The sequence below is a fragment of the Polypterus senegalus genome, chromosome 4 (assembly GCF_016835505.1).
Source record: "Polypterus senegalus isolate Bchr_013 chromosome 4, ASM1683550v1, whole genome shotgun sequence".
Classification (NCBI taxonomy): Eukaryota; Metazoa; Chordata; class Cladistia; order Polypteriformes; family Polypteridae; genus Polypterus; species Polypterus senegalus.
Genome location: NC_053157.1, coordinates 101,999,124 through 102,071,212, shown reverse-complemented (window position 1 = coordinate 102,071,212; position 72,089 = coordinate 101,999,124). Strand labels below are relative to the sequence as shown.

The 72,089-nt window shown below is 39.1% G+C and overlaps 3 protein-coding genes across 11 annotated transcripts in view; 2 read left to right on the top strand and 1 right to left on the bottom strand.

Moving 5' to 3' along the window:
* Nucleotides 1-1,733, top strand: part of smarcad1a (SWI/SNF-related, matrix-associated actin-dependent regulator of chromatin, subfamily a, containing DEAD/H box 1 a) — a 285,741-nt gene extending 284,008 nt beyond the window's left edge. For both annotated transcript variants that reach the window (XM_039751123.1, XM_039751121.1), the window contains exon 23: nt 1,551-1,733. In XM_039751123.1, coding sequence (XP_039607057.1) covers nt 1,551-1,612 — 62 coding nt within the window. In that variant the 3' untranslated portion in view covers nt 1,613-1,733. The remainder of the gene's footprint in view (nt 1-1,550) is intronic.
* A 19,827-nt stretch (nt 1,734-21,560) lies between these two features.
* Nucleotides 21,561-58,527, bottom strand: LOC120527556 (hematopoietic prostaglandin D synthase-like). 4 transcript variants are annotated; one of them, XM_039751118.1, is made up of 7 exons: nt 58,373-58,527; nt 49,913-49,958; nt 48,634-48,772; nt 46,171-46,263; nt 41,147-41,256; nt 34,033-34,131; nt 21,561-21,805 (listed from the first exon to the last, which is right to left on the bottom strand). In XM_039751118.1, the coding sequence occupies exons 2-7, from the start codon at nt 49,952-49,954 to the stop codon at nt 21,641-21,643; spliced, it is 648 nt and encodes a 215-aa protein (XP_039607052.1). In that variant the 5' UTR covers nt 49,955-49,958; nt 58,373-58,527; the 3' UTR covers nt 21,561-21,640. The 4 variants fall into 4 exon arrangements, with proteins under 4 accessions (XP_039607052.1, XP_039607051.1, XP_039607054.1 ...); XM_039751117.1 differs by lacking the exon at nt 21,561-21,805 and having other exon boundaries at nt 33,372-34,131; XM_039751120.1 differs by lacking the exon at nt 21,561-21,805 and having other exon boundaries at nt 33,372-34,131; nt 48,691-48,772.
* On the top strand, nt 29,865-45,247 carry LOC120527555. 5 transcript variants are annotated; one of them, XR_005633364.1, is made up of 5 exons: nt 29,865-30,815; nt 36,438-38,341; nt 38,446-38,608; nt 40,647-41,266; nt 43,510-45,247. XR_005633364.1 is itself a non-coding variant. In XM_039751116.1 (2 exons), the coding sequence occupies exon 1, from the start codon at nt 36,571-36,573 to the stop codon at nt 37,330-37,332; it is 762 nt and encodes a 253-aa protein (XP_039607050.1). In that variant the 5' UTR covers nt 36,272-36,570; the 3' UTR covers nt 37,333-38,341; nt 38,446-39,314. The 5 variants fall into 5 exon arrangements, 1 of the variants encoding a protein (XP_039607050.1); XR_005633363.1 differs by lacking the exon at nt 29,865-30,815 and adding an exon at nt 35,410-36,261; XR_005633362.1 differs by lacking the exon at nt 29,865-30,815 and having other exon boundaries at nt 36,272-38,341.
* Nucleotides 58,528-72,089: the final 13,562 nt, after the last annotated feature.

Sequence of the window (72,089 nt, the reverse complement as noted above, 5' to 3'; positions counted from 1 at the left end):
TTGAGATGACTGACTAATATCCTAATTTTTAATCCTATCCATCCTTGTCACACCCAGTGCAAATCTTAGCATCTTTAACTCTGCCACCTCCAGCTCTATCTCCTGCTTTCTGGTCACTGCCACCATCTCCAACCCATATAACATAGCTGGTCTCACTACCGTCCTGTAGACCTTCCGTTTCACTCTTGCTGATACCCGTCTGTCACAAATTACTCCCGACACTCTTCTCCACCCATTCCACCCTACCTGCACTCTCTTTTTCACCTCTCTTCCACAATCCCCATTACTCTGTACTGTTGATCCCAAGTATTTAAACTCATTCACCTTCGCTAACTCTACTCCCTGCATCCTCACCATTACATTACCAACCTCTCATTTACACACATGTATTCTGTCTTGTTCCTACTGACCTTTATACCTCTCCTCTCTAGAGCATATCTCCACCTCTCCAGGGTCTCCTCAACCTGCTCCCTATTATCGCTACAGATCACAGTGTCATCAGCAAACATCATAGTCCATGGGGACTCCTGTCTAATCATGTCTGTCAACCTGTCCCTCACCATTGCAAATAAGAAAGGGCTCAGAAGCCGATCCCTGATATAATCCCACCTCCAACTTCAAAGCATACTGCTACTGCAACTAAATACCTCCTCCCTTTCTAAACTAGCAGGAGTGAAGTTTTTTACTTTTATTCATGCATTATATAGATCAACATTCTCTAACTTTGAAATTCCTGATGCGACTAAAACAGGAGCAAATTAAAATAAGTGTGACAAATACAATCTTGAATAGATACCAGCAATTTTTTTTTCTCTAAACCTGCATATTCTCTGAATGAAACCTGTGGACTAACAGACAGTATGTTTCTCTATTTGTGCCGTTTCTGTGCTTCACTGATGCCTCTCTTGAATCAGTGGGATGTTGCTGTGTAAGAGCCAACTCCTTTCTCATGTCCAGGCCTTGTGCCCTTTGACCAATCCTGACTAAACACAACGTATGCCCGTCTACCAACTCACTATTTTAGTCGTCACCCTTGGACTAGGTCATAGGTATTGTTTGACTAGTGAGAGTTTTTTTTTTTCTTCTTCTAAATACATGCTTTACCACTACAAAAGATACATGTCTTAATATTATGTTATATAAAAAGTACAAAAGCAAATCACACCAAACAATTGTTTAAAAGTCACTCTGCAACTATAAAGCCCCAGTATATGTGATTAACTTTGGATGTGCGCGTGCACTTGTGTGTGTGTGTGTGTGTGTGTGTGTGTGTGTGTGTGTGTGTGTGTGTGTGTGTGTGTGTGTGTGTGTGTGTGTGTGTGTGTGTGTGTGTGTGTGTGTGTCCTGCGATCTACTGGCATTCTGCCTAGGACATTGTTATAAGTATAGGCACTTGTCTCTGAATTAGATTGAGTAGGATTGAGAATGTATGTGTGTAATGAAAATATTGCTTTCTTACTGTCTTATAACAGTATTTTCTAGCTAAAATAACATTTTAGATGATTTCTAATGCAGTTAATATCACCATTGTGTCTTGTTGGTTTTTACAGGTGAGGAAGGATCAATTCCTGAAGATATGGCTACTTTACTAAAAGCAAGCCTGGGCCTTTAAATGTGTTTGTTTTTTATAGTGTGCACTCAATCAGCTATACTTGAATCTCTGGAATTTTGTACAGTATGACTGTTAAACATTTTTCTTTAATTATAGTTGTAGATTGTGTCAGTTGTGCCCTCTAATATGTTGTTGTGATTAACTTTGTTTATTGGTTTACAAAAATTTGCTATGTACTTCAATTTAGATGTTAGTTTCTTTTTTAGTAATGCTAGTTGAATATGCATTGGAATAAAGTGTCTTGTGCAGCAAGGATCTGATAGAGGGTATGTGTTTACTTCTGAATTATCTATTCACTTGCAGTGTTATATTTTAGTATTTCCATATTTACATTTTTTATAAATTCAATGTTAACTGCATGTTTTCCAGGTTTCCTAAATCAAACAGCTACTTAGTTGGCAAGGTGGGATCCAGTATGAGTCAAACACGTAACAAAAAAAAAAAAAACAATCCAATCCATAACACTGCAAGTGAAGTGTTTTTTTTTTAAGTTTATTGAAAATTCAAAAAAAGAACAGATCAGAAAACTCCAGGAAAAATTACTACACACAGAATAAAGAGTAGAAAGAAGAAAAAAGTATTTCTTCTCTGTTTCATTACATTCTTAACTTTCTCATGTTAGACTTCAGTAACATCCTATACTTAGTTATGTTACTTTCCTTTGTGAATCTACATAAGCTTCAGTGCGGTTTAGAACTGTTTGCCCTCCATTCCTTGTCAACTGCAAGGCAGCACATAGACTGAACTATTCCTCTAAATCGAATGACAAGAAAATAGAGAATTTTATTTTCTAGTTAGCCTGTAGGGGTTATAGTAGAACCTTCCATTGTCCGCATAGTAAAATATAGACAAATGCTTTAACCATTTATACACAAGGTGTCCTGCTCGTGGGGCACAGCCATATTTCAAAATTTTTTTGTGCACATTGCAGTAAACCCACAAGTCAATCAAAAGCAATAATTGTATACAGTGGAACCTCGGTTTGCAAGCATAATTCGTTCCGGAAATGTGCTCACAATCCAAAGCACTCGTATATCAAAGCAAATTTCCCCATAAGAAATAATGGAAACTCAGATGATTCGTTCCACAACCCAAAACTATTCATATAAAAATGATTTGATTTGATTACATCTTGCCTGAAGAAGGGGCCTGAGTTGCCTCGAAAGCTTGCATATTATAATCTTTTTAGTTAGCCAATAAAAGGTGTCATTTTGCTTGGCTTTTCTCAACATATAAAAATGATTAATACAAAATATAAAGTAAAATACATAATACAAATTAACTTGCACTTTACCTTTAAAAAGAATCATGGCTGGTGTGAGTTTCTAAACTCATGTGGGATTCCACCCAACGGGACGACACGCGGAAGAGTGTCCCAAAGCAATCGCAGTCTCCCAGCGCTGTAGCAGTTCGCCGTATAAGTGCATCCAAAAAGATCGCAGACATGCTATAAGCACCTGTTGTCAATGGGTCATACAAGGGACATTATAAAGATCCCACTACATTAAATAACAGCGCTGTTGCTGTTTCAAGCTGAATAAAGCTGGTGTTAAAGTACTGAGACTCAGCTTCGTGTTTTGGGGAGCAAGATGGGGACTCACACTTCACAGCGCACACACACACACAGTCTCAATGCTGTAGTAAACAGTATACGCTCGTACGGATGTTGACTATATGAGTGAGGCACTCAGACTCAGACGGAGAATAGCAGACGATTGCCAGAGAGAGAGACGGGTGAGCAAGCGAGCGAGATAATGAGAGAGAGAGACACGCGCTGGGCGAGCGAGATGAGGAGAGAGAGAGAGAGAGACGCGCTGGGCGAGCGAAGAGAAAGCAGCTGGCTGGCGAGCTAAGGAGAGAGTGGCAGCTGGGCGAGAGAGCTAAGGAGAGAGAGTGACGCGCTGGGCTGAGCGAGCTAAGGAGAGAGAGAGAGAGATCGCTGGCTGGCGCTGGCGAGATAAGGAGAGAGAGAGAGACGCGCTGGGCAAGTGAGATAAGGAGAGAGAGAGAGAAGAACCATCAGCTCAGTTGTGATTACATGACGCTCAGCAGACAAAGTGTATCAATACTGCTCGTATTGCAAGACATCGCTCGTTTATCAAGTCAAAATTTATTAAAAATTTTTGCTTGTCTTGCAAAACACTCGTAAACCAAGTTACTCGTAAACCGAGGTTCCACTGTAATTACATATTCTAGGGTGTCTTCTTTCAAATAAGCCATATTTTTGTATGTTGTCAGCTCTCTTATATTATTAAAATATATGATTTGTCCACATATATGCAGAGGCCAGCAGTGCATCACAACTGAGTGAATCTGCATGTATCAAAGATCTCGCCTACATCAAGCAACATGTAGTAAAATGCTCATTAGCATTTTATGGCTGAATTTCAGCCCATTCTAATGATGTATTGCTGTCTATGATTGGGTACCGTAGATCCCGGAATATAAGCCGACTCGGTATATTAGCCGACCCCCTTCTCTACCTACTAAATTACATATATTTGTCGATGACGGGTATTTAGGCCGACCCCCTTCTCCAAGCAAAATTTTCTAAATTTCCTTAAAAGTGTCTCTTCAGGTATAGTTATCATGTTTATCGGCGAGAATTTGAGACTGCCGGCATTTTTGATGGAAACCAGGAAGTGATTGCGGAGACGTTTGGTAAAATGAAACCTTTGTGTTGAAACTATATACGCAAATACAGTACATCGGCGATTGGATTTCCGGAGACTCGTTATAAATTTGATTAACTTAAATACGCAATACAGTGGACCCTTGACTTAAGAACTTAATTTGTTCACAAAGGCTAACTCATAATGCGTTCTGAACCTCCCACTTACTTAACCTTTTCATAATAAAAAAGGGTTGAATAATGTGCATAATTTACCAAAACACCAATAATTTTTCTAATGTACTAACCAAAAAGTTATTAAAAAGTGCCTAGTCTACCAGAAGTAGGCTAGATTAAGCTAGGAGCATGGCGGTGCGCATGGTCGCAGCGGCTCAGGGCTCTCCTTTTCAGTGCACTTTTTTGTTGTTTTGTACTTTTTTTTGCTTGTTTGTGCATGATCGGTTCGGCGAACATCCGCTACACCCGTCAGAACCTTATAGACATTGGTGTCCAGAGCCAGACATCTGTTTCGAGTGTTTTTCATCACACGCACAACATCCCAGACAACATAGCGAGACCAGCAGGCTCTCCGTGGATTGTTGTCGGGTCTACACTGTGTGCACAATTATTAGGCAAGTTGTATTTTTGAGGATTAATTTTAATATGGAACAAACACAGTGCTATCAGTCAATCCAAAATGTTAATAAACCTGAAACCTGAATGTTTCACAACGGAAATGTGAGTGTGAACATCATCAGGGGAATACATATGTGCGCACAATTATTAGGCAACTATTAGTGTGCAGATTTATTATGCAACTAAAGGAAAAATGAAAATTTTCCCATCTCACTTGTTTATTTTCATCTGTTATAGTGAGAATAATAAACAAACACCTCAAAATTTACAAATAAACATCTCTGACATTGACCCTTCTTTCCAATAACAGTCATAAGCCTTTCCATTCATGGAGTCAGTCAGTTTCTTGATCTGTTGACGATCAGCTTTTTGTGGAGCAGTGACTACAGCCTCCCAGACACTCTTCAGAGAGGTGTATTGTTTTTCTCCCCTGTAAATCTAGCGTTTAAGAAGTGCCCACAAGTTCTCGATAGGGTTTAGGTCAGATGAGGAAGGGGGGCCATGTCATTATTCCTTCATCTTTAAGGCCTTTACTGGCTGGCCACGCAGTGAGAACTTCGATGCAAGTGATGGAGCATTGGCCTGCATAAAAATCATGGTCTTTTTCCTGTATCACTGTTTGAAGAAAGTGTCTTCGAAAAACTGGCAGTAGGTTTGGGAGTTGATTTTGAGTTCATCTTCAATGCAAAAAGGTCCAACTAGCTCATCTTTAAAAATACCAGCTCATACCAGTACCCCACCTCCACGTTGGAGTGGAGCTCTGTGCCCATTACTGATCCACAGGTCCATCCATCTGGTCCATCAAGAGTCACTCTCATCTCATCGGTCCATAAAACCTTTGAAAAAAATCTGTCTTCAGATATTTCTTGGCCCAGTTTTGACGTTTCAACTTATGTTTCTTGTTCAGTGGTGGTTGGGTTTCAGCCCTCCTTACCTTGGCCATGTCTTTGAGCACTGAACACCTTGTACTTCTGGGCACTCCAGGTAGGTTGCAGCTCTGGAATATGAAAGTACTGGAGGATAATGGGTTCCTGGTAGCTTCATGTTTGATTCTTCTCAAATCTTTGGCAGCTAATTTGCGTCTTTTGTTCTCAACACGTTTCTTGCGACCCTGTTGACTATTTGCAACAAAATGTTTGATGGTTCTGTGATCACACACCAATATCTTAGCAATTCCAAAAGTGCTGCATCCCTCTGAAAGACTTTTTACAATTTTGACTTTTCAGAGTCAGTTAAATCTCTTTTTTGGCCCATTTTGCCTGAGGAAAACTAGCTGCCTAATAATTCTGCACACCTTGATATAGGGTGTTGATCTCCTTAGGCCACACCCTCCCTCATTACACAAGTACACATCATCTGACGTGCTTAAATCCAATAAGCATTCAAGTTAATACAGCTTGGAGTTGGAATATACGCATTAAAAATGATGATATGGTCAAAATACTCACTTGCCTAATAATTGTGCACACAGTGTAGGAGACGACGCAGATGGAGGAGGGAAAAAAAGCAGAAGCGGAGCCGCAGATCCGGCGTTCTGCTAAGGATAAAAAAAACAACCATACAAGCCCTATACAGAACTTTTTTTTTTTTTTTTTTTTGCAACTTCTTTGCATCTTTTCGCACCATTTGTTTATTTGTTTATTTACTTGTTGTGTTCTACACATATGTCTGCACTGAAGGAGCTGCTTTTAATCTCATTGTACATGTGTATAGTAACAATAAAAGGCGTTCTATTCTATTCTAGAAACAACAATTTCATACTGTACTCACCATTTAATTTGACATCTTTGGGCTGCAGGAAGGGAGGAGGAGGAGAATGAAATGAAAGGTGGTTATTGTTTAGAAGGAGCCTCCTTATGCAAATCTTTTCTTTGTAAAATTGTCGAGATGGTGGATTTCGACATGCTATACATAGTAGCGAGATCGGTCACACGAACAGCACTTTCATATTTACACACAATTTCCATCTTCGTTTCGATTGTGATCGCTTTCTTACCTTCTCTTCCTTCCTTAGCAATTATGTGTCTTGCTTGCATGGTCTTAGTGAATTATATATATAGGTAAATCACTGCAATGACCGAAATTACATCCACAAACACATGTATCTGGGCTCCGACTGACGCTTACTAACTCTCTCGGTTGTTTGTTTACAATCGCACAAGCGGATACACGTGACCGCATTCGGGTCGTAACGCAAGATGTTGGTCGTAAATCAAAACAAAAATTTTTATTTTAAACTTCCCGATAATTTGCTATATTTTTTATTAATGAAATCAACAACTAAAACACTTTTTTGAATAAATTCTTTATTTCATTTTAAAGTACCGTCATGCAAAGTTAATTCTTCATATGAAAGATGGCGCAGTGGTTTCATCATTAATTACTTCCGTATTCATCTGCAAAACCGGCATTGCGCTGGAAATCTTGAATCTGAAACGATACTCGTTGTATAAGCTGACCCCCCAAACTCTAAGCCAAAAATCTAGGACGAAATTCTCAGCTTATATTCCGGAATCTGCAGTATTCATATTCCATGTCTTAATTATGCATAAAAAACTTGAAATTAATAGGGTTAAATTCTGTTCACGGTTTTTGATTTATAGTATAATTTTTAGTATAACTCTGAAGGGTCATTGCATACAGTTTCACAGTTCAAGCATCATAGGTTCAATTACCATACCCAGATGTTTCTTACCTCAAAATTAAGATCTGTTGTGCTATTCTTGTGCATCTTGGAGTTTCATTTGAGTTTCCACCCTTGAGTCGAATGTTACTCTTTCATACTGCTCATATTGCTGTATCCTGAACACATCAGAGAAAAATAGTAAGTTAAAGATTTATCAGAAGAAATTACGTTGTTGTCCCTTTTAGATTATGATATAAATGAAACTGTTTTTGAAAACATCGAAAAACTGGTGCAAAGGACTAGGCTACACGCCAGTTCAAGTAAAGAAGTTACCTGCCATGGACACCAATCCTTTGTCATTCCAGCTGAATCAATAGAACACTTTCTTTTATGTGGTTTAAAAATATGACAGATTGCAGACACTTGGACACAAAAAGCCCAAAGTAGCACCAACTCATATTTTGAACTGAACATTTGACTGTTGTTTTACAAGTCTAGATGCACCCAGGTCACATTTGTAGCTAATTTTACAAACAACTTTACAGCTGTGATCAGTGGCAAACACGATGCTTTTAATTCACCTATGTAAACAATAGGCATGCCTTTTCATGTTTGTAGGCAATGCACTAAATATCAGTTAAAAGATCAAATATTAAATTGGAGCAAAACTGCTAAGCAGATTTCGCAAATAAGCATATTTCAATCGGCCCTAATATGCAGGTGCACACAGATACTGAGTAAAAATGAAAAACTTAAGTATAATTGCAGAAGAAAAAAATGTGATGTGTTTCTTTAATTTTTAGCACTCAAAGTAATTTGTCAGAGTGAATTCTTAGATGTAGGTAGTGCCCTGGATGGGTTGCATTAGCAATGGTCTTTGTGGCACATTCCTTACCCTGGATCCATGGACTCGTACATGGCTTCAACAGGTGTTCTACAGCCTGCGGTCTTTCACAAGCTCTAATGATATGCCACAGATTGACCTTAGCCTGAGAAGAGACAGCAACAAACCAAACAATTACAGATGAGGTCAACGATGGCTGTGTAGAACTAGAACCGGACCAGTGTTGCTTCAGAGGTAGAGGAAGAATATCCTCTGATGGCCTTTCTTGATAATACATGGGATTACTCACTTAAGGATTTGTGGCAACAGCACAGTGCCCAGAAACATAAAAAGACTCTGCTGTCCTGATAGCTAAGCCATTGAGAAGAAGTGGTAGCTGAGCAGATGTCTGTTACCTGAATTCTATGATAACCTGTGTTTTTTGAGTGCCTTCTTTTAAATTATTATTGCTACACCACACTGTCAGATGTTCAGCCTCTTGTCTGCATATTGACTCATAATTGTTTGAAATGAAGCGTACTAGTGTGGTGTCAGCCACAAATTTCAGAAGTTTGACAGATGAATCATCAGAAGTACAGTCATTTCTATATATGTTAAGTGAAGTCGTGGGTGGAGTAAAGACACAGCCCAGCATGCAGCAGTTATGCTAGTGTGACATTCTAGTATCTTTGACACTAGCATGTCATTTTAAAAACACAAAACTATCCAAAATGTTTTTCACTCTCAATGTTGAAAGATTACAACATTTTCTAAATATGTAGGATACTGAGAAATTACTGTAATTCATGCATTTATTTCTGGTAGGATTAACTACTGCAGTGTGCTATTCATTGGGCTGTTCTAATCATTCTTTATGCAGCTGCAAGAATTATTACATGAATCAAAAAATACTAAAGAATATCTCCAGTCTTGAGCTTAACTAGGAGATGAGTAATGATTTGAGAACTGATTTTTGAAATCCTCCTTTCAACATATAGTAGCCAAGGGCCAGCTTTCTTATCTGAACTTATCATTGCTTACAAACCAGAGCACACTTTGAGATCTCAAGATGCCTACTTAAGATTCCAAGGATTAATAAAATAACAGCGGGATATCAAGCTTTTAGTTACTGGGTTCTGAAGCTGTGGAATGGTCTGCCTGCTAATGCAAAAGATGTCTGTTCAGTTTAAGCTTTTGAATCCAGGCTGATGACTTACTACTTTTGTGTAGTATATCCTGCCTAGAGCTGCTGATTAGCTGTATAAACTGTTTTTCTGTTTGTTAGTCATTTTCACAGAAGTTGTACAGTATTTATAAACCGTTAATAACCAGAGTTAATTCTGTTTGTCTTCTCTGTATCTGGATGTGCCACTTGGTGGTGCTTGTCTACTGCCAGGTTTTTCTCCTGCATCTTTCACTTCGCTTCACACAGCATCCTTTCTTGCATCTTCTGTGTCAGTACAGCTCAGTATATGTGCAGTGCAGTAAGTTGCATTAGGGGTCTGTGATGATGCAAGATTCTTTTTAAAACTGTGGGGATGCGCAGACTCCCTCCGTCTTCGGGTGGGGGGGATGGGTCCTAACTGTTGTTTGTGCGTACGTGCCAAGCAGTAGTCTGGAGTACCCACCCTTTTTGGAGTCCCTAAAGGGGGTGCTAGAGGGCATACATTCTGGGGACTCCTTCGTTCTGCTGGGAGACTTCAGTGCTCACGTGGGGAATGACAGTGAGACCTGGAAGGGCGTGATTGGGAGGAATGGCTCCCCCGATCTGAACCCGAGTGGTGTTTTGTTATTGGACTTCTGTGCTCGTCACGGATTGTCCATAACGAACACCATGTTCAAGCATACTGGTGTTCATATGTCCACTTGGCACCAGGACACCCTTGGCCACAGTTCGATGATCGACTTTGTGGTCGTGTCGTCTGACTTGCGGCCACATGTCTTGGACTCTCGGGTGACGAGAAGGGCGGAGCTGTCAACTGATCACCACCTGGTGGTGAGTTGACTTCGATGGTGGGGGAGGATGCCGGTCAGGCCTGGTAGGCCCAAACGTATTGTGACTGGGAACGTCTGGCAGAGTCCCTTGTCAGAAGTAGCTTCAACTCCCACCTCCGGCAGAACTTCGACCACGTCCCGAGGGAGGTGGGGGACATTGAGTCCAAATGGGCCATGTTCCTTGCCTCTATTGTTGAGGCGGCTGACCAGAGCTACAACAACATTTATTTATATAGCACATTTTCATACATAAAAATGTAGCTCATTGTGCTGTACATAATGAAGAATAGAAAAATAAAAGACACAGTAAGAAAATAAAATAAGTCAACATTAATTAACATAGAATAAGAGTAAAGTCCGATGGACAGGGGGAAAAAAATAAAATCTGCAGGGATTCCAGACCATGAGACCGTCCAGTCTCCTCTGGGCATTCTACCTAACATAAATGAAACAGTCCTCTTTTTATTTAGGGTTCTCACAGAAGGACTTGATGATGATGGTCACGTAGACTTTTGGCTTTTAGTCCATCAATGTTGGAGCATCATGCGCCGCCACCACAAAGAAACCGGAAAAAGAAACAGAAGAAAGAGTAGGGGGTCAGTACGGATTTTAGAGCCACCATGAATAGTTATTATGATGAATTGAACATACAGAGTATCAGAATTAAGTTAAAGTGAAGTTATGAGAAGGCTATGTTAAAGTAATGTGTTTTTAGCAGTGTTTTAAAGTGCTCTACTGTATTAGCCTGGCGAATTAGTTATTGGCAGGCTATTCCAGATTTTAGGTGCATAACAGCAGAAGGCCGCCTCACCACTTCTTTTAAGTTTAGCTTTTGGAATTGTAAGCAGACACTTATTTAAGGATCTAAGGTTGCGATATGGAATATAGGGTGTCAGACATTCCGATATATAAGATGGAGCAAGATTATTTAAGGCTTTATAAACCATAAGCAGAATTTTAAAGTCAATTAAACAGTGTAGTGACATCAAAACTGGAGAAATGTGTTCGGATTTTCTTTTCCTAGTTAGGATTCTGGCAGCTGCATTCTGCACTCGTTGCAGTCGATTTATGTCTTTTTTGGCTAGTCCTGAGAGGAGTGCGTTACAGTAATCTAGTCGACTGAAAACAAAAGCGTGTATTAATTTCTCAGCATCTTTCAATGATATAAGAGGTCTAACTTTTGCTATGTTTATTAATTGAAAAAATACTGTCCTAGTGGTCTGATGAATATGTGATTTAAAATTCAGGTTACAGTCAACAGTTACCCCTACGTTTTTTAATTCCGTCTTAACTTTTAATCCTAATGCATTAAGTTTATTTCTGATAAACTCATTGAATCCATTATTGCCAATCACTAAAATTTCAGTTTTCTCTTTATTTAGCTTGAGAAAATTACTATTCATCCATTCAGAAATACCAGTAAGACATTGTGTTAGTGAATCGTGAGAGTCGGTGTCAAGAAAGAGACAAATATATGTGACATTTTGAATAAATCATTTTATGACCTAAATAGTACCAATCAGAAAACATTGTTTGAATATTGTTTGAAACAAACAGCATCAGATCGGGTGTGAATTAATACTGGCGCTGTTAGAGTCATATCAGAAGGGGGGGTTACAGCGTGAACGTGACTGAGAGAATAAAACTGAAAAAACAGCTAACGTTTAGAAATACCATAAATTTACAGCTGATGTGACACTGTTGCATACCAAAAAGCTGATGAGCCACTGCCTCTTTGGGGAGCTAAAAGCTGATAATCACCTTCTCATTTGGGTCCTGAATACTTGGTTTTCAGTAGTTGATTGAAAATCCTTTGCAGCAATGAATGCATGAAATCTGGAACCCATGGCCTTCTACAAGTGCTAGGTTTCCACCCTACCGATTCTTTACAAGCTGTATTCAGATCCTGCTTCTTTGTTGGATGTTCTGCCTTCAATTGTGTCTTCAACAAGTGAAATGCATGTCCATTTGGCTTGAGGTCAGTTGATTGACTTCGTCATTGAAGATTATTCCACTTCTTTTCCTTGAAAAACACTTGGTTTGCTGTTACTGTATGTTTTAGCTCATTGTCCATCTGTATTGTTAAACAAAGTCCTATCAGTTTTGTAATATTTATCTGAATCTGTGCAGACAGCATAGCCCTGTACACTTTAGAAATCATCCTTGAATTTTTGTCAGTAGTCATTATTAATAAACACCAGTGGCCCACTTCCATTGGTAGTCATGCATGCCCATTCCATAACACTGCCTCCACCATGTTTTACAGATGTGGTATGCTACTGATCATGAGCGGTTCCTTGTAGATAGATTAGATAGACAGATAGATACTTTATTACTCCCAAAGGGAAGTTCACATACTCCAGCAGCAGCATACGGATTAAATCACCAAGGAAAGAATTCTGCGATCATCCAGAACAGTTGTACTCCATGGTTGTGCAGACCTTCTGATGTTCCTTAGCTCACCAGTCCATTCTTTATCTTTAAGAATGTACCAGATGGGTTGTTTGATCACTCCTGGTGTTTTTTGCTATCTTTTTGATGGGGTTGTGGTTTCTCTGTCTAATGATCACCTGTTTTTACTTGCATGGACAGCTCTTTGGACTTCATATTGAGAGTTCACAGTGACAGCTTCCAAATGCAAATTATATACTTGGAATCAACTACTGATCCTCTATCTGCTTAATACTTAATGAAATAATGAGTGACCTGCTCACATCTGACTGTTGAGCTTGTCACTCAATTGTCCAAACACTTTTGATCCCCTGAAAAATGAGTGGACCATGTAAAAAATGACTGTCATTCCTAAGTGGTTCATATGATATTTCTGTTAACCCTGGAATCCCTGAAGTCTACAAAAAAAGTCGTAATTCCGGGCCACCTTAAATTCCTTCGCACCTCTCCATTAGTGTCTTTGTTTTGGAAATGTGTCAATCAGCGCAAGCAGCCAGGAAAATGTGGAGTAGGCTCAGGATTGAACCTGCAACCTTTTTATTCAGAAGCAGCCATTCTTACCTCTACACCATACAATTGGTGTTTGGGCTTTGATTTGTATATATTGGCAGCAACATGTAAATTGAATAATTTGTTTTTCTTTGGTTATATTTTTGAAGAAAAGTACACTTGTTTTGTTATACCTTTTGTAAAAGTGTTCATTTGATATTTGGACCTGATTCTTCACACATTATACTGTACATTTAATGTCAACATTTTATTAATTTTTACAATAACATGGAAAAAATCTGTTTTAGTTATGTGTTCAACATTCCTTGCTTCACATTTCCTGTCATCCTACATTTACTCAGGTCGTTGTAGATGCAGAACACGCATTTAATGCATGTATTCCAAGTAACAATATATTATTTACCCTGTACAACTCCAGGCACCTCACACCCAGATAAACAGACTTGAGCTGGGAGAACTTTAGCAGCATCAGTGGAGGAGATGGGATAGCTGGCTGCTTGACACATTGACCCGTTTGCAAAACAAAGACATTGATGAAGAGGTGTGAAGGAATTTAAGGTGCCCTGAGATTACATTTTTTGTGGGCTTCAGGGATTTTAGTGTTAAACCCTTTGAATTAATACTTAAAGCCTATACTTAAATCATGTAATTATTTCTTTGTTTCATATTCGCTGTGGTGGCGTATAGAGCCAAAATTATGAAAATTGTCATTGTCCAAATACATATGGACCTAACTCTGTGTGAGTGTGTACATATGTGCAAATGAACAGGTGCACTGCAAAGGCAACTGCAAGACCCTCCCCAAAAAAGGAATAGCTTTGCAGGTGGTTACAGACAGTTGCTCTCTTCTTATCCTCCCTCTCTGATTCTTCTCAAGTTTTGCCTTTTCCTAGTGTTATTGGTCCTCATGTATAACACCGTGCATAGAAATCACACTAAAACAGAGTGTACAGACAAAACTGGAAATGTGCATATGCACAGAAAATCAAGATGCATAAAACTGTGCCAAGTTCCATGCATTTCCTAATAAATAAATCCCAGTGAACAAGAAATTTAACGCGTGTGCATGCGACTATAGCCCCACCCCAGCTCCTCCCAGAGTTTGCAAATTTGATTATATAAATCAATATAAATAGCCCCTTTTGTTGAGTGTTTTGTTGACATCTGGCAAAAGCATTTAGGGAATAAAAGAAATATTTCACCAAATGTGAAGTGCAGGCGTACTATTTGTTGGCTTAAGCAGTGGTATAAGTTACAAAAGGAAGTTCTAGAGTGATACTGTAAGACTACACAGAAACAGTGACATTGCTTTGAAGCTGGATGGCACCAGTCTGGAAAAGTGAGTAGAAATGTGCCTATGCATGGTCTGATGCTGCCATGAAAATGTGCGTTGCTTTATGCAAAGTTTAATTTATATACATGTCAAAGTGTGTGTGGAAACGGATGTATGCAACATTTTTGTTCGTATGGACCATTTATACATGAGGCCACTTATCCCTGCTGGAAGCATGAGGCGGTACCTGCAGGAGATTCAGGTTTCACAGGTACATCAGCTCCTCAGGGTAGCGCATCCATACGCGCCATCACAAGAAGGTTTGGTGCATCTCCCAGCACAGTCTCAAGAGCATGGAGAAGACACCAGGTGACTGGCCGGTCCACGAGGAGAGTTGGACAGAGCTGTAGAAGGGCATCGGCCCAACAGTAGGAGCACTGCCAGAGACTTACAAAGTGACCTCCAGCTGGCTATTGGTGTTCATGTCAGAAACATACTCTGAGTGGCATGAGGCCTCAACAACCTTTAATGTGCTTTTTGACTTTCAGTGTGATGTTGAATCCAGTCCTCAATAGGTTGTTGATTTTGGTTACATTGACCATTGTTGCATCATTTTGTTCTCAAAAAATTACACAGTATTACTCAGTAAAGGTCTTCCACTTGAATATTGCGTTCATTGAGTTTGTGATTTATATGTTTCCTTAATTTTTTTGAGAAGTATATTTGAACTTGGATGGAGTTGCGAAGATGACCTGAAGGTTGCCTTATGTCTACAACACCTGGAAGTGTAAGAGCCATAGAAGGAAAAAAAGTAGTTTATATTAAATACTCCCATAATCAATTACTTGCCCTGCGATCGCAAGTGCCAAGCAGCTTCGTTTCGCTTTATTGCAGGAGATGTTTGTGCACAGAGAGAGAGGGTAACATGCCACAGTGAGAGTAAAATCAAGACAAAAAGATTTTAGAACTGTAGTACCATCCATTATAATGGGCAATGTTCAATCACTATCAAGTAAAAAGGATGAACTGTCTGTTCTTTTAGTGGGTCATGGAGTATATAAGTACAGTGACATTTTGTGTTTTATTGTGAGCTGGCTTAAACCCGATATACCTGATACTGTATTAATACTGGACAGATTTCATCTCATTCAAGCTGACAGAGATTCAGTGAGGTGTGGAAGAAAGAGTGGATGGGGACTGGTCATCTACATGAATGATAAATGGTGTACAAGGGATCATATTACAGTTAAAACTTCAATTTGTATATTAGACGTTGAATTGCAGGATCTGTGAATTCCTCCAAGTTATTTGCCCAGAGAGATAAATTACATCATTTTTATTAATGTTCATATTCCTCCCTCTGCAAGTGAGGACTCAGCAACAGAAGTGACTTATTCTGTGTCCAACATTTTAATGATGATTAATTCTGCAGTTATATGGTGACTTCAACCATGTAACTTGGTAAGGAACAATGACACATTTTTATCAATTTGTGTCTTGTTTCACTTGAGGAAATAACTAGCTGGACCTCCTCTATTCAAATGTTAAAGATGCCTTTTAAGTGTAAAGTACTGGCTCCTTTGGTCAAATCTGACCATAACCTAATTCATCTTTTTCCCCAGATACAAGTCTGTTATTACACAGCAACCTGTAATCACTAGGATATTGATTAAGTGGAGCCTGGGGGCTGAAATGGCTCTGCTTTGAAATGACAGACTGGAAAAGGATGTGTGAGTCGCATAAGGATGATACAGCACGGCTCATTCACTGCATCACAGACTATAATAATTTTTGTGTTGACACTGTAGTACCCACAAAGACATATATTTTCTTTTCAAACTGCAAACCCTGGATTACTAAGGGGATTAAAGGTCTCCTGAATGAGAAAAATGGGCTCTGAAGGATGCTCAGCAAAGAAAAAGCTAAGGAAAGGAAGTTTACAAAGCTAAAATAGAAAACAAACTCATTCTGAATAACACAATAGATATTTGTAATGGACTGGGCATAATTACTGAACGTAAGAAATCCAGGGCTCAGGTGTAAGAAGGGGATGTGGATAAAATTAATGCCCTGAACCAATTGTTAAATAGATTTTCCCTCCCACTATTATCATCTTCCAGTGACCAGTCTACCCACACTATCCCTACTACATCAACTCCCTGCAACATTAACTAGAATGGTCATTGACAAGTCCACCTTTAACCATCCGTATGGGCTGTCCATAACTAAAGACAAAGTAAGGACACAACTGAGGAGGCTTGAGTTTTAAGACCTGTGCTGACCAACTTTGCAGTGTCCTCTGTCACCTGTGTAGTCTGTCTCTAAGGCTCCAGAAAGTGCTGATGCTGTGGAAAACATCCTGCATTGTTGAGTTCCAAAGAAGGTAGGCTCTACTCCACATAATGACTATAGAGTAATGGCACTTGCATCTCATGTCATGAAGACCTTTGAGTGGCTGGTCCTGGACTATCAAGAGTTCTCCTGTGGTAGTCCACCTGGAACCACTGAAGTTTACCTATCAAACAAAGATGGAGAAGAGGATGCAATTATCTGTCTGCTCCAAAAGGTTTATTCTAACCTTGACAAAGCTGACAGCACTGTGTGGCTTATGTTTCTTAGTTTGTTTATTTATTTTATTTTTCCAGTGCTTTCAGTACCATCCTGCCATTGCTGTCAAGGTGTAAACTCAGGGATATGCAAGTGTGTTAGTTTAAGGTGTCCTGGGTAATGGACTGTCTTTCAGGCAGACTGCAGTTTGTGAGACTTGACTGTATTTCTTACACGGGTGTCAGCAACACTTAAACACCACAAGGAACAGTTTCTTCTAAGATATAACTGATCTTAACTCACTTAGGCCAAAGCCAGGTCTGTATAAGGCAAAGGCGTAGGGTGCATATGCAATTAACAACACTGTGCCAAACAGTGTAAAGAGAGGCATTTTAAAAGCGAAACAGATGGAGCACACACTACTTGGGTGATGAGTAACAGTCACAAGTTTATTTCTATGTACAATGAAACAATAAAGGTTCAAAAATAAAGTTTAAAAAAATAAACAGCAACAAGGGGGTGCCAATACAGTATAACACCAGGTCATGCCACATCCTCTCTCTGGCACACTTAATACTGAATACTTTAAGCCAATAAATTATTCAGCAAAAGTATGTCAAGAAATGCTGCTGGGGCTCCTTTATACCAGCAGTAATATCCCTCACTGTAACTGTTACTGCAAAGTCAGAAGTCTTCTTTCTTTTTAAATTTTTCTTCCATTTAAGTCATTCTGGTGTGTAATTAGTATTTTTGCTATTTATTTTTTTTATTTAAAGAGCTTTTGTAAAAATGCAAATTTGCCCCGTGCTGACAAATAAAGTTCTATCTTTATATATGTATGATGAGAGTAAAGCTCACATTAGTGCAAAAAAACTGAAAATATTACACGGTGAAATAACGGAACAGCGAAAAGAGATTGAATAGTGTTTGAGGATGCCTGGGGAAGAAGAGAGACAAGGCAGTGACTTTAAAACATTCGAAATAACGCACACAAAATGCAGATCAGGAGCAGCAGCAAGCCAGCAGCTGATCGAGCAAAGAGGAGGTAAAAAAAACTGTTATTTGCTTCCCATTGTATCACTGTTAAAAGAGTGGTTAAGGAGGAGCAATTGCATCTGCTTGGGGTGCGTTCAGCCCCCCTCTTCACAACGGTATGTGGCGCTGGTGGGGGAAGGGAGGGGTAGGCGAGTGAAGTGCAGATCACGCGGCACAGAAGCAGCAGTAAGCCAGCATCTGATCGAGCAAAGAGGAGGTAAAAACACAACTGTTATTTGTTTCCCATTGTATCACTGTTTAAGAGGGGTTTCGGAGGAACAACCGCATCTCTTTTGGGTGCATTCAGACCCCCTCTTTATAGCGGCACATAGCGTAGAGTAAAGATCGCATTAGCGCAAAGAAACAGAAAATATTAATCGGTGAAATAACGGAACAGCGAAAAGAGATCGAAAAGTGTTTGAGGATGTCTTGGGGAGAAGAGAGACAAGTCAGTGACTTTATAACATTTGAAGCGCCACACAAAAGGTAGATGACTCCATACTCCAGCAGCTGTTCAAGCAAAGAGGAGGTAAAAAAAACAACTTATTCGATTCCCATTGTATCACTGATCAAGAGGGGTTTCAGATAAGCAAACATGTCTCCTTGAAGTACGTCCAGCCCCTTTCTTTACAATGGCATATAGCGCTGGTGGGGGCGAGGGGGAGGTGAAGGGGTAGCCGAGCGAAGTGCAGATCACGCGGCACGGCAGAAGCAGTAATCCAGCAGCTGACTGAGCATAGAGCAGGTATAAAAAAAACCAACTGTTATTTGATGCCCATTGTATCACCGTTCAAGAGGGGTATTGGAGGAGCGGCTGTGTCTCCTTGGGGTGCGTTCAGCCCTCCTCTTCACAACGGCGTGTAGCGCTTGGTGGGGGTGGGGTTAAGGGGTTGGTGAGTGAAGCGAGCAGGGGGCAAAGCCCCCTAGTGTATATAAAATATACACACACACACTGCATGTGTATTTTTATATAAAAGAAATACAAATGAGTATTTACTCACTATAAGAACATAATGGACAGACCTAGCCATCTGACTGGATGGTCACAACCCACTAAGGCCTCACCTGGACGACAGATCTGTACCTTTTTGAGGGTATGTTTTTTGTGAGGTAAACTCCATTACCAAAGTCACTCTAGAATTCACAAGACATTTCCTGGGAAGGGAGAAAGCACCGTCCATCCAAACTTGGAGCCATCACCCCTTATCCTAGCATGTGTTTTTGGTTTTATTGTATGGGCCATATCTGGTTACAGGTGGTGGATAAGGTCCTTAGAGTTATTGGTTTGTTTACTGCCTTTCTCCAAGCCTTCTCTGTGGTCTTGTGGGCTTTGGAGTTGGGTTATGCCCTGGGGACAAGATGATTGATCTTCATTCTGCAGGCTCCCCCTGCCCTGCAGGCTTTGAGTTTGGGTTAGGTTCTGGGAAGTAGCTTCCGTGTCTCTAACCTCCAGGGAGTTTCTCCCTTTTCCTTGTGTGCTGTTATTATGGGGCCCATATCTGGTTACAGATAGTGGACTGGATCCTTAGAGTTATCAACTTGTTGGCTGTCCAGCCTCCCATTTGGCTTTGTGGGCCTTGAGCTGCGTTATGGGTTTGGCCACAGAGTTACCAGCCCTTGTCATCCAGGCTCCCCAATGGGGTTTGGTTCTGGCCACAGAGTCGTATGACCCTCGTCATCCAAGCTCGCCGATGGAATTTGGTCCTGGCCATGATGTCACTGACCCTCATCATCCAGGTTCCCCTAGGACTCTGTAGGCTTTGAGTAAGGTTAAGGTCTGGGAAGTTGCCTTATGGCCTCTAAGCTCTGAGGGCTTCTCCCTTGACCTTGTTTGTTTGGCTTTTTTTGCTTTTAGTAAATGCATCTTTTCATTACTTGGGGTGATATGCAAGAGAGTTGTTTAATGCAGGAAGGATTTCATTATTGTATTTGTTTATTCCTGACATTTTTAGATTACAATTTTGCAGAAAAAATACCCTTTGAAATTTATTTTAGGTACCTAGTTTATCCATTCATCACCTCTTTAGAGAATTTGCATATTTTCACCGATTGATTTTGTTAATATATATATATATATGATGATTTGGGAGAGGCAGATTTTGAATTTATTTCAGGTTGGGTAAGGTAGCATTCAGACAATACTGGTTTGCTTGGTGCCATGAAGGGACTATGGAGATTTGTTGCCATGCTTGTGTCCCTGAAGTCATCATATTTGTTTCTTCCCTCAGTTTTTGTTTTTCTTTCTCTTTTCCTCAATTGTAACAGTTTGGCCCTAATAGTATACCATGAAGTTTACATAGGCTTTTGTTGTCCCTAAGAGTTAGTGTTCGTGATTCTTTGTAGGATAAAGCCAATGTAGCATGTTTGCAGGAAAGAAAGCTCTTTTCAGGTGTTTTACGGCTCCTTTTTATCAGGTGTTACTTTAGTCTTGCTTCAGCTTTGGCCAATTCAAGAAAGCACAGAGTTGCTAACCCACAGCCTGCAAGTTAAAACCTTAGATGGTATTTCAGACTAGTGAGAGGGGTTTGCTGTTTGTTAACTAGGAAACTTGCATTATCTTCTTTTCTATGTACTGACCCACACTTTAACAGTCTGTCTTTCTTACATTGGTAAATAACAGTTATGTTGTAAATCTGGGGATGTGTGTCTTGTGATCTTCATCAACACTTTCCTTAATCTTCTTATCCTTTAAGTTGGAGTCACACTTGTCTTCCCTTCACGGGGTGCCCAGGCATTGTCGGCTGCCATAAGAGTAGGTGATACAGATGGGTGGAAGTCCTGTTCTGGTTTTCATTGTTTCTTTTCACTTATTAACAGTTTGGGCTTCATTATTGAATGTGAATATCAGTAAATCCTGTTTTTCGCTAATCTTTAATTAAAATTTAGTCACAAAAAAGTGGAGATTTTCATTAGTTGAAAATGAATGACATGGGCAAGGGTGCTGGTATTTTTATTAAGTTATAATGACCTGTAATTTATGTTCCTTTACTTTTAATCTTGAAAGCTTGTGCTCCATTGCATTTATTGTTCTCTTGTCATTTTAGGGAGATATGTTTTCTTGAATAGCTAGTGTTTATACAAAAAGAATTACAACAGTTTATTTAATTATTTCCTACAATTTTTGAATGTAGTAAATTTGCTTCTTCAAGAAAACATTTGCCCTATTTAACCATTTTGTAATGTACTTTAAAATAGTTAATAAAATAAAGTGAGTCTTCAGAAGAAGAATGAATACCACATGAAAAAGTGAAAATTTCCTAATCGGCAAATGATTTTAACCAGTAAAGTAAATCTTTTGATGTTACCTCACATCAATATGTTGAAAATGCTGCTTGGTGTGTGTTTGCATTGCAGATGTGAAAAATCAATATTACAGGTGCATGCAAAATATTTAATGTATCTTGAAAGTATAAGCATTTTAAATGTTTACAGTTCCTAAGGAATTCTACAGAAGCTTAGGGAGTTCTGCAAAACCTTTTCTACAGCAAATGCCATGGATTAAGAATAACTTCATAGACATTTTAAAATTCAGTCGAGGGCCTTTTTTTAATCCATTCAGCAATTTCAGGAATTGCTTTGACTCTGTCTTTCAGAAATAACAATTGAGTATATTCTTCTGCAAAATTCTCCTTCAGTTTATTCAGTGTGGTAAAACAAATTTCCCAGTAAAGGTCGGCCCAAGTAACCTGCAATATGAAAAAAATAATTAATTAACAATAGACTATTGTAGGATCAAGCTGGCATTATCTTTTAGGGGGTGGCACATTATAGCTTTAGAGAACAACAGAAAAGACTTGCAGGCTTTAAATGACTATAATTTTGCCAAAACATGTTGATAGTGTAGAATTCACAGTTTATTCTAATTAATTCTTTGGTTGTGTACAACTGTGTATTCACTAACAAAGTGTTTTACATTTTGCTGATATTACAGAACTGGCGGGGTTGTTAAGATCTAACTCTCATAGTCTGTTCTACAATTTGAAAGCTATAGAATCCGGCAATGGCATTCAAAAACAAGATCAAAGAGATAATTTGTACCTTCAGCAAGGATGACTAATGATAAGAGTAGTTGGTCACAAACCCCACATTTCAGAGGGGTGGCATGGTTACAAGCAGATTTGTGTAATGCTCAAGTTGTTACTTTTTAACAGAGGCTTAGATGAAATTAGGCCAACACCAAACCCTACTGCATTTTCCCCTCTTCCATCTGTTTATAAAGGCAACCACACCAAAATATGTTGAAATACGAGCTGGTTGTGTGTATAAAACAGATCTGTTATTTATATGTGTATCAGTCCTGTATTTAGCAATTATTATAATCTGTATTTGTATTTTAAATGAGAATTGTTCAATATGCTCTGTGCCTCTGCTTAGTGAATAGCGCTATGCAAAAAATAAGTTGTTGTAGTTGTTTTAAACTCAATATCTATATATATAATTCACTAAGGCAAGACAACCATGGAAAGCACGCCGGAAGGGGCGTGGATTCACTCAGCCTCCGACAAGTAAGACACCGATGGCGCACACAGGAAGGAGCCACGCCCACCAACTCCAAGACCATTGGATACGACAATAACTCGCAGAGCCACGCCCACCAACTCAGACACGACGACACAGGAGAAACTGCGTCATTTATGTGTCGTAGAGGCCACATGCACCTGCATGCTGACTGTTCATAGAGACATGTTTCTCGCGGAGGTAAATCGCCATATGCAGCGTGTAAAACGGTTTGTGAGGGGTATCCCATGGGATCTTTAAAACAATCCTTTACAACTGAGGTTAAAACACAATGAAGTAAGCAGTCTTTAAAAACCGAGTTTTGGTTACGACCTTACGCACGCGTGCACCATAGCAAACTGTTTTACACACTACATACAGCAATTTGCATCCGCGACAAACATGCGCCTTCTTAGATGCTCCTGCAGAAATGTGGAAGACGTTTCCCTGCCCACTAATACTCCTTTTTCACCAGCCCGCTTCTACCCTCGCTCTCTAGGCATTCACACTGCCTGCCCATGTGCCCGGACGCAAAAACTCACCGACCACCCAGTTAGCCCCTTTCATCTGTGCTCGGAGTCCACATGCACGTCTAAGCCACGTTGACTTTTCATCATTCTTTTCGGTTTTGACACCCGACCGCGTCCACCATGAAAAACCATGCGAAAGGAACAACGAAGCCCCGCCCAGAAACTCTACCCCTCCTCCCATGTGCTCAGGAACGCACCTCAGACCACTGCCCACCAAATCAAACAGCTTTGATTTGGTCTGTGCTGCGTTCCAAACCCAGCTGTGAGCCACGTTGACTATTCTTTTGCCCTCCATGGCTACCGCTTCAAATTCATGGAAATGGAAACAACACTTCTTTCAATGTTATAGAAATTCCTGCTTCAGGTAACTGTTTGTTTCTGTCAGTCAGGTTTTTTTGGAGAAATGTCATTGACGAAACTGTTGCTCTCAAACTTCGTAACATGGCTGTTAAAATTGTTTGCCAACATTGGGATAACTTTGGTGACGTGGTGTCCGTTGTTCTTAGTCACAGAGGCATTGTTATAAGTCTGCTCAACAATACACTGATTACATGAATACGTCTGGAGTCTATGGTGGCGAGGCAGAAATTGTGGCAATGTCCCAAATCCTTCCAGCTACTATCAGCATTTACTTCCAAGAACGTCCTCATGCCTCTCCTCGAGTTTACAATCCGGCCCAGTGTCTCTTCATATCCTTGCTCTTTAGCGGTCCTTTGGATCTTGGGCATTACAAGGTTCTCATGCCTCTCAAATACCCATGTGATTACCTTCTGGTGACATCTTTTGACTCTGTCGATATGTGCACACAGCGTGCACACCCACTTGCTCACCACACTAATGTGGCGTCACCTGCCCACTCTCCTCTTCCTGAAAAACATTTAAATACACCCTCCCCTGAACACACGCATTCCACACAGGACTTTCAATGCACCTTTTGTTCTAAAAGCTTCAGAGTGCACAGATATCTGAAGGCACATTTGAAAAAACACAACACTAACCAAGTGATGCAATTTGAAAATTGCCAACAATGGTTCGAGACAACTCGCGCTCTCAAAAAACACGAACTCATTCCACTCTCACCTTCAATTGCACATTTTGTAACGAGGACTTCACAGGTGAGATGAATCTCCACAACCATATGCAGATCCATTCAACGCAAAGATTTGTATGCAAAATTTGCGACAAACACTTTCACGCACGCAGATACCTTACTAACCATCTCAAAACACATTCCCTGATGAATTCTTTTCAGTGTCAACACTGCTCCAAAACCTTCACACACCAGAAATATCTCAAAGCACATTTACACACCCACTCCACTGAACGAACGCATTCCAAAAAGATCTTTGAATGCACAATTTGTTCAAAAACGTTCCGACTGCAGAGATTTCGCAACATGCATTTAAAAACACATTCCACTGAATGTATTATGCAATGTGAACATTGCCAGCAATGCTTCGACACAACTCATTCTAATTCCCTTCAGTGTCAACACAGCACTAAATCGTTCATGCACAAACATCGCATTCACTTTTCTGCAGCTTTTCAAGAAGATACTGCCTTTCACGTCCAAGAACATAACCTACCGCACTATGTGCTTCTTGCAATGCTCTTCATTGGCCAGCAGAGGTCAACAATCTGCTGAGGCTACCAGTCAACATTTGCAAAAGGAATGTAATAGCGCTTGCAGTGACATTTTGTTGCTTCAACTAGACAACATGATACGCCAGGTTAATCCCTACGCAAAGTCTTACATGCAAATGCATGACATTATCACTCACGGTTACTCTGTTACTGCTATACGAATGTTGTTCATGGAAAATCCAGCTCTGGATAGGAGAAGGTATAACTCCCCGTCCTGTCAAACTGATCGTGCTGCTTTGTAGGTGAAGACGGGGAACCTCCTGCACAACGCAACATTTGCATATATCCAAGGGGAGATGCTTGCAAGCGTATCTCTGTTCTCAATATGAACTGTGACCCCATGGTTTTTCCACTGCTATTCCCTTTCGGAGATCCAGGCTGGCACATACAATTAACCCATGTTGAGTAAAAGGGAAACGCGAAAAGAACGCGAGCCACACAGCTCCAATTTTATGCTTTCAGGCTTGCCATGAGATCTTCATTTAGTGTCTTGCATTCCAGTGGCAAACTCTTCCAGCAATACATCGTCGACACATCTGTCAGAACAGAAGGCGCGCGTCTACATTTCCTTCGCTCACATCAACAACATTGGTCTGCCAGTTTTCAGTCACGGATGATTGTGTGTTGGTTCGTTCCGTGCATTGTTAAAATGTTGCATTTCTTGCTGATTTATTACATTACCGATTTTTCAAAAGATAATTTTCTCCCTGTGCTTAAAAATCATTAAAAAACTGGCCTGATTATGCGGCGTATGGTATGCCGCGGGTTGGCTAGTATTACAAAATAGCAGATATATACTGCTATTTACAAACACAGCAAACAAATAAGATGTGCACCCCCAAAATCACCCCCAGGCAACATATACTTTGTAGCTGTGTATATTTCAGGTTGCTGTAATCAAGCAGCTACTGATTTGGCAAGGTAGGATTCAGCATGAGCCAAACATGTAAAAGAAATTCCTCAGTCCAATAAAGTTTATTTTAAAAAAAGTTTTGCGAAAAAATTTAAAAAATAACAAATCAGAAAAATTTTCTATCAATTTAACATTATGTAACTAACAAATGGTTCTTACATAGAGTCCAGAATGTCCTTACTGTTAGTGCTGAACTATGTACTAATTCTGTAAATAATAGTTAGGTCCATAAATATTTGGACAGAGACAACTTTTATCTAATTTTGGTTCTGTATATTACCACAATGAATTTTAAATGAAACAACTCCGATGCAGTTGAAGTGCAGACTTTCAGCTTTAATGCAGTGGGTGAACAAAACGATTGCATAAAAATGTGAGGCAACTAAAGCATTTTTTTAACACAATCCCTTCATTTCAGGGGCTCAAAAGTAATTGGACAATTGACTCAAAGGCTATTTCATTGGCAGGTGTGGGCAAGTCCGTTGTTATGTCATTATCAATTAAGCAGATAAAAGGCCTGGAGTTGATTTGAGGTGTGGTGCTTGCATGTGGAAGATTTTGCTGTGAACAGACAACATGCGGTCAAAGGAGCTCTCCATGCAGGTGAAAGAAGCCATCCTTAAGCTGCGAAAACAGAAAAAACCCATCCAAGAAATTGCTACAATATTACGAGTGGCAAAATCTACAGTTTGGTACATCCTGAGAAAGAAAGCAAGCACTGGTGAACTCAGCAACAGAAAAAGACCTGGACGTCTACGGAAGACAACAGGGGTGGATGATCATAGAATCATTTCCATGGTGAAGAGAAACCCCTTCACAACAGCCAACCAAGTAAACAACACTCTCCAGTGGGTAGGCGTATTGATATCCAAGTCTACCATAAAGAGAAGACTGCATGAAAGTAAATACAGAGGGTGCACTGCAAGGTGCAAGCCACTCATAAGCCTCAAGAATAGAAAGGCTAGATTGGACTTTGCTAAAGAACATCTAAAAAGCCAGCACAGTTCTGGGAAAACATTCTTTGGACAGATGAAACCAAGATCAACCTCTACCAGAATGATGGCAAGAAAAAGTATGGAAAGAGCGTGGAACAGCTCATTATCCAAAGCATACCACATCATCTGTAAAACACAGTGGAGGCAGTGTGATGGCTTGGGTGTGCATGGCTGCCAGTGGCACTGGGACACTAGTGTTTATTTATGATGTGACACAGGACAGAAGCAGCCAAATGAATTCTGAGGTGTCTGCTCAAATCCAGCTAAATGCAGTCAAATTGATTGGGTGGCGTTTCATGATACAGATGGACAATGACCCAAAACATACAGCCAAAGCAACCCAGGAGTTTATTAAAGCAAAGAAGTGGAAAATTCTTGAATGGCCAAGTCAGTCACCTGATCTTAACCCAATTGAGCATGCATTTCACTTGTTGAAGACTAAACTTCGGACAGAAAGACCCACAAACAAACAGCAACTCAAAGCCACTGCAGTAAAGGCCTGGCAGACCATTAAAAAGGAGGAAACCCAGCATCTGGTAATGTCCATGAGTTCAAGACTTCAGGCTGTCATTGCCAGCAAAGGGTTTTCAATGAAGTATTAGAGATGAACATTTTATTTCCAGTTATTTAATTTGTCCAATTACTTTTGAGCCCCTGAAATAAAGGGATTGTGTTAAAAAAAATACTTTAGTTCCCTCACATTTTTATGCAATCTTATTGTTCAACCCACTGAATTAAAACTGAAAGTCTGCATATTAACTGCATCTGAGTTGTTTCATTTAAAATTCATTATGGTAATGTACAGAACCAAAATTTAAAAAAAGCTGTCTCTGTCCAAATATTTATGGACCTGTGCATCATTATTTGGAATACAATAAAAACACACATGTTTGATATTTGGACTAAAGTCTTCCCACATTATACACTTCACGTCATAACATGGAAAGTTTCTGTTTTAGGTACATGTTCAGCATTTTTTCCCTCACATTTCCTGTCATCCTACATTTACCCAGATCTTTGTAGACATGGAACACACATGAAATGTAAGTATTCCAAATAATGATATATTTGCCCTATACAACTTCAGACAACCTAATGGCCAGATAAAGAGACTTCGGCTGCACCGGTGGGGGAATGGGATAGCAGGCTGCTTTTTTTGATTGACACATTTGCAAAACAAGGACACTGATGGAGAGATATGAAGGAATTTAAGGTGGCTCGGAATTACGGCTTTTATCGTAGGCTTCAGGGATTCTAGTGTTAATAATGCAATTGATTTTCCCCACTTTTGCAAAGTGCTTGTCGTTATAAGAACTAGCATAAATTAGTCCTTTCAATTAAGTTCAGAAGCTTTCAGACTTCTTTTGAGGCATGCCCCTTCCATAAGGAGCACCATGAACAGGTAAATTTCAAACATTTACTACTATCCTTCTTGGTTGGTATTGCAAATTCCATCACTGAAGTTAACTAAAGGGTCCACTCAATGTTGATGTTTGCAATAATGATTCAAAAGTTGAAAGTCCAATTGTATCATTCACTTCCACTTTATATAGTTTAAAGTGCATACGGACAAAAACTACAAGTTCCAGAAGTCACTGCATATATGTTCAAAACCTGTTTAAAGACATAGACCCTCATTTACATACCCTGGGCAGTTTTCATTATGTGTGGCAAAACACCGTGGAGCACTGGCTAAAACCCTGAATAATTCATAACTATCTTGTACCAATTGTTTTAAAAAAACTGATAGTAAACATTAGGTCTGAATAGATATCAATGGTGGTGTTTTCTTGTCCACTTCCATCCTCTTTCCTATCCTTTTCTTTCTTTTCTTTGTCTCATATTGCCACCAGCTGTTTGTCCAGAGTTATATCCACATTTTTAAAATCTGTTTGGTCAAATTCTTTTAACATGTTTTACAGGATATTCAGAGTTACTTGCCCTGGATTTATGACCCTTTGTCCAAAATTTGAGTCTATTATGTGCCATAGAGATTGTTGTCCTTGGCTGTTACACAGTCTGGAATCAATCATATACTCAGATAAGGCTGCATATGCTGCATTCCAAAGGGAAGCTTATTCAGAAAAGCTGAGACTTTTAGCTGGCGATGAAATTGTTTGACAAGTTTGCTAAGCCAGGAATTTGGTTCCAGCCTGGCAAAAATGATAATGCCAATCTGTCCTACAATGTGAAGTTGTGCATTGGCAATGCACAGATTTATGCAAATGAAGGACCTATATTGCTCAGAAGCAGGGGTAAATGCTCTAACTGCTGTCTACAGTTGTTGTAGCCTTTGGTTGCTGTGGCATGCGGGAAAATAGAACTGGCCAAAACACAAGTGCCATGAGCAGAAGTAGAAGAAAACAAGCTGGCAGTAATTGAAGGCCAAAGGCTAATCCAATCAGCCAAGAGGTACAGTCAGTTCTGCTTGTGAATGCCCAATAACTAGATAATAAACTGTAAAAGGCTTCAGCATGCTAACAAATGTGAGACTCCAAGCCCACTCCCCATGGCAGCAACAATGGTACCTCTCTTCCAGGTAAACTAAAAAGTTATTTGTACAATTTGATGCACAGAACAGGGAACCTGTGAGAAAAATCAGACTTCACACCAATGAACAGGTACTTTGTCTAACCTGGTGGTGGAGTAGTACTCAAATAATTTAGTGTAAAAGTAAAAATAACTTGAGCAAAACTGTACTCAAGTAAACGTTGAACTACTCCATTGATCTTTCTACTTAAGTAAGAAAGTTCTTCCTTGAAAATATACCTTTAAAGTAATAGCACTTGTTTAATGTATTCCCTAATTCAACAGTATAATACGGCATTAGGTGTGCCTACTGAATTTATATTTTGTTGAAACAAAAAAGAGAACAGGTTGTGCCATTTTAGTTAAAAATGTGCAGATTATGCTACTTACAAAACCAGACCTTCATGTCCTAGAGTGTCCAGACAAAAAATCCTCCACTAACCAACACCCACTCACTGCCCCCATTATGAATATTCTACAAATAATTCGGAGTCCATATCAAGGACAGGTTGAATTGGTCTTGGAATACAGACACATCAAATAAGAAAGGGCAAAGCAGGCTGTTTTTCCTCAGGAGACTGTGGAATGTGATATCCTTCATATCTTCTACAACTCTAGTAGTGAAGGAGAGAATTAAAACAATTAAGTGCCATTATGGCAATTCTGCACATTTTATCTCTAACATACAAACAACTGAGTATTTTCAAACAACAAATTATTCTATTACATACTATTATATATTATATATCTGTCCATCGAGCTTCTATAAAAAGGCAATTTTCCCCCTAATATAATTTCACCTTTTTTGTTCATTGCAGGGTCAGTACCGAAATAAGTTTAGCAGGTGGGGCACTGGATTTTCCTGGGGACTAATGAGCGATTACAGTAGAAATAAAGTGTATAGTATTTTTGATTTACAGCAAATGTGCCTAAGAGTGTATAAGCAAGAAAGACAAGTGCAAACATATCTTTTTCATACAGAGTGCAAAGCTGCAGGTTCATATGATAATAAAACTAAGGCAGGTTGTATTGATCAAAGGTGTGGCACTGGCACACATACAGAAAAGCAACACACATCACTCAATGTACATCATTGTGCAACAGGAGATCACAAAATGAAACAAAATAGAAAAATGTAAAAAATATATAAATAGTTCAGATTACCACTGCATACCACTATGAAAAGTTGTTAATACTGAGCTATTTAAAGTAAAAGTGCACCAGGCTGATGTGCAATATCACTTTGGCAGTTGTTAAATCACTGAACTTACCTTTTTAAGAGGTGAACTTGAAGAGTCCATAAACTGAACTTCAGTTGAAGCAATTTGCTCAAAATTTCTCTTTAATTTTTGCTTTCATTGCACCACTGGGCTCTTGCTTTGAATGGCCATCCATTTTCTGTTTTATGGCATGATAACACAGCAAATGTTCGATGTCATACAACCGACTTATTAGAAACCTGCTCTAATTGTGCCCCGCTCACTCTTATTATTGTTTTAAAAGTTTTTTCTATTTATGTCTCTTTGGACAGGTTTATATTCGTGAGGATCAAAGCGAGGCAGTGGTGAGAGCTGCAAAGTATGTTGCTGTGAGTGTCTGTACTGTCAATAAAAACTTGGACTTCTCCTGTTATTAGATTTTTTTTTCTGCCACATGCAAAGACCCCTTTATGAGAAGGGCCCCAAGGTGTGTGCCTGAGTCACACTGATGGTAGATTTGGCAATGCATAAATTTATTGGTTTACTATTATGTTTATGTATTCTGTTTAAAACAAATTCAATAAAAAATGGTACAAAAATATTAATACAATCTAATATAAATGCAGTTTTACAATAGCTATGTTTGTCCAAAACTCCCAAGTGTGACACATGTTCAAATAATTCCATAGTCCACATATCTTCAGTTTAAAGGTTGTGATAAAATTCAAAACAAAATAGCTGGGAAAAAACTGATATTACAAAGAAAGGAAAAGTTCTTGTTTAAAGAAGGTTATGTTTATGTCTTACCTATTTTGCTTCATTTTTCTCTGTATATGGTCATATAGTCATAGTTTGATATGTTAATAAAATGTTTGTAAAACAATCAGGAGACAGGAAACTGTATGCCAATGTTCTGTTTGTCCATGCTTCTAGCAGTGAGGCTATTTCCTAACTGGCTTAATTAATACTCTGTTTTTACAGGAATAGCTAAGAAAGCTCTATTACATACTAACTTACAGGGGAAGAAGATTACAATATAATCAAAATAACTGTGATTCTAATATTCTATTGAAATTAGGAGGCATGTGTGAATTTAACATTTACTTTCTAAGATTGACTTTTACAGTTTCTCTGTTGCAAGTGTATGATGAACAAGAAAGTGATCAAAGTTAAGAGTTCTTATTCGCCAATGATGATTTAGCACTTAATAGAACAAATCATGAATCAGAATGGCAGTACTTTCACTTGCACTTTAAACATTCAAGCATAAGAGATTGACTGCATCATGCAGGTGCTTTAAACCTCTAAACCAGGGATTCTTAAATCCCTGGACACAATCTAGAAAATCGGCATTATACAGGGACCTAAGAGAAGGATTATTATAATAGTGACACCCAAGTCACATGCAACAAATAACAATAGCATATAATAAAATGGAAATGTTTGCTTTCAAGTATATTTTTTCACATGAGTATTACCAAAAAAAAGAGAGAGAGAGAGACTAACGTATTGTTAAAACAACACTCCCTTTATCTATATTCCAAATCTGTTTACTCAAAGAAGGATGATGGGGCAGCAAGAGCCTATCCCAGCAACCATATGGTGCAAGGTAGGAATGATCTCTGGACAGGATGCCATCCCATCATAGGGTGTACACACACTAGGATCTGTTCAGCAGTTCCAGATCACCTAACGTACTTGTCTCTGGATTGTGGGAGGAAACCAGAACAACAAAAGGAAACACATACACACAGAGCACCTGGGGCTTGAACTTAAAACAATTATTATCATTCAAAACAGGAGCAGATTTCTGAGATGCATCACTGCCAGTGGAATTGCTTAGTTGAAGGTTTAGTAAAGCTGAGATGAATAAATTCCTGGGGTGTGTCCCAAGAATATGACGATTTTTGAAAGCACAGTATGAAAGGTCACTTAACTTTTTAATTTGACTCATGGCATCAATTAATGAATGAAGAAGCTAAAATATTAATTAATCAAAGCAGACTTTTCACCTTTTGTTGAACAAAATTTAAGAAAACATGATTTTAAAATGATCTCCAACATTAACAATACATATATCTAAATGAGTGTGCAAATAGTTTGAAATATTCCAGTTTTCATTTAACAGTTTAATTAACCAAAAAAAAAAGAAGAAACTAAATTGTTCCTAATATATATATATACATACTATGTGTACTTTAAACAGGTAATAGGAAAAATCTTTCTGAATAATTAAGTGAACAGTCCAGTTTAAAATGTTTAATTCTACTAACATCATATTGAATGTCTACTGCTTCTTTCACCTTCATAATATTTTCTGGTGTTCTTGCAGTTCTCAGTGTTCTAAGAAACAAGTATTTTATACTACTAGCAAATTGATATTTATTAAGCTACTTTAAAATGTGTCAAGAAAGAATTCTTCTTTACCAAGGCATGTTAATACAAAGTTCTGTTTGCACCTCACTTGCAGATTTAGATTAAATGTATGCAATAAAGTTGAACAAGTAATGATGAACCAACCAGCTGTCAAAGATGACTGAAAAATTTAGCATAAAACACTGCCACAGCACTGTATATGCTGTCACTGTGTAGCTCATCTATGTTTCGCATTATGTTAATTGAAGTTGATATTTTAATGAATTCTGAGGAAGATTTTTTATTTCTGTAGGGTGATTTTTTTTTTCAGAAACCTCACATTTTGTGGAACACAGTAAAACCCTTTCATTAATCAAACTGTGGAAAAGAAATATCAAATCTATAAACTTTACCAGTATGCACCAGTAAGTCACCATTTGCTGTCTGGTAGATAGCACAAAATAATCACTTTATCAACAGCTTTTCTCTGTGTTTAGCCTTTTGCCCCATCATAGCAATATTTATTGACCACCACTTTTACTTTTTTAATCACCTTACATCAAAGAGTTAAAAGAATTAAAAATGTTCAACACCTCTTAAAGTTGGTTGTTTTTGAATTACTGTATGTTTTAAATCTTTTGTCTAAGGAAAAGTCTGAATTGTGCTAACCACCCACAGAGCTGATGAATAGTTGTTTGTAATTTTCAAAAATAAGGAGCTGATTATCATTCGAAAACCATATTAAGCAGTATTACGTTTGAAATTGAATAAAACATCTTGCAATGCAGCAGAAACTGAATTTAGCAAAATTCATTTTAAAACCCTCATAAGAAGTCCTACATCATTTGTAATTCCAGGTGGTGGTGAACGGTTGCTTAAATATCCAGTAAATATGGTGATGGATGCCATTATGATTTTTATTATTCATTTAAATATGCTACAAAGAAAATAATTAGTACTATATACTTATTCTCAGTTCCTCAGTCCATGTTTATAAGAATCCTATTCAAAGCTGTGGAGACAAGTAGGCTCTGGTGCCATTCTATCACAGAACTCATGCCCGTGACCACTCCATTTAACCTATCACATATACACATATTTGGAAAAAAGACTGGCATGCCTGAAAAAAAACATGCATCTGCCATAAAACCAGTGTTTGGGCTGAGAGCTTTGGATCAGTGCCGCAGTTAACACAGCCTGCTTGTTCTCAAACAATACTTTATGAATTAATATAGGTAAAAATCTACTTACCGACTCTCCAACAAGCCATGTCTTCTCTCCAAGGGCCTTTGTTAAATTTTTCATCAGCACTGGACTGTGAATTAGGAAAAGCTCTTCTATTTGTTTTTCCTGCAGTTGAAAAAAAATTATCTCACTAGCACAGCAAACACTGAGTAGAAAAAAAGATTAAAAGAAAATGTAGCTTTAGAATTTTGTCCAGACATTGTATTAATTATTTTTACATATATTTTTATTTATATATTTTTTTTTGTGCAATTCTTGCAAGGTTTGATTGGTGTGTTTAATTTTTCTCCAAGTTGCACCTACCTCCCCGGGAGCTTACACTTTTCCAATGTCTTGTGTGTTTTGTGTAAGATGTAAATTAATGAATGGTCTTGACTCAATTATGTAATGGAATAAGAAAATACACAAAATAGTACAATCATGCAGAATAATCGTAGTAAAAATAATGCAATGTTTATTCTTTTTTTGTTTGATATAATTCAACATATTTTGTCTGTTAATGATAACAATAATAATAATAACAAAAATAATAAATGCCAATACTAGTAATGATAAGAATACAGTATTAGCTGTTCTTCTTTGGAGACTTGTATGCTGAAAATAAGAAGATGTAGTATTGGCTTTCTGTATTTAATGGAAGTTGTGTAGGGGGTAATAATAAGAAGAAGATTAAGAATAAAAAAATAATAAAAAGAATAAATAATTAAAAATAAATAAAAAGAAAAAGAATGAATAAATATAAAAGGAATAGAAATAATAAAATAAAAAATAAGCATAATATAAATATAGTATTAGCTATTTTATTTAACACAGATTGTTTAGATTAATGATGATAATAACTGAGCTGTCTTGTTTTGTGCACATTAATGAAGGAGTAGTGTTTAATACTTACTTGGTTTTTGTTTTGTGCAAATTGATTTGGTGGAGGAGGATGATAAAAATAGACTACTAAAAGACATGCTAACAATAGCAAATTATAGTATGAAAATGTATTGTGCAGTAGTAGTAGTGTTGCTTGTATCGGTAAATAATTGTAATAATAATGGTCTTATTAATATAATGACAGTAATACTAATACAGTTGTTTTGTGTGCTTTTTCTCTTACTCTTTCAGAATTACTGGCTTTTTTTTTGCAGCAGCAGCTGATCTATTGTTTAGATGTGAGTCTGTGTTTGTGTCAACAGGAAAATTGCTAATATAACCATTTCTTTCTTTAATTGACGTACTGGTTGACTGCATTGTTTTAATAGATCGTGCATCACTTTCATTGTTAATGTAAGTACTCATAGGGTAACATTAAATAAAAAAAATATTTTTATAATATTAGTTTGATGTATATTGTCTTCATAAACGTGGTGGTTTCTTGTTTTTACTTCTTTCTTTTTTTGCTTGCTTGCTTAGACCTTCTTTTTAAAAGTCAGTTGAGTAATTTTATGCTCCAGTTTTTCTTGGTTGTATTATTATTATCATCATCAACACTATCCCAAGCAGTTAAGTTTAGACTATGACACCACACGCTTCATATTTTGTTTATATATCTGGTTATGTGCCTAATCTAACAATCTCTTCATTCATCTAGTTTATTCAACATGGAATACATGCCAGAGTTCTGCCGCAAGGCCAAATGGTGAACTGACCTTGAAAGTGTCATTTGATGCATCCCAGATTGCTCTAGAGTACCATCTGGTCAGTTTTGGGCTGTTCATTCACTGACTCCATGTTGGCAGTTTTTCAGACCTCCAGATTGTACAGTACTGGGGACAAACATTTAAATAGTTGATGAGACATGATGTAGGCTACACCATCATGGTGTGGGCAACAAACCAAAGGGAGCGCAAGGGTGGCAGGTCTCTGACAGCTCAACCACAAACAACAAAAATGCTCTGGAGGCCTATGCCTGCCTCTTTCCTGAGGTGCAATCAGCCACGGGTGAGAGACTGGTCGGCAAGTCCCAGAAATAGAGCAAGAGGCCCATCTGCTTCTGCAACCACAAAGACATGACTTTTGAGGCCCTGTAAGATTTGGCAGATTGGGAAGCAAAGAGGTGAATGGTATTTGGTGTGTGAAGGGGAGAGGAGAGTGAATGAGTGAGTGAGTGAGTGAGGGACAATGCTAACATTTGTGCACCTGTAACCCATACCGCTTTTCTGTTACATTAAGTGGATCTAGTTCCAGAAACTTAAAAAGGCCAGCCTCCATCATTCCTGATGATGTACTGTATAGAGCTTGAGACAGGTAAGTGAAAGTCATACAAGGCAGGTGATAGGTTTGTGTGTGTATACACATATATATATATATATATATATATATATATAAGCATGCTAACTTCACTGACCAGACATTTGCTTTTCCTGTGCCCAGTTTCTGTGGTTAACCTGATGCATCTCTCTCTCTCTTTTTCCCTGCCACAGGGTGTCCTACAACAAACAGCTCATCGGCCAGATACATGAATACACACTGAGAAACAGGACCACCTGTCTGTGCAGATATTTGCTGGAAGAGCACATAAGATCCTGGATGTCATGGTCAACACAGTACCTATAAATGTGCACCAAGTTCTTGGCTCATGGCGTCCCACCACCTGCTGTGCCCACTCCCCCCTTGCCAATGACCCCAGTGCCAGGTGGAATCTGGTTGTTGTTGATGTGTGCTAGGGAGGTGACCATGTGGCTGGAAGACACCAAGGCCCAGATTACCTCCTTCTTCAGCTCATTCTTGAAGATGACACCGATCGCCTGCCCGTCCATTCCTGTAATCCTTCCCTCTAGCGTTCTCGCATCCGAGCCGATGGTTCTCTCCCTTTCCTCAGGTGACCAAGAATCTTGCCGGCATGGGAGTCTGGGTGATAGCATAGGTAACAAGCATGGCCTTATCCTCATCAGCATCCTAACCGCTAACAAGGGTGCAGGCTTGCACCCCATGGCTGTAAGGATTCTGCAATGGTACAGGGAGGCCAGCGTTTCCCCTCCTCAGGCTCAGTACGTGGAATACGACAGCTGTTCCCTTGTGGGAAAATCCAAGGTGGCATCCATGTTCCATGAGTGGAATTGGCAAGTGGTGCAGCTCGACGTGTTGCACCTCATGCAATGCTTTGCAGCAGGTGTTACCACAGAAAGCCACCCAATGTACTTCCTATTCATGGGGCATCTCTCCTTCACCATTTTTGAGTGGGATGAGGGGAATGCCGCCCAGCTTTACCAGGCCTTAGCCACCGAGTCTGTGAAAGGACCTAGGGGCTCCCACATCAGTGACATATCGCTTAAGGATCTGTCCCGGCATTGCAGCCACTGCACGTGTGGGCAGTGAAGACTGAGGAGATGCTGTAGCCTTTAGGGTTGCCAAAAATACCATGGGCATCCTGCTGCTGGACCATGACAAGATCCAGGACCACCTCCACTATATCCAGGACTCGTCTGATGTATACCTGTACATACAGACCATGCAGCTGGTCAAATGGGGGATCACACTGCTAGTGTTAAGTGTGCATTGGGCTCCTCTTCCTTGAAGTCTTTCCACCTGGACTCACTTCATACATGATAAGGATCCAGAACCTGTCCTCTCTCTGTGTCAGGGAGGGTGAAGGAGACATTGTTTTTCTTTCTTTTTCTCACTGTGTCTATCTCTCTACAACTTTCTTTCTGGCACTTCAGTGAGTGTGACTCACTTCCTTGAATATCTTCTGGAAGGGCACAGCAAAACGAGGACCGTGCAGTCTAAACTGCTACAGTGGCCATCTCTAGCCTTCCTTCTGTCTGCTTGGCATGAAGCTGTTTGAGGATTACACCCAGTTGCAAACTACACTGGAGAGGAGGGTGGCTATGTCTGTCTGTCTGTTTTTTTTTCTGTCATGTTGCCCATTTCACAGGACAGCATCTAGTAGCTCTTTTCTTAGACCAGTCAAGTGCTGGAGGAAGAGATAGGGATCCTGATGTTCCAGATGGGATCCAGGATGACAACTACTAAGAAAGTATTGACGAGGGCTTCCTGGAACTGGTAGAGGGAGACCATCTTTGGTCTAGAGGAGCACTTTGTCTCGCCGACCAGCAGATCCACATCATCATTATTGGAGTCTTCCCCTTGCACCCAGGCCATTTCCAGGGTGTGCCACAATTAGGTAAGTCTTTCAAAAGAAAGTATGCCCGTGGATTATCTCACAAGTTCCTCTCCCTCTTCCCACAGGATAGCTTGGGGCTTGATGGTGCCCCAAGATACCAACATGTGGTCAACCTGGCCTGCTGTCTCGTGGAGTTACATCACTATGCCTTCATGACACAGCACTAGCTGGCGGAGATCTGGGTATGATTACCATCCCATGGTAAGTACTTGCCTCTTCGACAGCAATAGCCTCCTTCCTTTTGTTCATATGTGTCAATGGCAGGACTGATTTTCTTCTCCCCTCTTCAACTGGTGCATAAGTAGCAAAGCTGCACAAATTCCCAAATGTCAGCGATGTTGTTCACCCCAAGGGAACCACCATTTCCGGCGTGAAGGTGAACCAGTGTCAGCGATCATGAGTGATTACTTCTGCATCCGGGAGAACATCCAGAGCAACTCGGTACTCTCACCCTGCACCAGCATCCAGGTATTCCCCTTCAATCGGCGCACCCTGATGCAGTGGAGGGCACAGATGAAGCTCTGGGCTGTAGGTTCCTTTGTGCCTTTCTTATCCTCTCTCACTTACTTTGTTTTGTGTTCCCGCAAGCACTACATTCACACTAGGGACATAGCACAGGAGCTCTGCCCCTGCCCAGTGTCTTGGTGCTGGCTTCAGAGCTCACCTCAGCCATGCGCCTACGGCCAGCGGGTCCTGAGCTAATGGCTGTCCAGCTTTTTCAGTTCACTGACCCACATGACCTGTCTGGTCAGATGACCTGCCAAGCTCTGGGCCCTGCGGACATGGTACAGTCCACCATTGGGTACCTACTACCCAGGCAGTCACTGCTATTCCTATGGCTCCTCCACCATCAACTCTTCTGTGTCACTCACTATGGCCTGGCAGCACAGGAAGAGAGACTGGAGTCAGAGGAGTGGGTGCACCAGCAAGGGATTCCCCTTAAGCAGAGGAAGAAAATGGAGGCCTTCACCTGCCAGCATTGTGGCAGTCCATAAACTAAAGCGTTCAACTGCAGCCGCTTTGGAGGGGAATCCTTTTGCTCCACTACTACTGGTAGGAAGGTACAGGAGTGGCTGCAGGAAAAAAAGAAGGGTGAAGCTGTGATGGTAGTAGAACCGTCACCAGGGGCCTCATGTATAACGCCGTGCGTAGAACTCGCACTATAACATGGCGTAAGCACAAAAGCCGAAATGTGCTTACGCACAGAAAAATCCAGATGCAGGAATCTGTGCGTACTCCAACTTCCACGTTCTTCCGCTACATAAATCCCGATCAGCGTGAAAACTAACGCCGTGCGCGCATTTTGTAACGCCCCAAATCCTCCCAGAATTACGCCTATTTGAATATGCAAATCAATATAAATCGCCCTTAAGCGCAGCCTTCTGTGAAAAGACAATGGGAAAAGCACGGGGGGAAACATAAGAATTTCAGCGAATACCAAGTGGAGGCAAAGGAAAAACATACTATTTGTTCAAATAAACCGTGGGATAATCAACAAAATGAAGTTGATCGAGTGACATAGCGTGTTGGAGAAACTTGAAAGCTCACATTCACAAAATCGCACAGTGCCGGAAATAAAAAGAAGTCACATATCAAAGTTGCCGTAAAAAGAAGAGTTGTAGCCCACTGTCTGAGTGTCATATGAAAGCTTATTAGGGTACAGAGAAAAAAGGCACACGGTAGGGAAAAAGCACGAAATGTCAACTTTAATCTCGAATTTTCCACTTTAATCACGTAGTTTATTTTGTCATTTAGTAGAACATTATAAACTTCATCTTAAAATCGTTTAATTAACCAGTTTCTCAAAATTACATCGTAATTAAAGTAGCACGTTAAATGCTTTGTTTTGTATTTGATCTTCTACTCGTATGTGATCTATGTGTGTGAATCACTACTTGCTTCTTAAACTGGCTCTCTTCCTCTAACTGGACACAGAGTCCATTACATTTGTGATATTACAGCTCTCTGAATAACTAAAATACTGAGATGTATACGTATACGTTTTGTTGTTGTTTGAGAGTTTAGGAATTTCCCCTCCTCTTTCAGAATAGTATGCACCTATTGCCTTTAGACGAATGTGTAGGAACTGCATAAAAAATCTTTTATGCCATTAGTTTGTCAGTCAGTGGTGAGGATAGGTGTCACTATTGCAATTTCCCCCATACCATGCTGCTGGCTGTTTTAAAGGTATTTTTTCAACTTTTTAAGCCAGGGTACCTCCTAGATTTTGGGAGAGCATCAGCACTGGTGTAGAGAGGTTTTGGCTGTTACTGAGCCATTGGATCAGTTATCTGACCTGTTTTCTTTCTACCGTTATATTTTTTTTGGCAGCTTCTGACTATGTGCATTTTTAGAGCTCTTGCCCATAGCAACTGTGCATGAAAGTTTTCTGTTATTTATTAATTTTTGTCATTTTTTTGTTTGGATACAACCATTTTGTTTTGCTTGATTGTTAAATATTATTTTTATGTATTATTTACCATTTAATGACACCTTTTTCTTGCAGATTTTTGTCCTTTATCTCACCAACAAATCCTGGGTTATGACTCGTCCTACAATAAACATCAGTAACTTTGGTTTCAAAACACTGTGTGCTTTATATGAGTGACAGGGCATCTTGAGTGCTGTCCGGCTATGAACAGCTAGCGGGCACTGACTTCAGACAGTGTATCATGACAGAAGCAGGAAGGGGCAGGGGGGTATGCCTTCTTCATCATTCGTCATCATAAATATAGGAGCCAAACTTGTCAGTGTAATGAAGAGTGTTGTCACTTGCAGTATACAGGTCCCTAATGTGTAGATTTTCAGGATGTTAGAGTAAGAAAAATATCTGCAGAAAATTCAAGCAGACCCATGGAAAATACTGCTAACTACAAGGTCACATTGTGACAAATACTATTTTTATTCATAAACAGGCCAATTAAGTGACAGCAGCACAAGTTAGCTGCCAAGTTGTTTGCGTTTTCCATTAGACTTAATCAAAGTCATTGTGCAACTATCCTTTACCTTAACTTCTTTATTCTTCTCATTCCAAGGAATCATAATTGTGAAGTCATTCATGCAGTCCACTAATGCATCTGTTTGAGCTTCTTCCAGACTGGTAGCACCAGCTAATCCTGTGTGAAGGTAGTTAACATAAAAATGCAGAAAAGTAAAGCAGAAACTGCAATAACTTATTAAGTGCAGCTTATGTTACAAGCCGTAGAAACTTATAGAAAAATGAACATGCAAACAGAATTAATGTTGAAATGACTGGGGCTCTGATGTCACAATCTTGCTCTTAAGTTGAATGGCAATATGCTGTTTAATTTAACAAACTGAATAGCTAGTAGGCACTGCCAAGTTAGGAAGAGCAGATTTCAGGTCTCCCTCATTGCTTCCCATTTTCCTTTGGATGACAATCAAATAATACTTTAGTTATGTTTTTAATGAACAGTTGCATGTAGGTAATATAGTGGGTCATTTTAATTGAACTTATTCTTAATACTGAGAAGAATAGAAGTTGTTTGAAATGCTGGAAATTAAATCCTATGAAAAGCAAGACATCCTGTGAAATGTGAAAACCACAGAGATGTTTGAGTGCAGGTATACAATAAATGCCCATGTAATATAGTGTGTGTAGGAACTCTTAATAATATCAACATGAATATATCTCCCCTTGGGAACCTCAAAGACAATGTAACATGTGTGCTCTTCCTCTGTTGTGATGGAGGGTAATTTATGTGTGTAAAAAAAAAAAACACCAGGCTGGTCCAGTTACATGTTGTGCCTTTACGGGAGCTCTGTCTTTCATTTTTTATTTACGACTATTATTTTACTACTGATGTTTTAAATGTTATCAGTTATTAATGTTAATATTTGTCCTTTGGTTTAATATTATTATTTTTAAATGAATCTTTAAATTAAATTGATTAGATGTTGCTGACAGTGTGCTGGACCTTTTCAAATGGCTGCAAGCTTAGTTTAAAAGAGTGTCCAACATCTGACAATGTACAGACTCTAAGAACAAACAAAAACAGGTATACTTTATTTGTCCCCAAAGACAAATTAACTTTACAGAAGCTCAAGAAAAAGAGCTGCTGCTGTCAATCGCAGGCTTGTTAGGTGGGAAGTAAGACATGATCAGATCTGCTCAGTTGTACTGCATGTTTACGTTTAAAGGCACTGGCAATCGAATAGAGCAAGTCCAGTTTGTTGCATCCACAAATCCAACAGACCAATTGAAGTTTGTTGGTTCCGATGTCCCTTGGTTACTACAACAGCCTTCTTGGGTCATAATGATTAGTTTCTTAAAATATTAAATAGTGTGAATCATTTCTGTTCCTCAGAATAAGTAAACATTTATTAGGATGATATAGCATATCTCCATTAGCAATAAGAAGGACAAATTCAATGACTGGATAACACATTTTAGTTTTAATAATGATATGCTCGCTCATTTCCAAACTCCCTTCTGCTTTTTCCACTCCATCTGATTTTATCAGGTGAAAACATCTGAAATAAGAAGTTTAATCTGATTCTCCACAATGACTCACCATGACGTGTGAAAAGTTCATCAAACTTATTTAAAGGCAATTAAACATTTCACATTTATGAAGACAGGCCAGTTCTGAGTATTTTCGGCCTTACTTTTATCCTTGCTCAATTTTCTTTCAGTCTCTCCTGTGATAAGGTGCAACAGGCAGCAGTGATAACAGTGGTATCTGTGGAATTCAGGAACATTGAATATATCCCACATAATGTTCTCAAAATCTCTTACATTCTTAATGTTATAGATATAGGAACCGATCATATTCTATCTATCTATTCTAACTCTATGTCAATTTTCAAGTTCCCAGCATGTGTTAATGGCAGTTGATATGAATGCATAGCTCGGGTCTGTATCAGTGATGAAAGCAGTGTATCTTCAATTTAAAAATTAATTTAAGATTTATAGTGACAAGTTAGAGACCTGATCTTAATAATAATTAATTGGTTAATATTCATTAAAAAAGCCAACCCCTACACCCCAACCCCCCAAAAAAAGGCAGCGTGGCAATGAGCTCCTGTAAAAGGCAGCCACCAGTGCGGAACCCATCAGGGATGTGGAATATATTATATATTTCCATTCTCACTAGGTAGCACTGTAATCGCCACCTAAGGAACCCTAATACACCCTATCAGAGGAGTGTGGAAAGGAGAAAGATTTGGAGTATGGATTAAAGTAAGGTGGAAAGGATTCAGTCCTTGCCTGACTCAATATGATGAGAAATGTTCAGTTGCTTTTATATAAGTTGTATGAACTGTTATTTCTCATGGCGTGGTAAAATACTGTGACATTTTGACCTGAAAACTGTTTTTCACCTCATATTTCATGTTCTTTTTTTAAGGCTGGATGGTTTTCATCAGACGGAGTAGAAAAAGCAGGAGGAGGACTGCAGATTTATGTTAATAAGTGATGGATAAAAAGGGAGCACATTATAAATTAAATGTGTGACTAAGACTTTGAAATGTGTATTGAATTTGTCTGCATTACTTTTCAAGTAAATAAGTTACGTCCTGGTAAATAATAACGTAATAAGTTATTGCGGTGGTTTGGCACCCTGCCCGGGATTAGTTCCTGCCTTTTGCCTTGTGATGGCTGGGATTGGCTCCAGCAGACCCCCGTGACCCTGTGTTCAGATTCAGCGGGTTGGAAAATGGATGGATTATCCTGGTAAATAATAACGTAATAAGTTACGTCCTGGTAAATAAGTCCTGGCTGACTTAGTAACAGTGATGATTCACTCTGTACTAGAGTTTGTTTGTTTTTTATTATTATAAGTATCATCTATCTATTCATATGTAATGCTGTCACAGAAAATTGGGTATAGTCCTAATTCACTACAACAGTAACAACAATTTAGTTCTTGTATCGCCCAAAATCACACAAGTAATGCCTCAATGGGCTTTAACAGGTCTTATTTCATGACGTATCCCCAAGATGGCAAGAAAAAGACTCCCAAAAAAAGAAAAAATACCTTTGTAGGATTGAAAAATGGAAACAATCTTGGGAAAGGCAATTCAGAAAGAGACAACCTTCCAGGTAGGTTGTGTGTGCAATGGGTGTGAAAAAATAGGGTAAATATAATACACAAAACAGAACACAAGCAATCTTCTTTACAAAGCTAGATGGCAAATATGTATCTGCCATTACCACTTCAGAATTATAGAATACTAACATTGAATATAGAATAGTAGTACAAACTACAGGGCAAAATGCAAATATAGAATATACTACTCACTAAATACAGAACTATCACATATGAAGACACAAATTTGTACAAATGCATAAACAACAAAGTAGAAACTAATTAACATAAATGAAAAACAACTTTATCTGCCTATTGGCTAATTGTAGAACCACTGCCAGATTATAGAAATCGAGTCGGACCACCCAGACACAGTCAAAATCCTGGAGACCGCCAACTAGCCACCTTCCTTGTACTGGCCATTCTACAGCTGAGTCAGTGCTAGGCCAGCCAATCTAATGAAAGGACTACTTCATGATTCCATTGCTCCTCATTTTGCAGAAGTCAATGCTACTACAAATAAATGCATAAATTAATTTCTCATTATCCTGCATATTTAGTAGATGCCTTAATTTTCCAACATTTTTAAGATGGCATAAGCATGTTTTGGATAGTTTTGTAATGTACACTTTAAATGACATGCTAAGACAAACATAACCCCTAGATTGCAGGCGAATTCAGTAAAACTAATGGTGATTCCAAATGAGTTAAATAATGACAAAATATTGTTGCAATCAGTATCATTACATCCAATAATTAACATTTCTGTTTTTCTGTGTTCAGTGACTCATCCATCCATTCCTTTAGCTCAATAGTACATCTAATTTAGGACAACATCAGAGAACTGAGAGTTATTTACATATGAGTAAAAACTAACATTGTTTTCCAATGACAGTAAAGGCCCCAGTACTGAACCTTGTGGGACACCATATCTGACATCTGTGTGTAATGATGGAGTACTGTCAGTACATTTCCCTACTTACTTTAATGGATTTGATAAATAAGAACTAAACCAGGCAAGGACATTAAACCAATGTTAGTTTCCAGCCTGTGTAGTAAACAGAATGTTCAATGGTATCAAATGCTGTGCTTAAATCTAACAACATAATTACATTGGAATTTCCTTCATCAGAAGATATCAGAATGTCGTTTACAACATGTTAGTGCTGTTTCTGTACTGGTGTGGAAGCCAGGCTGGAATTTTCTGAAATAAATTATTATCTGTCAGGCGAGACTGAAAACTATTGGCTATTTTTTTTTCAAGTATTTAAAGCAAGGGTAAATTTTAATTGGGTCTACAGTCGTGGCCAAAAGTTTTGAGAATGACACAAGTATTGGTTTTCACAAAATTTGCTGATTCAGTGTTTTTAGATCTTTTGTCAGATGTTTCTATAGTATACTGAAGTATAATTGCAAGCATTTCATAAGTTTATAGTTTTTTATTGATAATTACATTAGGTTTATGCAAAAAGGCAGTATTTACAGTGCTGACCCTTCTTTTTCAAGACCTCTGCAATTACCCTGGAATGCTTTCATGCAAGACTTTACCTTAGTCCTCAACAGTCCGATCCCTGTACCTATTGCAGAATATCAGTCTGTCTCTGTTGTTTTTCTTGGAGATAAGTAGCTTTTTTGCTGCCCTTCTTCATACCAGGCCATCCTCCAAAAGTCCTCACCCCAACTTTATGTGCAGATGCACGAACACCTGCCTGTTGCTATTCCTGAGTAGGCTCTGCACTGGTGGTGCTCCAATCATGGAGCCATAAATAAAGATTTAATTTTTAACATTTAATTATGACAAAACCCCATTGATTCTCTACTAAATAAAATAATGTTGAAAATATGTCATGTGCAGAAGTGTCAGTCCAGTATGCTGCTATAGTATCACTGAGGTATGTGTTTTGCTTTTATTTTGCTTTTTAATTAGTCCCAAACCCATACACTTATGATACCGAACAAAATCTAGAACAGTAGTCTTACCTGTTTCCTTAGCAAGATATCTTGCAATTGCAAGGCTCTGAGGAATAATTATGCCATCCACTTCCATTATAGGAAGTTTCTCAAATGGAATAGCTAGGGAATTAAACAAAAAATGCAAATTTTATTCCTTCATCACAGTATACTGTACTACTAATGGACACTTACTTTGTACAATCTATGCACTTACAATTTCTAACATTAGTAAGTTTCTCACAAATTAATAGAACTTTGAGCCACACAAATAAATACAAAATAATTGAAGTCAAATGAAAGATGAATGATATTTTACTTAATTGCACTATTCATCCACTGTGCCTTGGTTTGTTCAATATACCATGAAACATCCTTTACTTTTTGTGAAGACATCCTGAGAACAGAGTGGTGCCCTAAATCAAGCTTTTCCAGATTTTGATTTTATAGTTTTGTATGGCCAAGCATGTTTTAAGTGATTTATCTCTCTTTGCAAAAATATATTCCCTATATCTGATAAGGAATTTTTTTTTGTACAGCTTTTTTTCTTTTTTCTAAAGCAGGTGCAGTATTAAGCATTATTATATTAAATAGTGTAATAAATTGTTTCATAGAGATTTTATTATACTGAGGACCTCAGAAAAAGAGGTGTTGATGCTCATCAGGCTGGAAAAGGTTACAAAACCATCTCTAAAGAGTTTGGACTCCACAAATCCACGGTCAGACAAATTGTGTACAAATGGAGGAAATTCAAGACCATTGTTACCCTCCCCAGGAGTGGTCGACCAACAAAGATCACTCCAAGAGCAAGGGGTGTAATGGTCGGCGAGGTCACAAAGGACCCCAGGGTAACTTCTAAGCAACTTAAGGCCTTAATCACATTGGTTAATGTTCATGTTCATGAGTCCACCATCAGGAGAACACCGAACAACAAAGTTGTGCATGGCAGGGTTGCAAGGAGAAAGCCACTGCTCTCAAAAAAAAACATTGCTGCTCATCTGCAGTTTGCTAAAGATCACGTGGACAAACCAGAAAGCTATAGGAAGAATGTTTTGTGGAGAGATGAGACAAAAATAGAATTTTTTGGTTTAAAGGAAAAGCGTTTTATGTTTGGAGAATGGAAAACACTGCATTACAGCATAAGAACCTTATCCCAACTGTGAAACATGGTGGTGGTATTATCATGGTTTGGGCCTGTTTTTCTGCATCTGGGCCAGGACGACTTGCCTTCATTGATGGAACAATGACTTCTAAATTATATCAGAGAATTCTAAAGGAAAATGTCAGGACATCTGTCCATGAACTGAATCTCAAGAGAAGGTGGGTCATGCAACAAGACAACGACCCTAAGCATATAAGTCGTTCTACCAAAGAATGGTTAAAGAAGAATCGAGTTAATGTTTTGGAATGGCCAAGTCAAAGTCCTGACCTTAATCCAATCGAAATGTTGTGGAAGGACCTGAAGCGAGCAGTTAATGTGAGGAAACCCACCAACATCCCAGAGTTGAAGCTGTTCTGTATGGAGGAATTCCTCCAAGCCGGTGTGCAGGAATGATCAAAAGTTACCGGAAATGTTTAATTGCAGTTATTGCTGCAAAGGGGGGTCACACCAGATACTGAAAGCAAAGGTTCACATACTTTTGCCACTTACAAATATGTAATATTCAATCATTTTCTTTAATAAATAAATGACCAAGTATAATATTTTTGTCTCATTTGTTTAATTGTTTTATCTTTATCTACTTTTAGGACTTGAGTGAAAATCTGATGATGTTTTAGGTCATATTTATGCAGAAAATTCTAAAGGATTCACAAACTTTCAAGCACCACTGTATTTAAAGGGCCAGGCATTCTTAGTGGCCCTGCCTACCTTCATCATAGCAACAACAGGGCAGCACCACTTGGACAACAGACCAGATTTTCTCCCACCTGGCAGTTTAGGAAAAGTCTTGAAAACACTGGCATAGCTATAGTCAGTGCAGGAGGAGCAGTTGCACAGGCACTCTAGTGACTGTATGGTTGTTGTTTACAAGTCTTCTTAACACCAGAATGAAAATGTTGATGGTGGTATCATGCCCATGACTCCATAAACATTAAACTTGTTGACTTTTTTGTAGCTTATATGCTTAATGTATCTCATTGATAGTGGTCATTTTTTAATTGGATTTAATATCATTTCACATAAAGGCAGGATTTATGAATTTGTTTACACTAGGGTACATTAAATTTCCTGTTAAATCACTGCTTTCAAGTATCTCTGTCTCATATCCTTTCTCTGCACAAAAAGCTATGAATTTCTAATAAATTTTATGCCACCTGCCACATACTGTCCCAGGAGAGCACTTCATTCCTCCACTCAAGTATGAAATCTTTTTTTTCTTGCTTTCTGCCAGTCTATGGCATTAAGAACACATGAAGGACAGCAAAGAAAAACAATAGCACATATGAGGTCAGCACTTAAAATACAGTAATATATTTGTACATTATGCTTACTTTGCTTAATTTCAGGCCAGTCTTTCCATTCTACTCGTATATCTTCATATTTCATACCTGCATATGCAAAAATATATCGTGCCAGTTCGGCTCTTCCTCTCATATTGAAATATGTTAGTTTGTAATTGTACATCTTCACCTTCAAAGAAAAAAAAAAACACAAAAAAGATGATTTATTAAATTGAAATTAATTAATTGTTTTAACAGCTGTAATACTTGAATATAGATACTCTTAATAAACATCTTTCTGCATAAGCCATATGTCAGTTATCTGGATGTAAGTTCAAAAGCCTTTATACTAATAGACCAATGAATGAGCTGGGTGTTTGTATCCTTCTGTTTGTGCAGCTATTGCAGCAGGGTTTGGTGAGTCACCAAGGTAAACCATTGTCCCAAGAGATTTTAACAGAGGGCCTCCACTGCCCACTTAATTGCCAAACATTCCTTTTCAATAGTCAAATAATTACGTTCCCTGTGTAGCAGCTTTCTGCTGAAAAACTTGATTGGGGTGTTCTTGCCCCTCAAAACATTGTGAGAGCACTGCTCCTAAACTGTAAATAAATTCCTTCAAAAAGTCTGGATTGTGCATAACCAAGAATTATGATAAAGCGGCTTTTGGGTCTCCAAAAGCTCTATCATAGACTTTGTTTCGATTCTTTCTGCCTGTCAAGTCAGTGAGGGTGGGCAGCCCAATGTGCAAAATTGGGAATGATCTGCCTATAATGCCCCATGAGCCTGAGAAAGGCACAAACCTGCCTCTGTATTTTGTGACAGGGATATGCAAGCACCTGTCCATTTCAGGCTTCAGCAAACCCTTCCCCAATATAATATCCCAAATAGCAGGTTTCTGATATACCGTGATCCCTCCTCTATCGCTGGGGTTGCATTCCAGAACCCCCCGTGAAAGGTGAAAAATCCTCAAAGTAAAAACCCTATGTTTATATGGTTATTTTTATATATTTTAAGCCCTTATAAACTCTCCCGCACTCTTATAAACTTTTCCCGCACAGTTTTACAGCATAAATCCATTGTAATCACTTAGATATTAGGTAAGATTTGTTGAAATTATGTATGTAAACATACTGTTTATATACAGTAAAACCTAAATATTATTTTAAAGCGTCTCCAATATCACATATGTTACAGCCATTATGATAGACAGGCCACCAGCAATAAATACGTACAATGCAAGAAAAATTGTATACAGTAAAATGTGTGTACAGTGACACTAGACGTACGTTTAGTACATGTACGTAGAAAATTAATTATGGTTACTCACCAACAATGACATGACAACTTGTCCGATAACGATGAGTTTCATTTTACTGCACAACAAAAGGAAAGTGTTACAGCTCTTTTTTTTTTTTTTTTTTTTATTTTTATTAATTTTATTACAATCCATACAAAGCAATCAAAATTTTACAAAAAGAAAAATTGAGTTAAGAACAGATCGATCCCCACCCCTGAGAGAGAGCAAGCCAAATAACGTTAAATTTAAGGCTTGTAAACATACCTAATTTTAAAAAAAAAAAAAAAATTCTCTGTGCTTTATGAACTTATTTTAAAATATTACTGATTAGATCCTGCCATGTTTTGAAAAACGTCTGTACAGATCCTCTAACTGAGTATTTGATTATTTCCAATTTCAAATAATATAACACATCAGTTTCCCACTGACTTAAAAGAGGAGAGTTTGGGTTCTTCCAGTTTATCAGAATAAGTCTGCGTGCCAACAGTGTAGTAAATGCAATCACAATTTGTTTGTCCTTCTCCACTTTAAGCCCCTCTGGAAGAACCCCAAACACAGCTGTTAATGGGTTAGGAGGGATTGTGAGTCCAAGACTGTCTGAGAGGTAATTAAAAATTTTTGTCCAGAATAATGTTAATTTGGAGCAGGCCCAGAACATGTGACCTAGTGAGGCTGGGGCTTGGTTGCAACATTCGCAGGTTGGATCATGTCCTGGAAACATTTTGGAGAGTTTTAGTCGAGACAGATGTGCTCGATATATAATTTTGAGTTGTATAATTGTATGCTTTGCGCATATGGAGCTTGAGTGAATTCTCTGCATTGCTACTTTCCACTCCTTTTCTGATATATTAATTGAGAGATCTTTTTCCCAGTGTACTCTTGGATCTTTGAAAGGGAGGGATTGTAAAAGGATTTTATATATTTTAGAGATGGAGTCTAACTCCTTGAAATTGAGCAATAATTTTTCCAGCATGGTTGAGGGTGCAAGATGAGGAAAATCTGGAAGGTTCTGTTTAACAAAGTTCCTGATTTGAAGATAGTGAAAGAAATGTGTAGCTGGAATGTTAAATTTGGAATGTAATTTTTCATAGGATGCAAAGACATTGTCTATATAAAGATCTCTAAGCAAGTTAATTCCAAATTTTTTCCAGATATTAAAAACTGCGTATGTTTATGAGGGTTGAAAGAGGTGGTTTTCTTGCAGAGGTGCAACAGATAAAAGCTTCTCCATCATAAAATGCTTTCTACATTGGTTCCATATTCTGAGTGAGTGAAACACAATTGGGTTATTAGTATATTGCTGATAACTTGCTTTTATTATGCAGTGTTACAGCTCTTTTAAAGGAGCCTCTTCAGGCAGCTGGGTAGCACCGCTGTTGTTCTTCTTCTGGTAGTCTTCAATCCAAATCCCTAAAGCAAATTCCATCCGGACTACCGCATTATTACGTCCACTTATGACTCGTTTTGCGCCCTGGTTAAAGGAAATTGTGGCTGTAGATCTTATATTCTTTTCCTCCTTTATAAATAAAAAGAATCGTGGACTCATTGATGCCGTAATGGCGTCCTACAGTGGTGTAGCTGTTCCCTTCCTTCAACATATCCAAAACTTTTACCTTTTCGGCAGTCGTTAGCATCTTCTGTTGGAGCCTGGGCACTGCCCCTGAAGCAGGAGCAGATCGTTTTTTAGCCATAATGAAGGGCTTGACTATGCACAAAGATAAACACAAAAGTTAACTTTTTACACAGCGAAACACGTTAATGCCGAATGAGCAAGACAAGACTTCCTGGTTAATGTAGAGGAATCGAATTCAGTGCTCTGTTGCTAAGCCAATCAGCATACAAGAACTTAACTGCGTGCTCTGATTGGGTAGCTTCTCAGCCTTCTGCCAATAGTGTCCCTTGTATGAAACCAACTGAGGAAGCATGTACCAGAAGTAAAAAGACCTATTGTCCGCAGAAACCCACGAAGCAGCGAAAAATCTGCGTTATGTATTTAGATATTTAATTATCCAAATATTAACTGGGATAACCTTGCAGATGGAGGAGCACAAGAGCAGGAGTTTTTAGAAATAATCAGCGACTGTTTTTTAACACAGCATGTTAAAGCACCAACAAGGGGTGAAGCCTGTCTGGATTTAGTATTCTGTAATAATCAGGATAGAATTGAGGGTGTAGAGGTGATTGAACCAGTAGGGTCAAGTGACCATAATGTAATACAATTCTCAGTATTTTGTAAGAGTACAGATGCAAAGACTAAAATTGTTAAGTTGAACTTTGGTAGGGCTAATTTTGAGCAGATGCGACAAAGTCTAAGTAGGATAGACTGGGATAAGCTTTTAAATGTGGAGACAGTCGAGGAGCAGTGGAACAGGTTTAAAAATGTTTTACATGTAATGCAGGACAGATACATACCTAAATTTGGAAGTAATAGGAAACTAAAAAAAACTCCACGATGGATTAATAAAGATTTAAAAAGAAGTTGCAAAGGAAAAAACTGCTGTATAAGGCATATAAGACTAATGACTGCAAAGAGAACCGTAGTGCGTATGAGAAAATGAGGGCAACCATTAAGAAGGATATCAGAGAGGCTAAAAGACGTTGGAGAGGAATATAGCAGATAAGGCGAAAGAAGACCCCAAGAGATTCTTTCAGTATTTTAGTAGTAAAAGAACAGTTAAGGAGGAGGTCAAGTTCATCAGGAATAGTAAAGGGAATTAAAAGATACAGACAATGAAATAGCAGATGCCCTAAACTTACATTTTTCTGAGGTGTTTACAAGTGAGCAAGTGGATAACCTCCCAGAGGTAAACGCAACTACTAAGGAGGTACTGAGGGATTTGGAAATTGTAGAGGGAGAAGTGCTGCTCAGATTAAATAAGATGAAATCAAACAAATCACCAGGCCCAGATAATATTTATCCTCGTGTTCTTAAGGAGGCTAGTGAGTACATATATAAACCCTTGACACATATTTTTAGGAAGTCACTGTGCACTGGAGATTCCAAAGGACTGGAAAATGGCAAATATCATCCCATTATATAAAAAGGGTGACAGGGCAGATCCAAGCAACTATAGGCCAGTAAGCTTAACAAGCATCACAGGAAAATTAATGGAAGGAATTATTAAGGATAAGATTGAGCAACACATGGCAAGGACAGGAGTTATTCTGAACAGTCAGCATGGGTTCAGAAGAGGGAGGTCGTGTTTTACTAACATGTTGGAATTCTATGAGGAGGCAACAAAAGGATACGATCAAAGTGGAGCTTATGATATTATTTATCTGGACTTTCAGAAAGCATTTGATAAGGTGCCACATGAGAGGTTGGGCATCAAGTTAAAAGAAGTGGGAGTTCAGGGTGATGTTTTTAGATGGGTGCAGAATTGGCTCAGACACAGGAAGCAGAGGGTGATGGTGCGAGGAACCTCATCAGAACTGGCTGATGTTAAGAGTGGTGTTCCACAGGGGTCAGTGCTAGGGCCACTGCTATTTTTAATATATATAAATGATTTAGATAGGAATATAAGTAACAAGCTGGTTAAGTTTGCAGATGATACCAAGATAGGTGGATTAGCAGATAATTTGGAATCCGTTATATCATTACAGAAGGACTTGGATAGCATACAGGCTTGGGCAGATTTGTGGCAAATGAAATTTAAATGTCAGTAAATGTAAAGTATTACACATAGGAAGTAAAAATATTAGGTTTGAATACACAATGGGCGGTCAGAAAATCGAGAGTACACCTTATGAGAAGGATTTAGGAGTGTGAACTTGACCCCGGACACAGGCAGACAGACATCGTTATTTCACCACACACTTATTTATTTACACTATTTTACAAGCAGTCCCGTGCTCAACTCCCCAGTGCCTCTTGCACCGTTTTATCAATTCCAGGCCTTACAATGCCTCTTTCAGTCCTCAGGCCTTACAATGCCTCTTTCTCTCTTTTCTCTGGCCGCCTCCAGTCCTCCCGCTAGCTCCGTCCTCTTCCACCCGACTTCCGCTCAGTCCACTTCCTCCCGACTTCCACCACCTGACTGGAGGGAGGCGGCCCCTTAAATAATGCCCCGGATGAGCCCCAGGTGCTTCCGCCATCTGTTCCTTGGCCACGCCCCAGCGTGGCGGAAGTGTCGGCTGCCTTCCTGGCAGCTCTCCGGGCGCCACATAAAGTCTTCCCCCCGGCACTTCCTGGTGTGGCGGAAGTGCCGGGCTCCCGGGATAATTAGGCACTGGGGCGCCGCCTGGCTGTGGCCACGGGTCCCTGCAGGGCTGGGCTTCCATGCCCTGTACCCGAGGCCCCCTGCCTAACCAGGACGGACGCCCCCACTCCGTCTGGAGGAGGCACTTGCCCTCCTCTTGTCCTCCAAGGCGTCCCGGCCGGGCTCCAGCCCCAGCCGCGGACCGTACGGGGTAAACCGGCATCGGAGCGCCGCCTGGCGGTGACCACAGGCCCCTACAGGGCTGGGCTTCCACGCCCTTGACCCGTGGTCCCCAACAGAACCAGGACGGACACCCCCTCGCGGTGTGGAGGAGGCACAAGCCCTCCTCACGTCCTCCAAGGCGTCCCGGCCGGGCTCCAGCTCCGGCGGCGACTGCATGGGAAAAACCGGCATCGGAGCGCCGCCTGGCGGTGACCACAGGCCCCTACAGGGCTGGGCTTCCACGCCCTTGACCCGTGGTCCCCAACAGAACCAGGACGGACGCCCCCTCGCGGTGTGGAGGAGGCACAAGCCCTCCTCACGTCCTCCAAGGCGTCCCGGCCGGGCTCCAGCTCCGGCCGGCGACTGCATGGGAAAAACCGGCATCGGGGCGCCGCCTGGCGGTAACCACGGGCCCCTACAGGATAGGGCTTCCATGCCCTCGACCCGTGGCTCCCAACAAAACCAGGACGGACGCCCCCTCGCGGTGTGGAGGAGGCACAAGCCCTCCTCTCGTCCACCTGACCACAGGAGTCATAGTGGACTCCAAGCTATCAACTTCCCAACAGTGTTCAGAAGCCATTAAGAAGGCTAACAGAATGTTAGGTTATATAGCACGATCTGTGGAGTACAAGTCCAAGGAGGTTATGCTCAACCTTTATAATGCACTGGTGAGGCCTCATCTTGAGTACTGTGTGCAGTTTTGGTCTCCAGGCTACAAAAAGGACATAGCAGCACTAGAAAAGGTCCAGAGAAGAGCGACTAGGCTGATTCCAGGACTACAGGGGTTGAATTATGAGGAAAGATTAAAAGAGCTGAAGCCTTTACAGTTTAAACAAAAGAAGATTAAGAGGTGGCATGATTGAAGTGTTTAAAATTATGAAGGGAATTAGTACAGTGGATTGAGACTTGTATTTTAAAATGAGCTCATCAAGAACATGGGGACACAGTTGGAAACTTGTTAAGGGTAAATTTCGCACAAACATTAGGAAGTTTTTCTTTACACAAAGAACGATAGACACTTGGAATAAGCTACCAAGTAGTGTGGTAGACAGTAAGACGTTAGGGACTTTCAAAACTCGACTTGATGTTTTCTTTGAGGAAACAAGTGGATAGGACTGGCAAGCTTTGTTGGGCTGAATGGCCTGTTCTCATCTAGATTGTTCTAATGTTCTAATTTTCTAATATGCTTACATATAAAATCCGCGAAAGTCGAAGTGCCATATAGTGAGAGATTACTGTACCTAGCTTGCACTTCTTAGGGTTGGCCATGAACCCCGCTAGCCATAAACTGTCAAGCAGATTGAGATTGAGATTCCCAGTCATTACTGAAAATGACCATATCGTGAAGATTGACAAGTCAGTTGGCGACTTTTACTCTCGTGCACAGGAGAACATAAAGGATGTGTCACTGCAGCGTTACAATGGATTGTGTAGATTGTACAAAGCACAAGGGCCTATGAGCTTGGGGTGCCCACTTGGGGCTGTATAGATTTTAAAAAAAATGTAATAACTTAAACCACTTGCACAGTTCATTGCCTTAATAATTCACAGTTTTATTTGCATGTTTTCACCATCACCAGGCCAGTCCAATCTGATCCATGATGATATGATATATTTGGCAGGCCTACTGTTTACATGAATTTAGACTTCGGGAGTTCGTAGACTCGATGCCTAATCAGAGGCACAAAACATCTTAGTCTGCCTTACAGAGAAGTGCACATTTTCAAATTTGGCAATCGTTGGCGTGTCATAGTGGATGTGAATGGAAGAAATTTTGAAGGTCATTACATGAATAGTGTAAATACATTATTACCGTAAATAATTGATACTTTTGTACTTTGATTTGATGTCAACAGTTTTTGAAATTCGAACTCGTAAACGGTAAATCATTGCAATTCTGTGAAGTTATGGTCCCTGTTAGTCGGCAGACGCTGAATAATTGAACAATTCGACGCTTTTTATACTTTCACCATACGATGCTATGTTGGCCAGTAGCAGCAGATCCGGCAAACATTAAGAGTGGTGCTGCTAAACGTAAGGTACGCCTGCAACAGGAATGGATAAACGCTAAGTTTACCAAGATTTCTACCTTTCTCAAAACAGAACAATGGCCAGCAGTATTAATTGAGAATGCTAATGCTGGTGAATCATCATAACGGTCGCAAGAAAGTTATGCAGACAGTGCAGTGAGTGAATTGATTGCAACTGTACCAAGTCTGGAAATAGCGATACAATGGCTTCAGATCAGATGCTCTCTGCTAAAATCATTGACCAAGCAATTTCCTACCGACAAGCGAATTCCTTGGAACTATTGACCCCTCACTTTACGATGTCCATTTTCTCAGAACTTGTGTAAAACAGTTTTGATTGTGTAGTATTTTTCTGTCAGCCAGTGTTGTTTTAATGTGTTACTAATTAAAATGGCTTTATTTTATAGAACAGAACAGTTTCTGCTTTCTAGTTTACGTTACATTTTAATCATCTTCCTTCACAAACTTGTCTTGGAAAAGTAAGCAGTTCCACATCTCTTTATTATAAAAAAAAAAAATCTTGGGACGAGACAAAACTTTTTTTCTTTTTTTTGAAGAGAGATCTTTAGAAGAGAGGCAGAGAGACACTTTCACGTCCCGTGAGATGGTCAAGACACACCCTACTTACAACCATTTTCAAACAAGACCAACTCTCAGTTGTTGGAATGCTTTTCTCTCTTAAAAATTCAGGGCCAGAAAGAGACAAATTAGAACATCATACAGAATTCAAAAATGTTGGCGCAATACACATGCAGAGAAGGTTATAGATAATGAAAGTAGTAAAATTCGAAAATCACAAAAAAATGATAGTAAAGATCACATTAGTGCAAAAAAAACGGTAAATATACTCGCTGAAATAATGTAACAGTGAAAAGAGATCAAATAGTGTTTAAGGATGTCGGGGGGAGAAGAGAGACAAGGCAGTGAGACAAAAGGACAGCTGCTGTATAGGCAAACGTTCAAGGTGGCACATGAGATGCAGATCACGCGGCACTGCAGCAGCAGCAAGCCTGCAGCTGGCTACAACGGTGTGTAGTGAGGGTGGGGCAGGGAAGGGGGTTTAGGGGTTGGCGAGTGAAGCAAGTGGGGGGTAAAGGTGTTGGTGAGTAAAACAAGCTGGGGGTGCAGCTCCCTAGTCGTACATATATTTATGTACTACTACTACTACCACTACCCACACCTCCCACTTTCCATTCCCACAATTGACTTTATTTTTGCTAACTTACACCTGCTTTAGTAAAGCGATTAAAAAGGTTATTACAAATTCCATTTGGAAAGCCAGTTTGTTTGTCATCAGCGTGTGATCTGATCGTGTTACAGTCACAGACACCACTGCCCAGCCAGCCCCTAGAATCCAGTTGTAAATAAATTACTAACAGTTATGCTAGACAGGAGGGACCCAGCTCAGGGCGCTGCACAGGGGCCTTCAGCAAACTAGCTACACCACTGATGTGTCATGAAAAATGTATGTTCAGCATGATGCTCCTCATAAGTATACAAGCCTATTTAGAATATTAATATCCTAAGTGATAGCAGTCAATATAACTAATTGTATATTTTGCATTACCAGAGTACAACATTGGAAAACTAATGAGGTATACAGATTGCCAGAATATTTTGCACACTATAATGATGTTAATTTATTGTATTTTATACAGCAAACACCAGCTTTGTTCATTTTGCACATTCTTCCCATGTCTATGTGGATTTGTCCTCTACCTTCTCAGATTATTCTTCCAAATACCAGTTGTATGCAGGCTTAGTAACTAGTCTAAGTTGGCTCTGTATGAGCTACTGTGGGTGGGTGTTTAAGAATGTCAGAGAATGAACATGCACCATGTTCAGTTTTGGTTCTTGACTTGAATCTGAATTGACTCACCATAACATTAAAATTTAGAATTTTGTCCAGAAAATGTTGAGAGATATATTTGTGGCTACATATATTTTAGTTCTGAACAATTTACTATGTTAAGCTCCAATCATTTAAGTTAATTAAACTAAGAGAAAAAGCTTTAAAATAAGTAAGAGCTATTCCTTACCGATTGTAGTTTGTCAGTGTGTCCTCTTAAAGTTGCTTCTTCTTCCTTATATAGTCAAATTCCAAGTGTAAATGAGTGTTTGTGACAATGATAATTTAGTACATTCCCAGCCCTTATACTGTCAGTAGAACGGGACCTGTGCTGTTGTGCAAGCTGTTATCTTTTGCCCAGTGTGGTAAACATTTACATGCTTTGTCAGCGTCAGACTTACCCAGTCAGTGTGATCTGCTGCGAAATCTTTTTTGTTATCTTTGAAGGTGGTTCTTGTAGCTCAAAAGGTGGATTTAACACAAAATATTTCTGCCTTTGTAACAAACAGCAAATTATTTAATGGGTTGTGTTTAAATTGTTAAGTCCATGCAAATTGTAGTGTCATGTATAACTTTTACAATTGTTTTTGCCAAGTAAGATGCTTCATAAAATTAAAGCATAATAACTGATATTGAATCAAGCCAATTAAAAAAAACAAAACAGACGGATGACTGATATTTGATGATGAATTAAAGACACTCAGATATATATCTGATTTAATTTGTTTTGCTTGTCTGCAATGTTTAAGTTATTACTTATTATTCCTCACAATATCAACTTCCCTAGTCATTCATCCATTTTCTAACTTGCTTAGACCAGTTCTAGGTCACAGGGTTGAGTTTCATGCAATCATTGAGTGAGAAACAGAAACAGAACATCAGTTTGTTGCAGAGAACACTCCCACTCTTACTGGGCCAACTTCTGAACCCCAGTGCACCTCCATACTGCTCTGTACTAAGCATAAAATAATTAATAATATGTAATATACAGTCTGTTTTATATTTGCTCCTTCTTTCAGGTGGGAACTTTTATATAAATGAAATTAACTGAAGAGCAGCAATTTAAACAAGTTAGAAAATATACTCAAGGCATAACATTCAGGTGTCAGGGCTGTGAATGCGTTGGAGATCTCATTGGACTAAGTTCAGTAGATAAGTTCTGTAAAGAACCTTCCCAATCCATTTCTGGGGTGTTGGAGACCAGAAGCTATCCCACCAGGACGGCAAAAGGATGAAAACAGGCCTGGGCAAGATTATCACAGGGACCATTCTTACTCAAACATACACATATAAACACAAACATTCATACATAACATCTGATAATCATATACAGTAACATATGCAAGTGTCAATTAACAAACTAAATAAATAAAAACTTTTGTAATATAATTTCTTCTGTGCATGAGCATATATCCCTACATTGAGTCAGCGCTTTAATGTGGTGGAGTGGTTTGTGTGATCAATGATCCCCTGAGCAATGCTTTTGAGAGTCATGTACTCCTGGTAGGGCCACCCATGTAGGCAAGGTCAGAGATGAGGTCGTCACTAAGACTGACTCAACCATCCACACCACATCCTACCAAGGATCATCCAAAGTGGTGCAACTTCCTGACATACCTTGTCATCTTGCTCTTGGCTTGCCACATGAGTTTCCAACAGGAAGTGAAGCAGTGTGATTGAGGATTGTGCATCCTCACTACCATTGATATCAACAACTCCTTGCACAGGCTTTTCCTTCCATCTACTTACCTCATCCTTTCTCCTCTATCAAAGTCCTACACCAATGGACAAGAGATGAAAAGAACTACCATTGGGTAATGGTGTTTGTTCTTAGTATGGACCCCACATGTATGGCGGCGTTGGTGTGATGGCCATTCAGAGGCACATCTAGGACAAGTGCTTTGTCTGTGTCCTGCTGACATGACTAGCCAGCCTTTTTCAAGAATAACACTGTCTATTCCTGATAGGGAGGGAACAATAAATGTTCTAAATAAAGGTTGCCCCATCTGTACTTGGCCAGGAGACCATACCTGGTGAGTCACCCCTCTACATGCAGATAAAAACTACAAAATATTTTGTCCTAACTTCTTTGAAATGTCCACACACTCATGGATTTGTCCGCTACTGACCGTCCATCTTGGAGAACAGCCCTCATAGCTTCAGAGCTCCAACCCTACAAGGTGGACATCTGTACCCTCAGTGAGATTCGTCTCTCTGATGAAGAATCCATCACTGAAACCACAGCCGGATATACTTTCTTCTGGAAAGTATGACCAAAGTCGCAGATGCGGATCCATGAAATTGGCCTTGCTATTAAGAATAAACTCCTCCTGAAAATCCCAGAGTCACCTGTTGGCATCAGTGAAGTCCAGCTGTTGGCTTAATGACCCTGCGCATTCCACTAGTTAAAAGGTTCCCATATGACAATTATTAATGCATATGCTCCTACTATGGATTCAACTGAGGAAGCAAGGGATACCTTCTTTAACCCTAGATAAAGCAGTCTGGAATGTTCCTGCTTCTGACAAGATCACTTTACTTGGCGACTTCAACGCACGAGTTGGAAGGAGTTTTGACATTTGGAATAGTGTGATTGGGAAGCATGGAAATGGAAACATGAACGCCAATAGACTCAATCTCTTATCCTTTAGTGTAGAATACCAACTAGTCCCCAACAAACACAAGATGACATGAATGCATCCTCGATCAAAGAACTGGCACCTCATGGACTATATGATTGTGCATTGGCGTGATCTCAAAGATTTCTTGATCACACGAGTGATGTGAGGAGCAGAATGCTGGACAGCACATTAGAACACTCTAGACGAGAACAGGCCATTCAGCCCAACAAAGCTCACCAGTCCTATCCACTTATTTTTTCCAAAAAAACATCAAGTTGAGTTTTGAAAGTCCCTAAAGTCTTACTGTCTACCACACTACTTGGTAGCTTATTCCAAGTATCTATCGTTCTTTGTGTAAAGAAAAACTTCCTGATGTTTGTGCAAAATTTACCCTTAACAAGTTTCCAACTGTGTCCCCGTGTTCTTGATGAGCTCATTTTAAAATACAAGTCTCGATCCACTGTACTAATTCCCTTCATAATTTTAAACACTTCAATCATGTCACCTCTTAATCTTCTTTTGCTTAAACTGTAAAGGCTCAGCTCTTTTAATCTTTCCTCATAATTCAACCCCTGTAGCCCTGGAATCAGCCTAGTCGCTCTTCTCTGGACCTTTTCTAGCGCTGCTATGTCCTTTTTGTAGCCTGGAGACCAAAACTGCACACAGTACTCAAGATGAGGCCTCACCAGTGCATTATAAAGGTTGAGCATAACCTCCTTGGACTTGTACTCCACAGATCGTGCTATATAACCTAACATTCTGTTAGCCTTCTTATTGGCTTCTGAACACTGTCTGGAAGTCGATAGCTTAGAGTCCACTATGCCTCCTAAATCCATCTCATAAGGTGTAAACTCGATTTTCCAATCACCCATTGTGTATTTAAACCTAACATTTTTACTTCATATGTGTAATACTTTACATTTACTGACATTAAATTTCATCTGCCACAAATCTGCCCAAGCCTGTATGCTATCAAAGTCTTTCTGTAATATAACGGATTTCAAATTATCTACTAATCCACCTATCTTGGTATCTTCTGTAAACTTAACCAACTTGTTACTTGTATTCCTATTTAAATCATTTATATATATATTAAAAATAGCAGTGGCCCTAGCACTGACCCCTGTGGAACACCACTCTTAACATCGGCCAGTTCTGATGAGGTTCCTCGCACCATCAGCCTCTGCTTCCTGTGTCTGACCCAATTCTTCACCCATCTAAAAACATCACCCTGAACTCCCACTTCTTTTAATTTGATGCAGAACCTCTCATATGGCACCTTATCAAATGCTTTCTGAAAGTCCAGATAAATAATATCATATGCTTCACTTTGATCGTATCCTTTTGTTGCTTCCTCATAGAATTCCAGTATGTTAGTAAAACACGACCCCCCCTCTTCTGAACCCATGCTGACTGTTCATAATAACTCCTGTCCTTGCCAGGTGTTGCTCAATCTTATCCTTAATAATTCCTTCCATTAATTTTCCTGTGATGCATGTTAGGCTTACTGGCCAATAGTTGCTTGGATCTGCCCTGTCACCCTTTTTATATAATAAGATATTTGCCTGTTCTCCCTGTGTCTGCGTGGGTTTCCTCCGGGCGCTCTGGTTTCCTCCCACAGTCCAAAGACATGCAGGCTAGGTGGATTGGCGATTCTAAATTGGCCCTAGTGTGTGCTTGGTGTGTGGGTGTGTTTCTGTGCATCCTGCGGTGGGCTGGCACACTGCCCAGGATTGGTTCCTGCTTTGTGCCCTGTGTTGGCTGGGATTGGCTTCAGCAGACCCCCGTGACCCTCTGTTCGGATTCAGCGGGTTGGAAAATGGATAGATGGATATTTGCCATTTTCCAGTCCTTCGGAATCTCTCCAGTGTGCAGTGACTTCCTAAATACATGTGTCAAGGATTTATATATGTACTCACTAGCCTCCTTAAGAACTCAAGGGTAAATATTATGTGGTCCTGGTTATTTGTTTGATTTCAGCCTATTTAATCTGAGCAGTTCTTCTCCCTCTACAATTTCCAAATCCGTCAGTACCTCCATAGTAGTCCCATTTACCTCTGGGAGGTTATCCACTTGCTCAATTGTAAACCCTTGTAAACACCTCAGAAAAATATAAGTTTAGGGTATCCGCTATTTCATTGTCTGTATCTTTTAATTCCCCTTTACTAATCCTGACGCATTTGACCTCTTCCTTGACTGTTCTTTTACTACTGAAATACTGATATAATATCTTAGGGTCTTCTTTTGCCTTATCTGCTATATTCCTCTCCAACTGTCTTTTAGCCTCCCTGATATCCTTCTTAACGGTTGCTCTCATGTTCTGGTACATTCTACAATTCACTTTGCAGTCATTAGTCTTATATGCCATATAAAGCAGTTTTTTCCTTTTCAACTTCTTTTTTAAATCTTTATTAATCCACTCTGGAGTTTTTTTTAAATTTTCTATTAATTCCAAATGTAGGTATGCATCTGTCCTACATTACATTTAAAACATTTTTAAACCTGTTCCACTGCTCCTCGACTGTCTCCACACTTAAAAGCTTATACCAGTGTTTCCTACTTAGACTTTTTCACATCCGGTCAAAATTTGCCTCACCAAAGTTCAACTTAACAATTTTACTCTTTGCATTTGCACTCTTACAAAATACTGAGAATTGTATTATATTATAGTCACTTGACCCTAGTGGTTCAGTCACCTCTACACCATCAATTCTATCCTGATTATTACAAAATACTAAATCCAGACAGGCTTCACCCCATGTTGGTGCTTTAACATGCTGTGTTAAAAAACAGTCACTGATTACTTCTAAAAACTCCAGCTGCAAGGTTATCCCAGTTAATATTTGGATAATTAAAGTCCCCCATGACTATAATATCGCACAGAAATGTTGCTTAAGAAGGTTTCCATGTTCAAAATCGTAATGTATAAAACCTAAACTTGCCGTAAAGCCACGCATATTTCCACGTTAGCTCATACCCTGTCGTACGCAAGTTCTGCGCTTGTTTTTCCAGACTGTCGGCACCCAGCGTCAAAGCAATGCTACTATTCCTGTGTGGTTTATCTTTCTTTTTCAGATCCACATCCCTGACGTGGCTTTATAAATACACTGAAATTAACTGTATATTGCTTATTAGTTTAATGTATCTGATTGTAATTAACCTGTAACAATATAATGGTCCACAGAATGGTCAAACTGTTCTAAATACAATAGCTGCTTTAGCGTTGTTACTCTCACTGCACCTTCTTCTTCTTCTTTCAGCTGCTCCCGTTATGGGTTGCCATATTGGATTATCTTTTTCCATATTACTCTCACTGCAACACTGCACCACCACAGTGTTTATATCACTGTAACTGAGTGTGGAATCACAGATCTATAGCAGCTGACTGGAAAGAGAATTATTGGTATACAGCATCAAGCACACGCTGCCTCAGCCATTCGCTATTTGAACTGGTCTCATCCGACCAACGCTTCAGAGTCTTTCCTGTACTGACCTCGTGGTTCACAAACAGTTTTATCCCAAGAACTATACATGCACTCAATCAGTCCATCAAGTGCTCCTTGTAGAGCTGTTTGTATTTGCAAGTTTACAGTGAGGTAATTGTACTTATGATACAGTTATAATATTGCACAACCTGAGCCACTTTATAAAGCACGTATTTACATATGATGACAATATCATTTTTAAGATGAAATGCAGCAAAATATATTTATTATATTATACAGATGAAACTTTAACTTTAACTACATGGTGCCACAGAGCTAGCAAGCAGCTGGCACTTCATTCACGGATTGTTCCTGCCTCATGCTGTTTTCTTGCTGTGGCTGGCACGACACTGGAAGGATAGATGGATAGAATAATGAAACATTACAAAGATATTTCAATGTTCCTTAAAAGTTTTGAAGAATCGGCGTTCTAAGTTTACAGATGGCTTAACGTCTATTACAGAGCTGATTGTGTGGCGATTGGGTATTTGGAGAAAGAAAAGTAAGGACAGGAATTGGGGGTTAGTACGTTTGAAAAAGACAGTACTGCTACAATAAACTATTTCATTGAAGGTCGCCCATGGAGCAGCAAGCATCTTGCGTAAGACATGAACAATCACTGTGCCACCGTGTTCCCATGTTTAATAACATGCTTTAACTCTTGTCATCATTAAAATGATATCACATATACTTCTCAGTATTTTAATTATTTAGAGAGCTGTAATATCACGAATGTAATGGATTCTATGTCCTGCCGGAGGAAGAAAAAACCGGGAAGCACATAGTGATTCACACACACAGAGCACATAGAAGATCAAATACAAAACAAAGCATTTAACATGCTACTTTAGTTACAATGGGATTTAAGAAACTAGTAAATTTAACGATTTTAAGATGAAGTTTATGATGTTCTACTTTAAAGACAAAATAAACTACGTGATTAAAGTGGAAATTCCGAGATTAAAGTTGACATTTTATGCTTTTTTCACACTATGTGCCTTTTTTTTCTCTGTATCCTAATAAGCTTTCATATGATACTCAGATGGTGGGCTACAATTCACTTTTTCACGGTGACTTTGATATGTGATAACTTCTTTTTTATTTTGGGCACTGTGCAACATTGTGAATTTGAGCTTTCGAGTTTCTCCTACACGCTATGTCACTCGATCAACTTCCTTTTGTTGTTTATACCACTGTTTAAACCAACAAATAGTACATTTTTCTTTGCCTCCACTTGGTATTCGCTGAAATTCTTCTATTTTTCCTCGTACTTTTTCTGTTGCCTTTTCACAGAACACTGAGCTTAACGGCTATTAATATTGATTTGCATAATCAAAGAGGCGTAATTCTGGGCGGAGACGGGGCGGGACAGCAGGCACGTGCGTTAATTTCCATGCTGACCGGGATTTATGTAGTGGAAGAATGTGGAAGTTGGCAAACGCACAGATTTATGCATCTGGATTTTTTTGTGTGTAAGTACATTTCCGCTTTTGTGCTTATATCATGTTATAGTGTGAATTCTATGCACGGCGTTATACATGAGGCCCTAGAAATGCATTGACAAGTCATCTTCATACCCAGCTTGAACACATCCAGATCCCAACCATGGATGATGATATCATGAATACCAGTCCTGATGCTGATGAACTGGGGACCTTGCTACCCACAGCCCTGTGGTCCTTCTCTAAGGAAACCCTTGGATTCTGTAAGAGGAAGAGTCTAGACTGGTTCAAGGAGGCCATAGACAAGATACTCCCCCACCTAGAGGCCAAGAACACAGCATTTCAAGCTCATTTTGCAAATCTGTCATAGAAATGGAAAAAAAAAAACTAGATCAATTACACATAACAAGCTTCATAAAATCCAGAAGAACTGGTGGGTTAACAAGGCCACTAAAATCCAACACTATGCAAATGAAAACAAAACGTATAAGTTCTACAGTGTTATCAAAGGAATCTATGGTCCTTCTTGACGTAATGTAGCTCCAGTCCATATTGCTGCTCAAAGACAAGCAACAGATTTAGGATCGTTGGGCAGATCACTTTCAAGAACTGTTGAACCAAATGAACCCAGCAAAATTTCCCGCCCTTCAGGGGGTCCCCACACTTTCCCAGGTCTCTGAACTAGATGAGTGTTCAACTCTCCACAAAGTCCAAACTGCCATCGAAGCTCTTAACAACAAGAAGGCAGCTGGTGAAGACACTACACTTGCTGAAATATATACAGTAAATATGAGGGGATTTTTTCTTCTTGTTAAGTTGACCAGTTTCTTCAAAATTCCTGACTTGTGGAAACATGCTACTATTGTCTCCATCTTCAAGAAGAAGAGGGATCAATCGGACTGTGGCAACAGTCGTGGTATCTCATTGCTGGATGTTGCTGGGAAAATCCTTGACTGTGTCATGCTTCTCTGGGTACATCGCTATGGTGTAAACAGAGTGATTTCAGAGTCGTAGTGTCAGTAGTGGAAATTGGAGGCAAAAAGGAGGACAATATGCAAAATATTCAAGTTAGTGTAACTGCTGTCAAGGTAAAATTAAAACAGTAATTTTGAAATTTAAGTTGCATAGACTGTCTTTCTCTTTTAAGTTAGACAAGTTTACTGATTCACCAATGCTTTTCAATTAGGAGATTTTGAAATTTGAAAACTTTGTACAGGGCGATGTTAGAGATATCTCAATGAAAATTACACTGTCTCAAATAAAGTCCTTCAATAAGTGTGCCACATTTCAACAAAATTGGTCCACTGGGGGCCAAGTTGTTTCATGTGGACAGACAGACAGATATAGGCTATGTCAATTGGTGCTTTGCACACATTATGCAAATATAAAAGACTAAATTATAAATATTTAACTTTATCTAATACCTGAGACAGAGTGGTGGCTCTGAGGTTAGAGTTCAAAACCCAGAAATGCCAGAAGATGTGCCCTTGAGCAAGGCCCTTAACCTACAATTACTCCATCCTGGGTGGGCTGGGTATGACATTGACCTGCATTGAGCCCTGCAAGCAGGTCCTTCAACTTGCAGGGAAAACTCAGGGGGTTGGTGGCAAGATTGGCACTCCAGCCACCATAAAAACCCCAAACTATTCCATTCTTTTCAAGCTAGTGTGGTCCTGAGGTGTCACCAGTTGCACAACTGCACTGGGGCATAATTTGGGATCCTGAGATGGTTTGTCGTGTGGTGGGTATGGCAATGTGCTGTATCACTGCATGTTCGCAACTTCTAATATATACCATTTATTTTGAACAGCAGCGGCCTACTATTTTTTTATTGGATTCGAGAAGTACTGATATTTCTTTAAATTTCCTTCACTTTTAAACAAAAAATAATATATTTACAACAAAAGAACAAACCTCTGCGCCATTACAGTATATTAAACATTAAACCTACCTTTAGATTCTCAGAGTCCTGCAGCTTTTAAGAGACAAAAATGTCACCTGCCTACTCACTTATCAGATGGGTGACAATGTGTATTCATAACTCAAGAGAATTTAATCTAAACCACCATACAAGGAAAACAACAGCATTCATCCTACTTCCCCACAGATAAAAAAAGGAAAGAAATGAAAAATAAACCTACAAAAAAAAAAACGTTCTGAAGATGCAATGATTGCATGGATCGTAATTAAAATACTGAGACTTTGACTTCTGAGTATTATAACTGGATGATATTCACATCAAATCAATTCTGTGGGTAATCACACTTCCTGCATGGCAGTTCAATCATAGATATAATCTAATGAACTTGCATCATATTTTTTTAAAGGTTCTGTATTTTTATCTCTAATCACCTTTTCTAACACTGACATTTCTATACATTTTCTATACCAAACTACTGTGTTTGTAATACTGAAAAGCCTCTCTAGTTCTTCAGATTTTGAAGCTATGTAAAATGTATCCAAATTTTGTCCAGCTGCAATCAGGACATATTTTACCTATGTTGCCTTTTACTCTCAGTTACATGAAAAGCAATGATTTAAAGCTGACTATAGTGAGACATGGCTCCCCCTATCCCATACCACATTATTCCTTGTCCTCCATCAACACTCAAATGTACTTTTGCATAAAGTGAGGAGTGTCCATAGTCTGTGAAGTCACAAGTTTGTAAATGTGATGACTTCTAGGCCTCCCATCACCCCCCACCACATCATCCATTTATTCATACACATTTTTTGTTAGCATTTAAGTCAGTTGACAAGATAACTTCTGCCATACAAGAATATAGTTTTAAATAGTAATAACTGGTGGCTAAGTCTGTACAGAAAGGAAATGCCTGAGGCCATTGCATTGCTACTGAACATGCTCTATTTTTCCACAAAATTAATGATGCCCTTCTACTAGACCAAAACTGTGAACACCAGTCTAATTGTTACTTGTTCCATCAAATGGTGGTGGGATTGGCACCAGTGCTGAGATGTCACCCATTGCATGGCTTAACTCTGGTCCCAATTGCACTGTAATCAGCACATGCTCTCAACCTATATTTATTGATACTTTTTGCTAATGTTTTTTGTATTTGGCTGGTCCAATAATTTACTTCTGCTGTGTCTTGCCATCTACTTTGTTGTAAGTGGACTTTTTAAAATGTTTTTGAAAAGGGATGTAGAAAAAAATGTACTTGTAAAGTATAACATTTGTTTTCTTTTTATTTGAGATTTTTGTTGTTTTTTAATTATTTTGTAAATATTGTTTTGTGTATTTTTTATGTTATATGTCTTTATTAAAATTTTGTTTATGAAATTTGTTGCATCTAGTTCTTTAAATCTTGTGCCTTGTGGCCAATATGTTGAGCATAGCTCGTCTGGTCCACTTGACACTGAAGCTTGGTACCACCCTGATACTATTTAAGAAGAACCAGTGTACCTGTGTAATGCTCATCTGGCACTGAGTTTGTTCTAGTATTCTTTAGTTTTGTGTTTTGCATTTTGTCATGGCCAACTTCAGCAGTTTTGCTGACCTAGTTGAAATTGTAAATGACACCCCACTACACCCAGCCATTTGAGTATCTCTTTCTATGATCCTTTTCCTTCAGAACTATGTTAGAGTGCAGGTCTGGCTTTCATTGGTTGAGGCCTGTCATGTGTTCTGAGATATGTGAGCCAGCAGAATCCCAACAAGATTATCCTGGTTTTCCTCCTTTCACAGGACATTCCCACTGGGATTGTAGGACTTAGATCCACACCACAGCATGGGTTACAATAAGCAAATTTATTAGCCAGTCAAGCCAAAAGTACACAAATGGGATATTCATTGTCTCTTCTTCCTCATTCCAGTAAGCTTGTCCCTTTAAGCCCCACTACTGTATATTATCCTCCTGCATACTCTTCCTCTTCAATGTGAAGTGCTTCTTTAGCCACTTCTCCTTGGAAAAAAATCCAAGTTATGGCGCCAACTTAATCAGGTTTACTTTTCTCGTACAGTGCTCTTTTCACAACCCATGCTGACCGGTTTCTTAGGATGTGAACTTGGTGTGTTTATAATATTTACATCCTTATGCACCTTTGCACAATGCTGCATATATAGTGCATACATAGTGTGTGAAATAATGTTTATGAACTTTTGTATAGAATAGCTATACATATATTCTGCTACATACTGTACATGTGCTGCTATGGTAGAATGTTTTACAATCATATGCATCCCTGCACATTGCTATTTATTTACCATTTTCAACATGTTATATTTTTTAGCATTCATACTGCCTGAATTCCTCGTGTTGTCTTGTAATCACCCTTTGTCTCTGAACATGCCCTTTTCCACCTAGCACTATGATGCTAAAGTTAACCTTATTTAATCTCTTCAGACTAGTATATGGCTGAGATGACAATAATGAAAACCTAAACATAAATGCAAAAAATTTACCTTTGGCTAATCCATGATATGTTTTGTTTCCTACTTCTAATGTTTTGATTGAATTTGTCTTGGATTACTACCATAGGGTACCCTTAAAGTGACACTTAAGCATTTGAGTCTCATACTTTTTAATGCCTACAAAAATAAACCATTTGTAAGTATTCATTAGTCACACATTAGTTATAGTCAATAGCACCAGTAATGTGAATTGTAGTTGAAATCGACATCTTAAAGAAGGAAACTTATTAACTCACTCACAAAAAATGGTGCGACAAAGTTCTTAGCTAGCAAGAGGATGCCAGAGTCAAGTGGTCTGTCTAATTTTAGGTAGACCCTCATCCTATTCCTTTGCATCCTGTGTTGCTTTTTTCCCCTTATTTGTTCTTTTTTCTCCTCTATTTACCCTTGAAATCAAGCACCAGGGGATGGGACATTAAGTGATTCTTAATTTCTCGGATGTATTGACTATTATGGCTGTTGCCAGAAGCTCTGTATAAGAAGCTACTGCAACCTCAGTTATTTGCTAAGTTTTTTACTACATTCTATCTATCTCAGGAGTGGCTTATATCAAAAGAGGTAAGAATTTTTTTTGTTTCATTCTGTTCATTTTCTAGGTGTTTTATAGCTAATTTTAGTTTTACTCTTTTAGTTCAGGGTTTAGGATCTTGGACTGTCTCTGAAATTTCAATTCTTGGTTAACATAGTCTTGCATTTACTGGTAATTTGTCATTTCAGTACTGCTTTAGTCCTCTCTTTTAGTTTTTTCTTTCAGGAGTTCTTTCAGTTTGTATTTATGTACATTTTCTGTTTGGTCATTATATTTTCTTTGAGACTATTTTTTAATTAAAAAAATGTGTTTCTTTTAATTCATTATTCCCTTGCACTTTATGGGCAATAGATAACACAAGGAGGGTTCAGGGCCCTCTAGAGAAAGTCCTAGCCTGATGTTCTCCTAGGAAAGGTTGAGCATTCCCTGACAACAAACTTTTTCTGGATCTTTGCCCAAACAAGACTTTGACAGAAAGTTTAAGTCTGTCCAAGGCAGAAGCAAAGACTTTGCTACTAAGATGATAAAGCCAGAAAGAGTGAAATTAGATGTGTGAAAGTGAGCATTTTGCCAGATGCATTGATGTCTGTATTTGGGAGAGCCATGTCAACACACAGGGGGTTCAAAACTGACAAACAAAGAGGAAGCAGGATTTTGTGTGCTGTGTCTTGCTTTGTCTGCTTGCACTACCTTTTGTTTATCTCCCCATTTGTGATATATTTGTCTCCTTGGCATTATTATGAGTAAAGAGATATTCATACTGTTAAATGACATTTGCTTTATCAATATGTCATTTGTTTAGCTGGCTATCAAAAACAGTGTTGACATTAATGAATGCCTAAGAAATGTTATTCCTAAATTCTATATACTGTAAGTATAGCGTAAGTCATGTGTTATAAAACAATGAATTTCTCATCGTAAACAAGCTATTATGGAAGAAATATTGAAGAGAGGAATACATCTTTTGCTTGTTTAAATGTTGTTTTCTTTCATTTTTACATATTTTTGAGGCATATGAATCCAAAGTAATACAACAACCTACAAACCTAAGTGTCTTGTTGTTGATCTAGTACAGAAAAGGTAAGTAGGAAAACACCCATGTTTCATGGATTCGAGTCCTTAACTGGGCATATTCACACACCAACTGCTTGATTGTAGTTTCTAAATCTTGGTGTGGAAGCTGTCTAGAGACAAGAACCCTTCTTTTAACACCTGCCTTTTACTGTTTAGAAGATTCATTATTATATACTCAGTTCAGAATAGCTTTTAGATAGTGGGATGGGGAGCACTGAAATAAAGTCTACCTTGGCAGTTCTAAGTTTGTCCGGTAGGCATGTTAGATAGCACTATCAGTATTAAAGAAGAAAGGTCTGTTTGATATTGATCTCTGACAGGATG

Excerpts from the sequence above, each read along its gene's own strand:
- LOC120527555 (XM_039751116.1), top strand. The coding sequence starts at position 36,571 with ATGTGCACCAAGTTCTTGGCTCATGGCGTCCCACCACCTGCTGTGCCC.
- LOC120527556 (XM_039751117.1), bottom strand. The coding sequence starts at position 49,954 with ATGAAACTCATCGTTATCGGACAAGTTGTCATGTCATTGTTG. Across the intron at positions 46,264-48,633 it reads CTGGCCTGAAATTAAGCAAA|CTATTCCATTTGAGAAACTT; the intron begins GTAAGCATAATG and ends TTAATTCCCTAG. Across the intron at positions 41,257-46,170 it reads ATATCTTGCTAAGGAAACAG|GATTAGCTGGTGCTACCAGT; the intron begins GTAAGACTACTG and ends ACCTTCACACAG.